Source organism: Ptychodera flava, chromosome 16 (assembly GCF_041260155.1).
Source record: "Ptychodera flava strain L36383 chromosome 16, AS_Pfla_20210202, whole genome shotgun sequence".
NCBI classification, from domain to species: Eukaryota; Metazoa; Hemichordata; class Enteropneusta; family Ptychoderidae; genus Ptychodera; species Ptychodera flava.
In genome coordinates this window covers 35,947,756-36,019,844 of record NC_091943.1, presented here as the reverse complement: position 1 = coordinate 36,019,844, position 72,089 = coordinate 35,947,756, and the positions used below count along the sequence as shown (strand labels likewise).

Here is a 72,089-nt window from a genome sequence, read left to right as displayed (position 1 = left end):
TCATTTTTAATTATGAATTATCATATTTAGGCCTAATCTCCCAGGAAAATGGCTTTTATGATATGAACACAAATTGCCCTGGAACACTGCTGACAATTCCCCTGAAAATACTAGAAATTCAAGTGACTGTAAGCTGTAAAAATTAAATTTTAGCTCATTTTCAGGATTTCCGGCCTTCGGCGGGAGGGGAACACCTCCTCCCGGACCCTCCCCCGACGACGACCGCTTTGTGGTCATGGCAGCTGTAGGCCGCCTACTTTTCCATTCTAGCCCCCTACTTCAAAACTTAATGAAACCCCTGTATAGGATATGCATTCCTTTTTATCCTATTAGAAATATGACTGTTGAACTTGAAAAGCAAGGTTGGTTCTAACCCTTTCACCACCATGGTTTGGCCCAATCCCATTGTTATCAATGGTGATTGTGGACCTGTTTACAGGAACTGGGGGTGAACAGGTTAAGGCCAGTTGGACATGTTCAGGGAATTATACCAGTGTGTTTTGCAGTGTACCGGTAGATGTCACAATACCGGTTCTATCTGCTCATTTCATTTGTTTTTCATGGAATATTTCGTACTTCATTTTTTCATGAACATGGTTCGCCTCTAGGTGAATGCAGTGTTTGCTGCAGATGCAGTTGCCAGGTTGTCAGGTACTGTTGGTGTCGCTGTGGTAACAGCAGGACCTGGCTTGACTAACACGGTAACCGCCGTGAAGAATGCACAGATGGCAGAATCTCCTCTGCTACTGATGGGGGGAGCTACTGCAACTCTACTTAAGGTAATCTCAAGTTTCCTTGAAAGTTGTCTAGTTCCTTGCTTGGAACATTTACTTTGCCCTCAGCCAGTCCATTATCAGTTATATAGAGTGAGATATACATGAATCTGTGTGGTCTGGGGATTTATATGTACAAATTTCCACACAGATGATGCAAGTACGTTAATTTTGAGGAATTCAAAATGATTGTAATTTGGCCACAGTACAATCCTAAGTAAATGTATGTAGTCCATGGTAGAAACAACATTTGAGCAGATCTTGAGATTTCAACAAATCTTGTGATTAATAATACAGACTATATTTTCCTGCCAACTAAAGTTTTTGAAACAACCACTAACATTTTCCAGCATTTTTTTACATTTTACATACATTTTTTTATAATTAGATATGTCAAATCATTTATTCAGGGTACAGCATCCTTTAAGATGAGTGACAGGCTCTTTATCCAAATATGCAGAAAAATGACAAACATTTTATGTTTAGTGGGTGGAATATTACCGCTTATAATTATATGAATTTTTGCGAAAAAATGTCATTTTCGGTCATGTGTCCATATCTGTCAATATTTGTCATATTTTATCCATTATTTCAGATGCTTTTTTTTGTCTTCTAAAGATCCAAAGTATCTTTTTGTGTATATCTTAAGGTGGTTGGAAAGGCTAGAGCGTCAGTTATAAATTTCAACAAAACTATTAAAATATAAAAGTAGTCAACATTCTCTGTGGAATAAAAAAAACTAGACATTTGGGCACAAAGGCATTGCAGAGTTATAGCCTGTTAAAACTTCTGAAAAACTGACCAAATAAGAAGAAGTTGGGGAGTCCTTAGTGTATTAACTATGGTAGAGGTCCCCTAACTTTTAATAAAATGTCTAAAAAGGGAAAGTCATTATTTGCTATTTTTCAGGAAAGTTTGACAAGGCGGTGCTGGCATTCAGAGTGAGTGACTGCTATTGTAAATGCATTTTTAGATTCTTTGAGTGTCAAAGAGGTGTCAAAAGTGAGATTAACCAAAAAACTGCTCTATGACTTCAAACGAGGGGTGCAAATATGGCTTGTTTTCAACATTTTTGACAGAATAACAGTTTTCCTACATAATTGTATACCAATTTAATCCAACTTTGAAATGAGATATGGACATGGAATTTTTACAGCCTATTAACAAGGTTACAGATAAGATTTGTACGGCACAATTTTCCTGTATTTGAAGTACTTTTTGAAAAATCACATTTTGAAATTTGAAAGAATTTTTAATAATTTTTTGATATATAAACCTATGTAAAATCATAAAAACAAATTTTATTTACAAATCCTGCCATACAAATCTTACAATAAATAGTGTCAACATATTTATAACTAATTTGGTAATATTAATACTATCCAATTATTATTAAATTAAAATATGTAAAAAAAATATGAAAAACTAAATTTTAATATTTACTGGTGTCATATTTCAAAATCATGGCTGCAAATATACAATTTTTATATACTTCGGAGAAAGTAATAACAAAGAGACTTATCCTGAAAATTGAACTAAATATCTTGATTCTAACACTTGAAACTTAACATTAACTCTGAGAAAAGAATTGGTGCAAAAATAGCCTTTCCAACCACCTTAAGGTACATTACTAGTTTAGGCCCTTTACTTATATGTTTGTGTTCTATGATGAATGGCTGTTTTACTGCCAACTATTTGTTCCTATTTGTGAGTACACCTGTAACACTGGTTGTTTACATGACTTGCAATTAATAGATTTGGTTATCGTCTTGTTTCTTTGTTTGAAAAATATGAAATGTAAATTTCTGTCATAGCATTGTTTTTGTTTCAGTAATTTTTTGTTTTTAAGGTGCAAATTGTTCACATTGTAATGTACATGTATACATATCAGTACAACATGGAAGACTTGTCTGCATAATTTCTGAACCATTTTCCCCTTTCAAAGTCATTCATTATGTATGTACCTCTCTCTTGACAGGGACGTGGAGCACTGCAAGATATTGATCAACTAGTTCTCTTCAAACCATTGTGTAAATTCACAGCTACTGTCAAGTATATCCGGGATATCATTCCCACAATACGGAAAGCACTGGCAATTGCACAATCAGGAACACCAGGTTTGTTAAAAGACTTTGCTTCAGATAAGCCATGATCTGTGATCTTGTGTAGTTGGGCCACAGTTGCAGGTAGAGACCATGGCTTGGATAATGATAAACGGTTTTATAATTCAAAAGTAACCCCACCTAGTTTACCTAACCACACAGTATTTTCATTATCATGAAAAACAATATTAACACAACACAGGATTGGAGCCATTTTGTAGATTGTACCTCTGTTCGTTTTATTACATGATTGAAGTCACTGTGAAGATTGCTAGTCTTCAGATTATTCATCAGTAAAATGCAAAGTCTCAGATTTTACAATTCAATTCTAAATGATAAACCCTTGTCAATATATTGTGAACAGGTCCAGTGTTTGTTGAGTTGCCGTTAGATGTTCTCTATCCATATCACTTAGTGCAAAAGGAATTAGGATCCAAGGGACAGCCTCCCAAGACACTGAACCAAAAGATTGTCCAGTGGTGAGTTCTGTCAGTTACTTTAGATGTAGTATGTATATCATGACCTACTGATCTGAACTCTATTGAAACTTATGTCAGTGAAGAGATTGCTGCTAATACATTTATGCCAAAATGGTTACTGTCCTACTTTGAATGTACCTGTGACTAATATATATATGTTACTCTATACGGTACATGTATGTTACAATGACTAGACTGATTCAGTTGAAAGTAGTTCAACTTTTAATGAACTTGCAAATCACTCTATGTCCCACACATTCCATTCGATTTGATAAATCATCCTTTCAGTACTCATCAACAGTTTCAATAAAGATGTGTATTTTTTCAAACATCAACAAGTACATTTACTCGTAGTAATTTATCTGAACTTTTATTTCTCACATTTTAAGAGATGTTACATTGTCAGCAAAATTTAACTTAGACATAGAAAAAAAGGGATGAAGGTTATCAAGTTTAAATGGAAGTGTAGATTATGTCCTATGCACTTCCATCACAGATTGATGCATTTTTGAAAATTTAGCAAACAATATTGTTTCATGCTTGCTCACTCTTCCGAATATAAATATTCTGAGTTTATCAAATATTTTCAAATCAAAATGTTTTTTTTCTGATGTGTTCATCTTCATATCACCAGGTACCTGAATAATTACCTCAACAATTTATTTGCTGGTGCTTGGGAGAAGAGAAATCCAAGCCCTCTACCAGTTGACAGACCAATGCCAACTTCAAGTCAAGGTCAAGTCTCTGCTGTTGACTTGTAGAATAGAAACCATTATGAATCCTAGCCTGTGTCATCAAGTATTGTCAGCGAAATATTGTATTGTGTATAAATTCTTCAAGCTGAAATCAAATATGTTTCCCTACATAATATTCAGTGTTGTTTGTTGGCATTGTATTTTCAATGGTGGAATAATCGTAAAAATATACTATTCCTTCATAAAATCCATGTGAACACAATTTGAACAGGTCACCCGTATTAGTTCTTGCCATGACATCATAACATGATGTATGTGAATTGACTGGCCACGGCAGTATCATTTGCATATAGCCATACCATAAATAACCAAAGTACTTTCCTCAGTGACATGCTGTCATGGCAACCACTGAGCATGTTTACATGTTGTCACAGTGACTACATTGCACTGAGGCATTTTGTCATAACAAAACAAATTGTACTAATGGTGGTGTAAATGAATGGAATAGTGAATGGGTGGCTGTACCAAATAGAATGTCTTCCAATTCTAAAATCAGAATTAAGAAAGGGATATTAATTAATATTAATTATGGGAGATTAGTCAACTAAGGAAGGGAGATTAATTAAGGGAGATTAATTAATTAAGGAAGGGAGATTGTTATACCCAAGTTCAGCCTTATAATCATACCATATCTAACATGGCTTTGTCACAATAACCTGTAAGAGATTCACACTCAAGATTACAGTTTCTGTGCAGGATGAAAATGTCTGATGTTCAATATTGTTTGTACCTACAGTCCAGGCAGCTGCAGAATTGTTGAGCCGTGCAAAGAAACCAGTGATATTAATTGGAAGTCAGTCAACTCTACCACCTACACCAGTGGAAGATCTCAAAGACTCGTTGGAGGTATGTGTTGTAGATGGCTACAGGATTTCTATATGAAATTGTTATGTCAGATTTTTCAGTCTTTTGTGCATCCTCCATTACAATATAATCTATTCATCCATGAGATGCACATGTGTGTAATGCAAAAGCAGAATTTTTGATGATAATAAAAATCAACAATGATGATAATAATAGTAATTTATTATAATGCATTGATATCCACAAAGATGTGATCAGAGATGCTGGTGAAAACATACATAGCCACAAGATATAGATAAAAAAAGACAAAAGACAATAGACAAGGCATTCATAATAAAATGAAACTAATTTCTAAAAATTGAAACAAACTCCCCTCTTAATGAAAATTTAAAAATACAGTACTGATATTTGAATAACCATAGGTGTACGATATTACAGTTGGTCCAGTTACATGATAGCAGTTTTCCTATTTGCATTACAGCAGTCTGTCCATAACCCATCATATAAAAGTACCAGAATTTGAAACCATGTGAATTGTTTATAACACATGGGATGAAATCAGATTTCTGATGTACTAAAAACTATTTCAACTTTTATGGCTGATGTTGAGTACCGGTAGTCCATAGTGTTTGTGTTAAGGGCGGTACCCCGGTAAATGTTACAGGGGTTCCCCAGTCATTTTACCTTCAAAGTTGGTTCCCGTTGGTATACCGTATCAATGCAATCAGATTAGGGGACAGCAGAAAGTTACTGGGGTTCCCAAATCATTTACCAATGTTCCCCAACCATAGCAAAAACACTGGTCCATGAATTGACTTGTATTCATAGGCTGCATTTTAGACAGTGTAAACATTACAGTCTAAATGTATGTTTCCTATGTTCAGAAGACATGAAATGCAAATATAGAAATTGATCACCATCTGCCAATACTGAACAGAAGTTCAAAGTTGCTCATCACTTCACTATTAAATCTACCATAGTCGTCTATTTATCCCTTTAAAGATTTATGCTATTTGTGATCAGTGACAACAAAAGTGTAACATGTAATACCACAAGTGTGTGTGGGAAAAAGGAACTTTGCATCTCAGCATCACTTTTGGCAGTGTCAAGGACCAGATGTGAATGTTGCTTTTTTTCCCTAATTGTATCTTTTCTAAGTGCAGCAGTGAAACAGTACAAGATGGATGTTATGTATCTCAATTGTCTTCTATGATTCTTACACAAAGATACAAGTACCAATACACTTCATAATATGTCTACAGAAATTTCTGAATGTAAGAAATTTGTAAATGTCATGATTTTTTGCAGAAACTTGGTGTACCATGTTTTCTAGGTGGCATGGCCAGAGGCATGCTGGGTAAGAACAGTCCAATCCACATCAGACAGCAGCGTAGAGATGCACTCAAGGAAGCTGATGTTGTTATCTTGTTAGGTATGTTACTCTTCAATTCTATCTTATTGAATTAAGAGGAACAGATGGTTTGAACTGTTGTATGGTAGAATGTTCCAAAAGAAGTTTTTCCGACTCCCACATTTTTACAAAAGTGTTCTGGTCAACGGCTTAAGTGGACTGTTTTTAAAGCCAACAGAATAAATGAAGTTTTCACTGCTGTGTTTTTGTAAAAATCAAAAATTTAATTCTTCCATATTGAGTTATTATGAAATAACCAGTTTGAATTTCAAATATCAATAAATATAATTACATTGTTCTTCTAATCCCAAACTTTGCACAGTGAACCCTGATTATTATTCTTGACTATGAAATGGAATACCGGTACTTTAAATTGTCCTTTCGGTTTTTTAGCTCATATTTGGTTTTGTATATAAATACCAAATATAGCTTATATGATGAGTCGGTGGCGTCTGTATATCTATATATTTGTGGGTATGTATGTGCGGATGTATGTCCGTCACACACAAAGGCTCCCATACCGCCAGAGCTACCATCTCAGTATTTGGCGTACAGGTAGATGCAGGGGTTGAGATGTGAATTTGTTCAAATGAACACATCAGTGTCAAAAATGTGCAAATGAGGTAAGAAAAAGTGAAATCCTGCAAATGTGCAGGCCAGTAAGAAACAGGCCAACTCCACTGATCTTGAATCATTTCCTGTCATTGTTTATGAACTGTTACATATTAACAGACCTGATGAAACCATAGACAGTATAGGGGGGGGGGGGGGGGGGGGGGTGACCGTCATACTCAAACTAAGAGGGGCTTGTTTCTGCTATGCATGTTGCTAAAGTTGACCTCCAGTACCTAAAGTTTCAGACCTTAATTACTTTGTCATTCTTGTTTTTCTGGTTTACCCCTTTCACCCCCAGTTCCCTGTATACAGGTCCAGCTTTACCATAGAAAACAATGGATTTGGACAAACCATTACGGTGAAAGGGTTAAATATTTCTTGTTGTTTTTCTGGTTGTACTGTGCAGAAATCATTGTCGTAACATCAAAATAGAATTTTCCTCCACTGAACAGATAGAAACAACATTTATTGTTGATCATTGGTAACCCATACTGGTATATACCAATTCTGATCAAATTTGAGCAACACCGTATAATTGTTGTATTTTTTTAAGGCTGGTATTGCCTTCAAATTACTCTTATGAATTCGCTATGATATTATTTGCCATACTTATGACTTGAAACAGAATCTATACACATCAGAGAAAAATTATCGGAGATATCATTTTATCAACAGACAGCAGTGACAGATGGGCATTGAAATATTTAGTTTCAACAGTCTTCAACCAATATAATGTTGAGAACAAGTTTGATATTTTTTTGAGAATGCACATTTTCAAGTTGTTAATGGTACATATAATTTGATACGACATCCGTTGATTCACGTATCTACTAATCTACCAGTACTTTACAACCTGACATTTTTGTCATCCATTGTATTCTAAATTCTTTAAACCAGTTTGTCAGTTTTGAGGAGGCATCTCGTAAAGAATATGTCTGTCTAATTGCAAACATCTCTTTGCCACTACACACAACTTTTGACATGTGACTGGGCAGATCACATAAAAACTCAAGAATAATTACATGTAATTATATTCATCTCTTGTGATTGGTTCTTTGTAGGTATGGTGTGTGACTTTAAATTGTCTTATTATTGGTTCTTTGTAGGTATGGTGTGTGACTTTAGATTGTCTTATTGTTGGTTCTTTGTAGGTATGGTGTGTGACTTTAGATTGTCTTATGGCAGAGTTTTAAACAGAAAGTCCAAAATCATCTCAGTGAACAGAAACAAAGATCAGCTTTACAAGGTAAGAATTTCAATCTCTTCTCTAATTTTCTCTTACCAAAGACTCTGGTAGTCAATAGAATGAACTTTTTCAATACCTCCCCAGATGTCCATCAAGAAAAGTGGCCCTGTACTAATCTCAACCTCAGAATCTGGAGGTATAACAGATTTACAGATTTGACATTATGATCTTCGCATTTGTTAATTTGAATCATCATCATTGTATGTCGTTTTACTGTCTGAAGACGTATCATATTCTTACCGGTTTAAAGCTGTAATGTGTCCAGCTGTTTACATGAGCCGTGTGAAGAGTAAGTCTCCTACTAGGTACGGCTTGCAACTTCATTTCTTTTCCCTTTGAACAATATAATGTTTCTACCCTTGTTCACTCCACAGCTACAGCCACCAAGCTTGCTTTTATTAACGGACAATTTACAATTTAAACTCCCTAACAGGCATAGCAACTGTAAATGTCTTGATTTATCCTATGAAGTTGTTTGCAATAGTCTTTGGATTTAAGTCTTCACATGTTTTACTTTGCTGTTTACCAAGGGTAGCTATTTTGCACCAAGCACATAAATTATTTGATGACTTTGCCAGTTCTCTCCCTCTCTCTTCTATCATGAAATTGCATATTTTATCGTCTTGTAGAATTCTGGAATGTTCTGGAATCCAACACTGGCGGCCCAAGTCGACCCAGCCAGTTTTCTGGTGTCACTACAGAAGAAACTATCGGGTTACAAATGTGATTCAGAATGGATTGCAACTTTGAAACAAAGAGATGCAGCTAAAGAGGAAAGTAACCTGTAAGTTTCATCTGATTTGTATTTAGTTATTAGTCCCCACGGACACCGTCCGGGGGACTTATAGGTTTGGTCATGTCCGTGCGTGTGTGGCGTGCGTGCGTCCGTGCGTGTGTGCGTCCGTCCGTTCACGCAGATATCTCAGAGATGCCTGGAGCGATTTCATTCAAACTTGGTACAAGGATTACTTCATATGTCATACAGATGCTTGTTGATTTGTTTTGCGATACGATCCAATATGGCTGCCAGGCGGCCATTTTATTACGATTTTTTCATCGACAGAGCCATAACTCAGGCATGTTTCAACTGATTTTATTCGAAGTTGGTACAAGGACATTGATCAATGTCATAGATATGCACGTCAATTTTTTTGTGATACGATCCAATATGGCCGCCGTGCGGCCATTTTGTTACAATTTTTTCATGTACAGAGCCATTACTCAGGCATGTTTCGACAGATTTTATTCAAAGTTGGTACAAGGACATTGACCAATGTCATAGCTGTACACATCAATTTGTTTGTGATACGATCCAATATGGCTGCTGTGCGGCCATTTTGTCATGATTTTTTCATGTACAAGCCATAACTCAGGCATATCTCAACCAATTTTAATCAAATTTGCTACATGGACTTTGACCTATGTCATACATATGCACATTTATTAGTTTTGTGATACGATCCAATATGGCCACCATGTGGCCATTGTATTACGATTTTTTCATGTCCTGAACTACAACTCAGGCATGTATCAAGCGAATTTATTCATAAGTATTTTTATCACAGACCTAATGAAGAGGACTCTATCCTCTCTGAGGACCTGTAATCAAAGTACCCATTAACAAGTGGGGACTGTGTCATCAACGATGACTTGTTTGACCATATAATTGTATTTTCTTTCTAGAACTGCTGACATTGTTCAATACAGCAATGGTTTGAATGATTTTGAAAATAACAGTTTATTTCAGGCGGTGATTGTTTTAAACAGTGTTCCCTCTAAGGTTTTGAGTGGGTGAACAATATTTAGGTTTTGGTGCCCGATGGGCATGGTAGCTGCCTTGGTGACTTTTGGGGGGAAGGTCCAGAAAGGGGGGGTGTGCCCTTTCGCAAAAGATCAGAAGCAAAAACTACATTGAGTTAAGTAAGTCTGGTCATGTAGTCATAACGTAACCTGAACTTGTACGCATAATTTTTTATGGTAGCAACCACATTGCCAACGGACGCTAAAACTAAAATCACGGAAGTAAAATCAGCACTTAGATCGCACCTTTCGCGCCAAGTTTTCGATGTTCACCATTACCAAACCTGAAACTAAAGTTGCGCAAAAAACATGAAATTCCACTGCAAGAGCAGTCAGACACACTGCACAACTAGTGTGCAAATAAGCCATAGGGGAACACTGATAGTAAATGCACATTGCAAGTTTATTATCGCTGAAATGCAAACAGCAAACTTGAGTGTAAATCAAGTCAGACCTTGTCAAGTATGCTGCCACTGAGGTACCCGGCGGACTGTACCATTATTTTTTAGGGGTGGCCGTCGGTTGTGAGGGGCTAAATATCATTCAAATGGAAGGGTAGGGACTAAGCTGAAGTACAGTGTGCTTGTGGCAGTAGTTGTTTTAATGGTATTTGTGTTTTTTAGAGGATTGAAAAAAGTCATAGGACAGTTTGTTTCTTTCCAATTACTGCAAGAATGGCACTAGCATAAAGGCCAAGAGACAAGTGACCATCTATTGAAAATTTGCCATTTCTGAAGCTGTGAAAGTCATATTCACTCCTTGCAAATATTATTGTCCTGTAATGTCTTTTGCCGTTTGGCACTCCACTTCACACATTCTACAACAACTTTTGTGGTCGAGCAGAATTCCTTTTTGCCTTAGATTATACCAATTCATTTCTGCATCTGTTTTCACACATTCTATTACAGCAGCACTTTTTTGTGTAGTTGAACCACAGTACGTAGTTCAACCTAGGCAAACGCATCTGTACAATTAATGTGAACGGACACAAAAAGTTCTAACGACTTTAAATAACCTGTTCCCATGTAGGATTTCTTGAATTAGTATGTTGTTAAACTTAGTAAGAGCGTTGAGAAGAGAGAATATATGACTTATTAACCATTTGAGTGCTGTAATTTTTCCTACCAAAATATTAGTGCAACATTTTAACAATTTTTATGAATTTTTCTGTAATTCTTTTGATTATTATAGACCAAACGAACATCACATTTTATTTGCTACAGGTTTTCATCAAAATTTTGGCAAAAATCTGTAAAAATTTGACTAGGGTACATTTTATAAAGGCCACGCAGGGCTCGAAATAATACCTGTCTGCCTGTCCCGGACAAGTGAAATTTGGCCTGGGACAAGTAGTTTTGAAAAGTACTTGTCCAAGTTGACAGGTAGATTTTTTCAGCCTGCAACCAGTATTTCAACCTATTGACTACAGCAAATATTCATAAGTTTAAATTTATGTACCTTTTAAAATTTTGAAAATCATTGTTTGGATATTTACCTGTCAGAAAAAAGTAAAAGAAAGTTCGATAATATCTAATCACTGTTTACAGGAGTCAGCCATGTTGATTTATCTAAGGTCACGTCTCAAATCTCTTAGATTGGGAGATTCTCAGAGCCATCTCGACACGGATGGCGTTGTTACGCCATTTTGCATACAACACAGACGTGAGTTTGTTGAACTTTCCCAGATTCACTCGTTGGTTCTGTCAAAAACTTCCTATCAAACTAATTAAAAATGACATTCAATTTCTCTGGACATTGTCTCAGGTGAGTTGAAATTAGTATAGTTCTTAGAATAAATTATGCCATTTTGGATAGGCACTTTTTTCACTGGGACAGGCACTTTTATTTTGACTTGTCCAGTGGACAGGTGGTTGAAAAAAAGTATTTCGAGCCCTGCGACGAAAGTTGACCTTGGCGCTCAAAGGGTTAAACTAGCAATAGTTGTAGTTGGCAAACGTGTTGTCTAACGGCTATGTTCAGCCCCTCACACTTCCTGGGCACCCCTAAAAAAAAATGATACAGTCTGCTAGGTACTTCCTTGGCAGCATACTTACTTGACAAGGTCCATTAAGTCCCCATTGAGCAATCTTTTCACTGTTTATCATAATGCATTTGTTAGTACAAACATATACACTCATTTAAATATGAGTGTATGTGTGTTAAGGACTTGTATATAATGTAGAGTAACACTTTAACTCAGATTTCCCATATATAAACATTGATGCATTTTGAATATATTGTAGGGTCCATAATTTCATTTATTAATGTGATGGTAGAATTCAAACATTTATACATCAAGCATTATATGTTGTAATCTCATGAAGGGAACGTTTCGTACAAATTGCAGGAAAATGGCAGAGAAGCCTACAGATGTACATTTGAATCCGTTGAAAATACTCCACTGCCTGGATGACTTGTTACCAGAAGATAGCATACTGGTTGCTGATGGTGGTGACTTTGTTGGAAGTGCTGCATACATCGTCAGGTGAGAACAAAATAAAAGAAAAATGTTTGAATGTTATTGTACTAATCTGGAATCCCAATAGTGTGAAAAACCCAACCTGAAAACACAATCTTAATTCATATGGTTTCCATGCTGTCTGCTTATTGAGTATATCTAGCATACGAGTACATGTATACTGAATAGCTTTAAACTAATACCTATGATAACAAATCGTAATTTTACATTCTGTGTTGATATTATCATATGTTGAGGTCTGCACTTCCTTGTACTCTAGTTAAAGGCCCTTTTGGCGATCCCTGGGATCGCCTTTGTTCTGTAAGAGGATTATGGAGGTGTGATAACCTTTTGTTTTCCATTGAAATTATAATCTTGTATGTAAATTTTCTGATGAGACAATCTGACGCCAACACAGACCTTCAACAGCATCTGCTGCCATGGCTCATCAATGACTTATAGACTAATGATTAGAATATTGTGCATTTTCTGCTCATCTCTCTGACAGTATTTTTGCCAGTTGTTTGTGTTTTCGTTTTTATGTATCACTTTTTACCAATATTCTCTATTTACATTCGTACTTTAATCTCACAGACCTACTGGTCCACTACGTTGGTTAGATCCAGGAGCGTTTGGTACACTGGGTGTTGGTGGTGGATTTGCCCTCGGTGCTAAGCTGTGCCGTCCGGAATCGGAAGTATGGATCATCTATGGAGATGGTTCTCTGGGATACAGTGTAGCAGAGTTTGATACCTTCACTCGTCATAAGGTAAATAGCTAGCCTTGACCTTGTTTTCAAATTTCGATCGGATTTGCTGATCGTACGGATGTCTTCAGGTAAGATACACCATGTCAATTGTATTGTAACACGCACATGTACTTTTTTCCACACTTGACACTTACTATTAGGTCTTTTACACTACTCCATCTTTGTAAATGTGAACATATGGCCATATAAAGGTCTGTCTTCTGATAAAAATACTGTTTTGATAACTAGAGAAACACTACTAATAAATGATGTTGATGCGATATAATCCAAAACAGACTGTTTATGCATGACCAAATATGATCGTTACATCGGTGTGAGGAAAGCTAAAAACTTGTCTTTGCTTGTCACAAGGAAACTGTATCCAAGTGGACTATTGACAATTTATTGGTTCGGTGACTTGAAAATCTTTGAAAGCACGGTGATGGTGTTGTCATCTTCAGTTGTTTTGCAAGATGAATGGCACCTTGGTCAGCTTTCAAGGCCTCTGTTGGAGAGCTTTCCTCATTAAATTAAAAGAATGCCACTTAACTTGCTCTCATATTTTGATCAGCTGGAAGCTTCAACATGACTCTGAAGAACAGAGCAATAAATTTTAGCCCAAGTTACTTGACTGTTAGAGAGACAGTAATATAAGATGGCCAAAATACATGACATGTGTACAAGATGGATGAGACACTGCCTTTGTTTGGCAAGTCTTGTTATTGAAACCCTTAGTACCCTGACAAGATCAAAACACCAAACTGCCAATTCCATTAGGAATTTTATATGTTGTGGTGCAGCTTTGCCTGGAAAGTACAGTATCGCTTGTGAGTTGAGCTGTAGTAAAGTGTGAACATGCGTCCAATGTTATACAGGTGTCCCTCTACTGAAAGCTCATACTCTTTATTGTTCAATCAAGTTACGTATTAAAGGTTAAATAGCTTGTCATCAGATTATCGTAGGGCATTATTCAGGGACTGTACTATACATGTTGATCCATCATGGGGCATGTTTTCTGGGAATGAACTGTTTTGATTCACTGATCTATTAACTGCAAATCAAGAAGTTGTTTGACGATCCATTGCATTTCTCTTGAAAACTTGTCAGTCAATAATAGTTGCCAATCAAAAAGGCAGGGCAGCATAGTCACCACATCAAAACACGCACTCTTTGGCACTCGTTGGGTTAATGTGTGAGTTATTGGACTCAAAATATAGTTTTCTAACCTAGACCATCTGTACTTTGATCAGAAATGTTATCTTTATATTTCTGTAAATGATTAATCTTAACGTTTTGCACTTTTTTCCTGTCAGATTCCAGTTTTGGCGTTAGTTGGTACAGATGCCGCCTGGATGCAAATATGCCGTGATCAGGTCCCAATGTTAGGCAGTGCTGTAGGGTGTTTATTGGCTGTAAGTAGAATTGTTTTTCATATACCATGATGTATAGCAGGAAGGGGCCGTATAGATCAGGCATTGGGATAATGCACTTCCTATTTTGTCAGTTCAATATGACAATCATCATCCATGTTTTACCTTTTATTTTTATCTGAGCAAGATTTTGGAAAGTGACAGAACATATTTCATTTGAATGTGAGTGGAGCTCTCCAAAATGGCTGCTCAGTGGTTGTCAGTTCCAGAACACTTGCAAAGGCGTTCTCTGGAAATGTTGATTTTTTTTTTGAGCTGCATAGTTCATGAAGCTATCCCTTCGACAGGTCAGGATCAAGTTTATCTGCCAATGAAGAAGGGGAGTGCAAGCACTGACAGTGTACCAAATCAAAGATATAAACTTTACTTTGTCTTGTGGTGAGATCAAACGTGGCTGCCTGTGGACCAGCAGTTGATATTTGCATATATGTATGGTGTCAGGACAGACCTCTTCAAAATTCATGTCTCATTTATAAATCAGAGATGACTGTGTCTTGCTTGAGTGCGCTCATGCCGTTTCTCAATAAAAAAAGTTTTGAAATAAGAGAGAAATTTATTGAAGGATGGCTCGTGACATGAGTGAAATTGATGGGCTAAAAACGGTCACTCTTTAATGGACCATTGTGTTTTGATCACAAAATAGAATCTTCTTGATTTTTAGTCTGAGTTTCATATCCATCTAAAATACTCATATCAGTATTCTGTTTATAATTCAGTACACAGACTACCACATTGTTGCTGAAGGTTACGGAGGAAAGGGATTCTTGTTGAACAGAGATAATGAAGATAAGATTAAGGAGGTAATACAAGAAGCCCAGGCTGAATGCAAAGCTGGGAAAGCCGTACTCATCAATGCACTGATTGGACGCACAAGTTTCAGAGAAGGGTCCATTTCTGTCTAGGTAAATTTGATGTGTTTGATGTCTTAGTTCTTCTAGTGAGGGACAATTGACACAAAATTCATTACAATGCAAGGAAATTTTACATATTGCATGTACTGGTATAGAGCTAATGCAAAGACATTTTCAGAAATAGCTAACTTGACTCAAAGAAATGAGTTAGAGGGCATAATATGATTTTGAGTTGTGTGTTTTATAAGTAAAGCGCTTTAAATAAAATTCTTTGTTTGCTGTCCGCGTTCTGGTAGGTTATAAGAGAAAATTAAGAAAACAAACCCCATGTTAACACTATTACAAATAAAAATTATTTTTCAAAAAGAAAAAGAATAAAAAATGAGCTTACGTTAATACACTTGTGTTTCTTTGTTTGTGTTTTTTTCCCAGGCTGGCAGGTAGATTTTTCAAAAATCCAAGGACGGCAAACAAAAAATTTTCTTTAAACGGCCTAATTTAGTGGAAATGAATTTTCTTATAGTGTGATATTCAAATCTGTCGTTATCAACAAGAGGATGATGCTGCAGTCAGTACTTACTTTTTTCATTGAATTTATCGATCAGATTTACCCAAATGTAGTAATTTTCACAACAATGTGCAGTCATTAGATTATTCAGGTCATGTATGAAGATTAGTGGGTCCAGGATTCTTTATCTTCGTGTATCTTGAATTGATACTTTTCACAATGAATTAGAAATACACCTTAAAGAAAAATGTTCCATCGAAATATACAGTAATTACAGACCAGTGACTTTGAATGGTGGTGCAGGTAGGAATTGATTTTTTATAATGTCTGTGACGCACAATGCAAAGTAAGAGAGAAAGCTGTTGTGTTTTAGTGCACTTTTGATTAGAGCAAAAGACACACGACTCACACAGTGTAGCCATTAACTAGAATTCTACTTTATTAACATAATCTCATAAGTAAACTACACGTCACTGGTTACTATTGGATACTAGAGATAGTGTCTCATCCTGGTGGCTTCCATCACTTAACACTTGTTAATGTATATAGGGTGAATATACTACATTCCTCCCCGCTAAGTTTATATGTCCGGTCAGAGTTCAGAGTTCATGACGTAGAGTTCATATGAGTTCAGTTAATTCCTAACTAAAATAAAATGTAATCTACTATGCCGAAATATGAGGCTTTGAGGTAGACTACTCGCTGCCTCTGTGATTGTTAGGGATTATTCTGCCCTTGTCACAGTACAATCACTTTTGTTTTGGAAACTACAAATCTAATCTATCTGGTGCTTTTCTATTCCGTACGGGATATCTTCTTTCCATTGGTTTAGGTGGTGGTGACACAATGGTTGCTGGATCCTTATTCACGGTAGCACTTCCTGATGTTATGTTGGCTGGTGCTGTATTCACTACTGGCGCCGAAGTTGTAGGTGTTTCAGATGCATCTGTCATTTCCCCCGATGTAACTGGGTTGGCGGCTGCAGCAGAGGTAATGACCTCATCCTGGACATCCTTGTCCTGGTATGTTGCCATGGGAACTTGTGATCGATGGAGTTGATCGATGTGGCAACGTCTGACGTCATCTGGAGATGTTTGAACTTTGTAGGATACTGGTCATTTTCTCAGTGACTATTCCAGGTATCCATTCTCATTTCCGCGATAATTTCTGACGGAAACTCTTTCTCCGATGTCAAGTTGACGATCATGTGCAGTCTGTCTGGTGGCTGCTTGATCTAGTTGTTTTTCTTGCACATCGCGGCGTAGATCTGGTTTCAGGAGATCTAGTCGTGTGCGCATTCTTCTACCAAAGAATAACATCGCTGGTGTTTCTCCAGTAGCGAATGTGGTGTGTTTCTGTACGACATCAGGTATTTTGATAATTTCTTCTGCACTGTTCCTTTCTCTCCCTTCATGGCGCGTAATGCTTTCTTGAAGGATTGTACAGATCGTTCTGCAAATCCATTTGTGGAAGGGTGGTATGGCGCAGAGGTGATGTGTTTGATGCCGTTATTCTTCATGAATGTTTCAACTCGTCTGAAACAAATTGTGGGCCGTTGTCGCTTACCAATACTTCTGGGATACCATATCTTGCAAAAATGGTGCGCAGTATTTCTATCGTCTTTTCAGCAGTAGTGGACGATGTAGGAATTACTTCTGGCCATTTTGAGTGTGCATCGGTGATAACTAGGTATGACTGTCCTTGGAATGGACCCGCGTAGTCTATGTGGATGCGTTGCCATGGCAATGTTGGCCATTCCAATGGGTGAAGTGGTGCGACCTTTGGCATGCTCTGGTTTTGTTGACATCCAGAACATTGTTCGGTAACTTGCTCGATAGCTTTATCGATGCCTGGCCACCATACATAGCTTCTTGCCAAGGCTTTCATTTTCACTACACCTTGATGACCGCTGTGTAGTTCATCTAGAACTTCTTTCTGCAGTTTGCTGGGTATGATGACTCTCATTCCCCACATTAGACAACCTTAAATACAGTTAACTCACTTCTACGGTTATAGAACGGAGTTAGATTCTGATCCTTGTGAGACCATCCATTCATAGTAGCTTCGTATACGCTGGCTAGAACAGGATCTCGGCGCGTCTCTTTTCGAACACGAGCGCTTGTAACAGGGAGACTGTCGAATTGCGAGATGTGTAGCACTTCGATCGCGTCTTCCTTCTCTTCAAAATTGGTGTCTAAGGGTAATCTCGATAAACCGTCTGCGTTGCAGTGTTTCTTGGTATTCTTGTATTGAATATCATAATCAAAACCGGCAAGATATATTGCGTACCGTTGCAATCTTGCTGCAGTTGTTGCTGGAATTCCTTTTTCTGGGTGGAATATCGATACCAGCGGTTGATGGTCTGTCAGTAGTGTGAATTTTCGACCATACAGGTAGGTGTGAAATTTCTTCACTCCCCATACTATTGCGAGCGCTTCTTTTTCTATTTGTGAATAATTCTTCTCTGCCTTTGTTAGCGATCTTGATGCATAGGATATTGGTCTTTCTTGCCCATCTTCCATCGTGTGGGAGACCACTGCTCCTAATCCATATGGTGAAGCATCGCACGCAATTTTGATCGGCAGGTTAGGATCATAATGCGCTAGCACTTTCTCTGATGTGATGAGCTTCTTGGCTTTCTTGAAAGCTTTATCACATTCATCAGTCCACTTGAACTTTCGATTTTTCTCCAACAGTCGGTTCAGTGGATGCAATACCGTTGCTAGGTTTGGTAGAAATCGATGATAATAATTTATCAATCCAAGGAAGGAGCGAACTTGACTGACGTCCTTCGGTTCGGGTGCATCGGTCACGGCTTGGACTTTTTCTTTCGTCATGTGGAGCCCATGTTTGTCGATGACATGTGAGCAGAACGTGGTTTCATCTTTGAAGAATTCACATTTCTCCAAATTGACTTGTAGGTTATGCTCTTGAAGACGTTTCAATACTTCTTCAATATTGGCTAAATGTTCGTCGTCATTTTCGCCTGTTATGATCATGTCATCAATGATGCACTTAGTGCGAGTAGCTCCTTGCAGTACTTGATCCATGGATCGTTGCCATATTGCAGGTGCTGAGGCGATACCAAACACTAATCTGTTGTATCGGTATAGCCCTTTGTGTGTGTTGATGGTGAGATACTTCTTTGAGTCTTCATCCATCTCCATCTGATGATAGGCTTGACGCAAATCGATGCGTGTGAATTTCTTTCCACCTGCTAGGTCTGCAAAGATATCTTCAATACGTGGTAGTGGGTACTGATCTACCTTCAATACTGGGTTGACTGTTGTCTTAAAATCTCCACATATACGTACTGCACCTGATTTCTTGGGGACTGGTACAATCGGCGTTGCCCAATCACTGTGTCTTACTTTTGACAAAATACCTTCACTTTCAAGTCGGTCCAACTCTTTTCCACTTTCGGACGTAGAGAGTATGGCACTTGGCGGGCTTTCTGGAATTTGGGCGCGGCATTTTTCTCTATCAGTAGCTTTGCCTTGATTCCTTTCATAGCTCCGATGCCGTCTTTGAAAACTTGTGGGTATTTGTCTAGTATTGTTTTCAGCTTTTCATCAGTTGTTGTCTTCGTCTTCTTTTCAACTTTCACTGCTTTCACTGCTTGGCGGTTGATTTCTTTAATTTTCTTCCAATTTATCTGTATTTTGCATAACCAGCTTCTTCCCATCAGTGGCTTGCTTTTTGTTTTGCAGATATACAGCTCTAATTTAGACTTCTGGTCTTCATATTCAACCGTGACATCCAAGATACCCATAATGCCTAGCTTGTGCCCTGTAATGGCTCTCATGTTTACCTCGGCATCTTTCAGCTTTGCTCCCTTGAAATACTTGTCATAGTCATCTTTTGACAAGAGAGAGATTGGGGATCCGGTGTCTATTTCCATGTTAATGAGTTTTCCATTTACTCGTGGCGTTACTCTTGCAGGTTGACTGCCTTGTTTGTTTAAAGTCTTAACACTTGTGAGGCTTGAAACAAAGTCGCTGTCACTACTGTCTTCTTCTAAAGCATGCACCTTCTTGCTTTTGCTTTTCTGGAACTTCTTTTTGCTTTCTCCCTTCCCTTGTTTAGAACGGCAAGCACTTTGAATGTGTCCAGTTTTCTTACAGTTGTGACACTCAGCATCTTTGAATCTACAGTCAGCTGGCTTATGGCCTTTCTTACCGCACCGATAGCAAGGCTTTGTCTTCCCTTGGGGATTACTGACCTTATTGACTTTGAGGTCTTGCAAGCGGTTCTTCAAGTCGGGCTGCTTCTTATCAGCTGACTCCATGGAGATGGCAATTTGCATAGCCTTCTCGAAAGATATGTCATCTTCCTGCAGTAATCTCTTCTGAATAGAGAATGTACGGAGACCGCAAACCAACTTATCACGGAGGGCTTGGTCCAAAAATGTACCAAACTTGCAGGTTTTTGATAGTCTCCGCAGTTCACATGCATATGCCTTAATGGATTCGCTTTCCTTTTGATTTCTATACCAAATGTGAATCTTTCATGCACCAACAATGGCTTCTGTTCATAGTGATTTTCAAGAATCTCAACAATTTCCTCGAATTGCTTGGATGTTGGTAATGCTGGATATATCAAATTCTCTAACGTACCATACACCGTTGGTCCCAATAACGATAATAGACATGAAACTTTCCTGTCTTGTGGTACTTGATTGGCATTGAAATAGTGGGTGAGCCTCCTTGCATAAGCTGACCATGTTTCTAAACTGTCATCAAATGCATCTATGCGTCCCCAGCGTTCTGAAGATGGTCTTTCCATTTGGGCTGGTGTGGGAGCAGGAGAAATACTTCGACCCGGTGTTGATGGCTGATTGGTGACTACAGAGTTTTGTTCTGTATCACCCATGTAGACTACCAAGTAACGTTACTGACCTTTGTTCAACAGGGTGTGGCTCAAGTTCGACTCAAGGCAACTTTTACCGTCTTCCAGTTGAAACTTCACAGGACTTGGTTACTCAGAGGTCAACTTCACTCAGGCTGTGCAGGGTGTCTTCTTTCACACACTTGTGGATCAAAAGAGCATCCTCGTCGCCATTATGTTGTGTTTTAGTGCACTTTTGATTAGAGCAAAGACACACGACTCACACAGTGTAGCCATTAACTACAATTCTACTTTATTAACATAATCTCATAAGTAAACTACACGTCATTGGTTACTATTGGATACTAGAGATTGTGTCTCATCCTGGTGGCTTCCATCACTTAACAACTTTGTTAATGTATATAGGGTTATATACTACAAATAGCAATCCATGACAGTGATGTGCTGTGTGCAAAATATCAATGACAAATGAGATGAACACTTTTCACTTCAAATGTAAACATAGTACAAAAAACCATATTATCTTTTCAATACATCTCAGTGCAATTACGGTGAATTGCTGTAAATACAAGGAAAAGTCGATTAACAATGTGTAGTTAAGTATACACCACTTAACTAAGTGTGGTTTGAGAAAAAATGAAATACTTGGTAGATAAAACTATGTTATCATAAAACAACCTTGAAATGCGTGATAGAATCATTTCCAAGATCATGTATCTTTCTTGAATACATGCACATACATAGCATTACATACATACATTTATATGTATGCATACACTCATCCTCATACATACTGGTATCTTGTGAACTCAATTTATCAATATACTATTTTATTTGCCCAGGTGATTGATCCATTTTCTACGCTTCGTAAAATCAACAATCATTATAACTAGTCACAATGCAATAGTGTGTAAATGATCATTCACAAAAAGCTTTTACAACAGTTTATGCTACAAGGGTATTGTGTGTATTTTTAAGTACTTTTCTTCAATATCAATCACATGATCTAGACAGTTGTTCCATGACAATATTGTTACCAAGAGACGGGCAAAGCAACATCGTTGTCTGCACAATGCAGTACAAGGGGTATGTACAAGTTGCCCGTCAGTTGGAATTTTGAATTCGCACTTGACCAGATACGACATCATCTGATAGCAAAGAATTTGCCGCATCTGATAATGTGTTAAACAGTTTGCTAATACTCAGCCATGTGGCATTTCTTATAATGAGGGAATGTGATATGTTGTCTTTTGGCGTTTTCTTTGTCACTTCCTTGCATATCCATACACTTACTCATGTACATATTTAGTAGTGTAGAGGCATGAGCTGGCTGGAGAGTTGTTGTTAATGTTAATACGTATAGCAATCACCCAAAAGTCAAATTCAAAACACACATGTACATTATTAATGAGAACAATTCTGAGACAATTTTCAAGCAGTGATGTATTACGTAAGATGTGTATAAGAGGCATGCCAAATCCTTTGAACTGAAAATGCTATCTGTGAATGATTGTGAACTGGTAATTCAGTAATGACAGTGCAGGCTAAACAAAGGTGGCGTCCTAATTTGAAGACTGCCCTCTAGAGGGTGTATATGATTATTCATTGTTTTTACAATGGCCAGGATCACCAACCCAAGCATATATTTCAACAAAAGTGTCTTGAATAATTTACTATTTCATCAACAACAGTGCAAGAATTTTGTCTTCAATCATGTGTTTTTAAATGAGATATGTATCTGGAAGGAATATTACGCACAATAAAGACAATTTTTATCTGCACACAACAATTTTTGAGTTTACAATTTACAGTCTAGTGAGTCCAATATTTATAAATATTCTGTAATGTCCATGAAGGTTCATAATCTTTTTAAATGTTTTAAATGTTTGTTCTCTTACTAAAATGCACTTTCAAGATTGGAGTGTGTAATATTGAAGTATTTTACTTTGTTTCAGCAATCTTTCATTATGTCATGAAATGTTCCAATGCAGTTCTTTCACAGTAATGTAAATATAGTTCTGTGTCAATTCAAGATCTTCCATTTTTCTGAGTGATAGTTTTGGAACAAACAGATTTACTTCTCAAAGAATTAATGGAAGTTGTGTAAATTTTAATGTTACCATATGAATTATACTAGGACAAACATTTGGAGACACAGACCATAGATTCATGATGTTGACAAAATTCAATGGTTACCGTTCAAGGAGTCAAACCAAAGTTCTTTGAGACAAAGAAAATAGAAACATTCTTTATCTTTATATAACGTTTAAAAGTTCTGATGAAACATATCTGTTATCTCAAATCCCATCAAAGCATGGAAAGCAACAAAGTTCTATACTCATTAGAAAGTGACCAAAAAATACAGTACCATCTGTATTGATCAATTTTGATCAAACTTTGAATTTTGGTCTTTATATCGTTGCTAGAAATCCCAGTGAGCAGCTTGTTGTGTAATTCTACTCATGCAGGGCTGTGCTTGACATTACCATCATGAAATCTTGGCACTTGTGTACACCATACCTTTTCCTAGTGTAGCAACATGAAACTTGTTAAGTGCATGTCTGATATATTATTGTCTCAGTGGGGTTTTTCATGTCTTGATATTGTTACTTGTATTGATGTAAATTCTAGTAATTAGCATTTATTAGTTATTATTTTTAGTAATACATCACATCAGTGTGCTGAGAAGCAAAATTGAAGCAAATTAGCTGATATAAGATTGTTTATTTTTTGTAACCATGGTGATAGGGTTGCAGTGCATGTTGGTTTTAAGATGGTAATTTTGGAGCAACAATCTAAAGTGTTTATTTTACCATGACAATTTTTAATTATTTTTCATGTAAAACTCATTCAAACTTTTTTTGACAATGCAAATAAATTTGTAATTTTTACTGAGATAGAATTGATCCATCTCCTCCATTTATTATTTGTGGTAGATTTCAAGCAAATATGATATCAAAAGACATGAGGTAGAAGTAGTCGTGACTGGCAATGTACATCTGAAGGTTAAGTTCACAGTGAGAAATCAAATGATAAACAGCATATTTGCACTGAATGTTGCATTTTATAGGTGGGTCTACCAATACCACACAGCCCACTCCACCATTGCCTTATTACGGCCTTAACTATCCAATATGATTACAGCAACTGAAGACTTCAAAATATTGATTCACAAAGTACAGAAGCTCCAAAACTTGAACAAAATTTTGGTGGCAAAGTAATGCAATCATTGGGGTGTCCACCTGTACAAAAACAGACTCCTGTATACTTGCTATATTTCTCTCGTCCATTTATTTTTTTCATGGAACCAGTTTTGCCCAGCCTTCACAGGTTGCAGGAATGGCAAGACCAACGTCATACAGCTACTATATGCTTCAAATATAGCATTTAGCCAGATTTACCACAAGACCAGTTCATTTGGCTGCATTTACCTTTTCAAATCTTAGTCTGTCATTTTTTTAGATCTGGGTAATACAGGGACAACAGAGGTATGATAGTACGTAACCCAAAAAATTAAAGACAAACTTTTACTCAAACTATTCTCAAGGAAACCTTAAACTATTCTCTTTCAAAGCCAAGAATAAAAATTAGGGTTCAGCATGAAATAAACTATAGTTGTATGGGGGAAAAATGAGTTTCAGATTTTGCAAAAATAAGCTGGTGAAAGCTTCATTTTGTACTCCTTACAAAATGACCCAACATAATAATTTGACCCATAAAGAGTTGAAATTTGAGAGTCCACATATCTGTCCCCGAGGCATGAGATATAGTTTGCTGAAAAGATTACAGTATTTAGCAAACAGAGTTCAGAGAAATCACTGCGTGGACTTCACTCAAATTAAATTTCAAATTCCAAGATTTTGAGTGACAAGTCAGCAATATTTGGCATAGCATATCTCTTCAAATTAATACAAAATGCTTTTTTAACTTCTGCTTCACAAAAAGTTGAAAAATGCATGCTTTTCTGTGTAACAGCTATGTCTGGTTATGATCTGTAAAGCATGCATATTCAGAAATCATAAGTATCACTTCACATACTGCACATCATTTCTGCAAAATAATAATGCCAGGCACTAATAGCATATTTGCTGAACAGTCATTGCTTCAAATAGGTATACTGCTGTTACGGTAATTGAAGCTGAATTACATGACACTTTACCACGATGGCACAGTACTAGCAACAAACACCATCTTCTTTTAGATATTATTTAAAGTGGACCATCAACTTGTGGCATGGCAATTTGGGAATTGAGGCAGTTCAGAGTGGCAACTCTTGGCCACATAATTCTATGCAAAGGTTCAGACACTAAAATTATTAATAGAACAGTCACGATAATGATCAGTTGCCTGCCCTCAAGCTGGTGCTAATGATGGTAAATTGATGACACCTTCCCTTTGGCTTGGTCATCATCAATACAACTGTCATGAGCACCATCCCTTGGGCAGGCAATATATTGTGATATTGCCTATGCATATTATATGAAACGGTTTTGGAGATATAGCCCTGTTGTGTGCACTGATATAACCCACTACCCTATTTGGCACAATGTGCATGCTTTCTGTGCATTATAAATCGACGCTTTGCACCCTACTGTTAGAACTGGCTATATTGTTTCAAAGGTGATACACAATCAACACCAACCATGATACCTGGATAACTTGTGAGCTGTAATAATCCTCTTCACATCAATTTGCAAAATTCACAAAAATCAAGACAACAAACTGCAATGTATGCCTTCTGTACATTTATTCCAAAAGCAGATGAGTGCTGTGTCACAGAAAAACTTAAAATAAAGCAATCACCAATGAAATCATAGCACAGGATCCATCTGTCAGTTCATTCCTAAAATCTACAACAGCTTTTGGTACAAAATTACAGACAGATCCTACACTATAAAGAACACTGAATGAAGTACATGGCACTTTAAAAGTAATTAAACTGTTTTATTAATCAAAGAACCTTACCCCAGTAATGCGACTCCCACCCTTTAATGAAAAAGTTTGTTTCATTAGCATGTTTTGTGTAAATTTTGTTACATGATATAAAACTGCATGACATTTATCAACTTGATGTGTTATACTCATCATAATTAACTACATTCCTAATATACCATACACAGTCACTTGACATACATCAGCGTCTAACTTTTCCAGCCTGGCTCAACAACAAGCGATTGTCAATGAAACATTCCCAACTAGATCAATTGGTGATGAATTTCTGTAAAGACATTGCACCAGAAGATGAACAAATGAAAACACTGTGAAGTTGACAATAAAAATTAAACAAACACAACCAAAAGCAAAAATCATGCATGTTGTATGAGAATATTGTTCTGTAGTACTTGTGAGAGGAATCGCAGAAGACATGAAAATGATGTATTTGCATGTGGTTGATGCAATGAAATTACCATCACCTCTTAAGATAGCTCTAGACATGGCTATGTGCAACTGTTACACTGATATCCATGTACATGTACCAGAAAGACATGGAGAGTGGAACTGAAAGAGAATTCAAACACCTACTACTGTGTGTTATCTAATGGCAGAAAAAGTAATTTGATTTGCATATTAAAGTCAGACCATGTTTGATTAAAACTGTCATCATACAGAAAGAAATGTAAAGAAATTACGGAGTGTACTGTATGAAAGATTACAGGTCAGAGGTGCTTCAGCGAATCCGTGAAGTTTTTGGTGGTACGTCTGACGATCAGAGATCAAATTTGACAGTCATGCAGGCAAGTATGAATGTCTTGTACAGTTCTATCGTACCATCTCTATTAGCATTAACTAGTTCAGTGGACAACAGGAATGGTGAATTAATTATGGCACAGGTCTCAAAAAATTTGGTCTTAGGATTTGAATCACTGGTACATTGCTCACCCCTCGCAGGTATTTTGGAACAGTAGAACAGAGGTGATTAAACGATAACCATAAAATGACTTAAAATGTTTAAATTCACTTCATGTCCTGGATTAGAAGAGTATTTCTACCATACAACTGAGTATGCCGTTGAGATTTGGATTGGTGAAGGGTGGATGGGGTTCTGAAAGCTTCAATGTATCCGTGATATACATGTATGGTCTCTGCATCACGTAGAATATACACCCATCACTTGATCATTGACACAGTTGAGATCTTTGTTTGACCATTATTACATAACATGTGTGGATAAAATACAGTTAACCTTGCATGGCAAAATACCAATGGAACTGAACAATAGCTGTATACTGCTACTTCAATGTCACTTGACCATACAATATCCCTGTACAGAAAGACAGACAGAGCATGTCTCATCCCTTTTCACCACCGATTTCTAACCGTAAATTTTAAACTCTGTACAAAGGAATAAAGAGGAGCGAGGGGGTCTTAACTTTCACAACACTTTAAATAGTTTCTGGGTAACTACTTGTAAATATTTTGGTACCAAACTGTTTTACCACGTGTACCAGCCTATTTGAGAATTCCAGTCACACAAATGTTTGCACCAATAGAGTGGAGAGTGGCTCAACCCCATCACTTGCCAAGATACTGTCAACTTGGGATGAAGCATTAATCTTGAAAAGGGATTCACAAACATGAAATTTAGCCCAGGCTCCATTGGTTAAAAAAGTATACCAAAACTCGCATTTATCGGTTATTTGGGTAAAGTAAATCTGTCAAAGTCACTCACATGACAAACAGAAATGTAGTTTATATGTACTTGATGAGCTACGTGGAGAAACAATAGATGTGGAAAAGTTGATAGGCTGACTGGTGAGTGTATATATCATATAAAGGAAATTGATAAACCATGTAAAAACTACAATAAGTGTCAACCGTGTACAAATACCATGAGTAATATGCATTTAGGGATGTCAGATGTTTGAAGATCATTATCTCACTTCTCAGTAGATACAGTCTGGATGATGACAAGTTTGAATCATTTTGCTGTAAAACCTGATATACGGTACAAGACGTGGGTTTTGAGTAAACACATACTGAAGCAAAATCCCAAAAACATATCTGAGTAATTAGTTTGGATTAATAAAGATATTTAAAGACTGTCCTGCAGCCAAGTTTGATTGTTATTGTTGATATCAACAATGACTGAAGTATACATATTAGATATCATAAATTGTTGTTATGAACAAACAACAGATTCTATCCACATGGATCCTGAGTGTGGTTGTATATGAAAATATGTTGACAAAGGTAAAAGAAAGGTCTTATTCCAAAAAATACAGCTTTCATATGCCATGAGGGACTGCCTAGCACCAGCTCTGAAGTAAATCCAACAAGGTATCCACCAGTCAGCCACATTGGATGGTATCTCAAAACAAACTGAGTTGCATGGGTTACAGAGCATTATCCTTGCACCAACCAAAACAGAATTTGTTGCATTACACAGCTCCAGACAAACACAGAGAATATGGAAAGACAGACAGACAGGTTACAGGCATGTTTGGATGGAAGATAATCTAGTATAGACAACTTCTAAGAATATATCCCATTATTATCATTTTAAATCGCACTGACCCAATACATGTAATTTGCTTCATGGACACTTCATTAATGAGAAAGACTCTTACGTTTTACATGGAAAGGTCCAACCTCTCGAGGAACACAAAGGTTGAAATATTTTCTCGTAAACTCCACAGAGGAACATTGCTGGAAAAATCATCACAGAGACATTTTATTCAAACCAAAGAAAACGGAGATTTTTTCCTTAAAATTGTTCTTTGATGCCTATTTACGAAAAATCTTGCGGTAAGAAAACACTTTACTTTCTTGATCAAAACGACAGTTGATAAGAGGACAGTAGCTGTAACTAATGATGATGTTTGTGGTATTTTTGTGACATGTACATTTAGCAAGCTGATGTTTTATTTCACACTTTCCAGGACAAGATGAAAAGGCTGAGACCCTACACTGTTGTACAACTTTTTACAGCCCAACATTTTTACTAATTTCAAAAGGAAAGGGTGTAAAAAAATGATCAATGATAATTCACACGTCAAAAAAAGGTTTTCAACTTTTGTTCATCTTTTGCAACACAAACATTAACGTTAACAATGGAAAAAAAATTGATTCACTGAACATTAGTTGCCTTGAACTATTGTAGTTGGCTTGAAAAATGTGGGCTCTTCCTTGTGCTCATCTCACTGAGAAAAAAAATCATGCATTTTTCATGAAAATTGCATGATAAAAATCTGTTTCCTCTAGAAATTTCAAAATGAGTCCGTAGAAGGGAAAATCATGAAAATATTCCTTTTTCAGGCAATCTGCCCTTGACACACATTTAACCAAATTGTCATCTGGCATTTTATGATGCAGATTATGGCACATACACAAGGGATGAGTGATAAAGCTAATAGCTGGGACCCTAGTATGCTCACACTAGTGGGCAGTGGAATGCAAACAAAACACAGTAAAAAAACATCATCAATATTACAGCTACTGTACTTGTGAGTATGCCATTAACAACTATACAACCTTATGAACACTGTAAAATGGTTAAAAAAAAATCATTCCATGTCAGCAATCTATGAGAAAAATTCTTTTTCATTTTAAAATGCTTCATACAAACTAAACATTCCAAAACTGAAAGAAATAGGTTTCATTACATCCACATATTCCTTTATACCTCAATTTAAACGTTTTACGCATTGCTTGTCATGATCCAAGAAATTGCTAATTACTATGTACTGAACGAGCTTCAAATAAAAATCTTAAACTGTCTGCATGAACTGTCAATTGTTTGTTCATGAGAAACTGATAACAGACTAAATACTCATATTCATTTATCTATACAATGATTAAAATGATTATCAAATGTGACCTTGGGTCAAAGGTTATGTCACGAAAATGGAATACAAAACATAAGGTTAGGTGCCTTTTTGTTAACATTTAGAAAAAAAAAATTGGTGGTTATCGTTGAAACATTGAATGTAAGGAAGGACATTATGCAAGGACCGTTTCTTGTTTGACATTTATACAATAAACAGATCTTGCATTACAAAATTCTACAGCGAAATCTCCTTCCAGAGGGTTTCTTCTGAAGATTGCCACGTCTTTCTTTCTGCAAAGTAATAATAAAAAGAAACTTTTGTAGAAGATGAGGGGGCTCGATGATGTGTTAAAAACTGGGTGAGTAAACTACCGCAAATCTGCTAAAACTTTCTGAATGGGAGTTTCTTCCATGACAAATGCAATCAATAAACAAATAATTACCAGATTTTGTCCATCACTTTCAGATGTCTTCATGAAATCACCTTCAGCATTGTATTGAACTGTCACTTTTTTAAATGGTTGTACAGGCAGTCTGACCACTGTTTTACATTACATGGATTTAAATGCTATACATTGACAACTATATGAAAATTTTATTATTGTTATCATCATCATTATTATTATTACCTAACATCACAGAAAATATGATCATCTGGCATGCTCTAAAGAATAACATAGATCTTTCTACAAGATTACTACAAAAGGTTGTTCCAACAGAAGCAAGTAATCTGGAGTAACATGTACTTTGAGCATTTCTTTTGCATCTTATATGCCAGCCAGCAATATTTTATCAATATTACAGAACACAAAGTACATTTGACAGCCAGAATCACCCAATCGCTGGAGGCCTACTTGTTACAAGGTATCATTTGAATCCCCTTGGGACGCGTGGTTTTAAAGCACTGTCTGACCTCATCTGAACATGATGACTCACTTGTCAAACAGGCATGAAAAATTCAGTCAAATCCACACAGACATGTTTGCTCAATAAGTTGAAATTTGCTGCTCTATTAAAACTCAGCTGAACATTTGATCAAATCTGCATTTCAGAGTTTTTTGGAACCAGTGGAATTTACAATCTTCGATTACTTCTAATTCAATTAAAAATTCTGCATTTTAGGTGAAATTTTTACAAACTTTGCCTGAAACTTTTACTCATTATGAAAATATGGTGAACTAGCTTTCTGCAGGAAAAGCTTTTCAGTACCAGTTAATTTTTGTTTTAAGTTTTACAAGGCTACATTCTGATCTAAGGAAACTATGAATTCACAAGTTGATTGCATGGATTACACAGAACACAGATATTCAATTTGAAATAAACATGGGTCAGGAGTTTAGATAGTGAGAATGTAAAAATTCTGCACGGCAATCTTTTTTTCAAGAAAAGCTGACATTTAGACCCATAAAAAATGCAACACCTTCAGACTATGTGATGCTAACAAATGAACCATTCATATTGAAGTAACGAGATTGATGACAACTCTGAATTTTATTGAGTAGTTGAAAGCAACATTTATTTCATTAGCATTACTCATTTTAGAGATTTTGATTGTGTTTTCTACATTTTCACTGGGCTGCACACTATGGTTTGCACAGCTGACACAGGCATATAAACCAATGAGCATAATCTACTCAGGAAGTTTGTTGGAAACAATCTGATTTGAAGGAAATTGATATGCAACACCGAGTGGACTATTTGTGTCCTGGTATGCATACACGGAAGTCCGCTGAACTTTTGTAACATTCATGATTTTTCTGGAGCCCCTAAGGTATCAAACATTTCTGCTGTATGTAAAAATTGCCGTCTCTACTAAATCACAGACAGTGCAGCAGGGGACCCTCCATCGTCTATGGCCAAAAGTTTGAAATGAGCTGGGACGTAGATCACTTGGCTGGAGCATCAGGTCAATAGTAAATGTAAGAGGATTAGGATTAGGTGAAATACCCTACTTTCTGAGCAATACACTGAAAGCCTTCAAGTCAAAAATATAAAATAATACGATATACTTACATATCTTCTGATTTCTCTAACCAATGTGTAAAATGCATCATCCTGCAAACAGAACATGATACATGTACATATGATACTCGGACAGGCATCAAAATATCAGATGATAAAGACCATACCATAGAGACAGTATTAATAATGCCTGGTACATATTGCATATAAATACAGATAGATTGGTAGTGCCAAAAATAATTGAAATGCCACACACATCTTGTATTCAATGATATTATGTATTTACTGCAGCCATTTTTATTAAATATCATTTACACCGGCAAAAAGACAATGGAGTCTCTGTAGACATGACTTTTCACTCAGGATGCTAGATGGTAAGTGACCTATTTTATCAGGAGGGCATATTTTGAGTCAAGGATGCTCACAGCCATTTAGTGGTCTTCGTTTCTTTCCAAAGAGTTGATGAAAAAGCTATCATGATATGAACAGAATTTAACAGAAAATGGCTCATTTTCCCCTTACTTTCTTACAAGGTTCAGTTCACAGACATGCTTTTTCAGTGGATGATTAAAAACTTCGGTAAAGTTGGATTCAATTTTTTACATGCAATTTTTTCACCAAAAGCCTAAATCAGCTAGATCTCTTTTCATGACACCCAATAAATGCAGATATCCCTTTCAATATATTGCTACATTGTTAAAAATGAGGTGAAAACTTCCAGTTGGCATTTGCTTATTTACAGTTTTTCAGTGACAATATTCCTATTGATGCTTTAGGAAGGACACACACAGCCTGTGTGCCGTCTTAGTTAAACTGATGTATCATTGACCAAAGAAAATTTTCTATGACACAACAAAAATATTTTACATCAGACATGTACTTGTATAGGGCAGACACAAAAAAAATTCCAGAAATTCTTAAATGGATTCAAGAAATTCAGCATCGGGGTCAACTGGGAGGCACACTGTTCTGTTATTTATATTTCTATATTATTTACTTGAGCAGGTCTTTTGCCAGGGTGATATATCAATGTGCATATGATACTGACAGTCATAATTTATTAAACTTTAATGGCGGCTAACAGAATCCTTATCATTTTACGCATCATTAACCTTCCATGCAACCTACTAAATGAGATGAAGAGGTCACGCCAGCTGTCTACTCATTTCTAGTGTAGCCCTAAATGATGGCTTTTCAAATTCAAATTTTCTGAAGGAGATCTGTAGAAAACAATTCCAATGTCTGTGTGGCATATTCCTTGATTTCTATCTTCCCTTGCGAATAAACATTGTACTGTTTTACATTGACATAACCCTTTTTTGCACTTTGTTCCTTTTTTATCAATTCAGCATACTTGGGTTCACACGTTGTCTGTTCAAATTTTACCTGTCTCTTCATGTTACATAGTGTCAAGATTTGTATGCTGTGTACATGATTGCCTACAGAAAATACTACAGGGCATGTTGTTGGCAAGATTCCAACATATTATACAGGGATAGACGAACTTTTGATAATATATTCAGAAGACAAGTTTGCTTTTACTTTTCTTCTCCCTAAAGTATATTGAAATAGGAAGTATTAACCAAGCCAACTCAATGCATGTGTTACAATCTTCCATGTTATTGTTCAGATAAAAATTCACTTCTCTGCAAAGACACTGGACATTCCACACAGCAATGCAAAGATATGTTGACGAATTCAATACTAGTCATTTTGACATGATTGGGATGGTGGTATGGGGTGGGGGTAGGGGTAGAAAAAGAGACTGCATTTTACAAACGGAACAAAAATAATGGAAAATACTCCAAAACTTAAAGATCATGAAACTTCACCCCTTTTACTTCTATGGTTTGGTCAAAACTCAGTGTCTATGGACCTGTTTACAAGGAATCTGGGGGTGAACAGGTTAAAACAGCACACTCAAAAAGCTATTCTGAATAACAACATATGTTAAAGAAACACGTTATTGAACCCAAAAGGTTGTAAAATTTGAGCGTAAGTTTAAATTGAAATAGTAGCTGACAAGCTAAGGCTTTTCTAATATCACATCTGAAAAACATCTCTTTTTGTTCTAAGAATCTCACATTCAATCATGAAATGAGTTCCGAGTTGGAATTAGGCTTGGTTTTAAGGTATGTTCTCATCAAAATATAATAAATCCTGCCATAAACAAGAGTTACTGGGTAGTAGTGTAGTAAGAGGCCTGTTACTAGGAAGTCTTGCACACACAATTTACAAAGATGGTCTGAATGCAAGTCAGTTGTACTAAGCTTTTTGACGTGTCATGAGAAATACAATAGACTACCGTTAGCATGAATATAAAGACAGACATAGGAATATAATAGAGCCATTCTGAACAATTTTTGTTGCCTATTGATGTCAAACTTGTCTATATTTTGACGAATGTTTTATATAGAAAGGAAAAATTTGACTGGGACAGCAGTATCACACAAACGGGAACACTTCATTTTTTGACATTGCTTTGTCTATGGAGTCTGTACTTACCACTCCTTGCCTAGTTTTAGCTGATGTTTCTATAAAAGGAATTCCATAACTCTTTGCTAGTGCATGGGCTTCTTTGAGATCAACAGCTCTTGTTGGCAAGTCACATTTATTGCCCACCACTGTAATCATTGACAGACAGAAAAATTACCAGTCAGGGATGACAGATGCTGTGAACTGATATAGTCTTCAGTTTACACAAGAGAATTATCTTGACAAAATAATTTTTTCATGGTTCCAAGTTTTGTATGATAGCTAACTTTTGGGCAATATCATATCCTTTGCTCAGCTGCGTGTGTACATGTATTTTGCTACTTAAAAAAAAATCTGCCATGAGAAATCATCAAAGTCAACTTAACATAGAGCTTGTTTTCGACCTCTTCAAGCAGCACAATGGGTTCAATGTGAAGGTTGGTTTAAAGTTGGATAAGCTAGGAGTAAATTTTTGGGCTGCTTCATCACTATTTTTGCTTCCCCTTTAACAGTCCATGGAAAAGTTAATTGTTATGTAAAGATGTAATAAACATTCGGTCAAATATGGATGTGACAAACTGTAAAATAGGGTCAAAAACATATTATTTGAGATGTGAAATTTTACATTGTCTTCTTGGAGGCATTGCCATAACAATCTCTTGAAGCTTGATTTACCTTTTGATGGAAATTTCCCTACAAAGGCTTTCAAAACAGGAAATGTGATCCCAACCTTTAAGGCTATTCTGTTACTCCCTTTTACCACAGATTATACACATATGGTTATGTGAACTGAATTTAGGATAAAAACTGATGAGTTTTTATTTGTAGCAGTATAACTATAATTCACTGTCGCATTTGTAAAAGTTCTCAAGAAAACAAAGGACTGTTACTTTCTTATGTATTTTGACATGTCAATAGACAATTCATCACCTATGACATATCAGGTATTCATACAATAGTCATGGTATGGTGGTATCTTTCTATTATGAGCAAGGAATGATGGGAAGTATACTTACAAACCATAGGTACATCATCAGCATCTTTAACTCTTTTAATTTGTTCTCTGTATGACCCGATATCTTCAAACGACTTTGCATTATTGACAGCGAATACACACAGAAAACCTTCCCCTGTCCTCATGTACTGATCTCTCATGGCGCTGTGGTTGAAAACGAACAAAGAAAGGTACAAACGCTTTGGCATATGTTTGAATACGATGCAAATAGTACTGTTTAAGTGTAGCTGCTTTTGTTGTGTACTATTACTAAGTATAGGGCTTTCTGCTGTTCAGACATGAACTTCACTTCCACATTAACACATAATTATTTAATTATTTTTCTTCCTTGTTGTAAACAAAAGGGGCAGGAAAACAGAGAAAGTTTTTTCACAGTGAATTGAAAACTTAATCCACGTACTTGTATGCCATGCTTTGAATTTTCAACTTTACTTCTGCCTATATTTCATTTGTAAACAGTAATACTAGTGTTCACTGCACAGTATAATCCACCAAAGGCAGATATTACAATACGTACAATGTGCAACGTACAATATGTAAAATACATTTCTTCTTCATGTTGTTTGGGCTATAACTTATGTAATATTACAATTGTACACTTATGCACGAGAGGGATCAGTTTAAATAAAACAAGTGAATTTATTTTGATTTCTGAGACTGTACCAAGATCATCCCTGGATAATTTTATTGTTCCCTTCTCAAGAATACTAACCTGTATTCTTCTTGACCAGCAGTATCAAGGATATCAAGAAGACAGGTTTCACCATCAATCACAACTTGTTTTCTGTATGAATCCTCTGTAAAACACAATGTCATGAGATAAAGAAAAAAATATCACTGCTCACACTGTTTTACTTAGAACAGCATAGAAAAGAACTAGTCTGGTTGGTCACGTTCATATTATAGGAATGATCACGTATGTTGTACAGATCACATTGATTAAATTCTAAACAACGGCATGGGTTGTGTTGGTATGCAGAGTGACTTTCACTGAAAACGCTCCATTTATTTTCCTGTACACGTATTTGCATTCATAAGGGTATCACACAAATGCCGGTATATGCTATCTCCACTGTTATAAAAAATTTCACATCAACAATGTCATTGCTGCTGTGGAGGGGGGATATCATTATTTGAATATAACTGTCAAATCCTTTGCACAGATTTTGTAGTGGTAGTTTTACATATATGTACGGCTTAATTTAGTAATACTGCTGTAAACATGATACATATCATCCCTTATTTATGGTATTTGCTAGTGATTAAACATTATGTTATTAGCCCTAGGTCAGTTTGATTGAAGAAAATAGAGTTATTGCATTTGGATCAACCCAATCACACATTCCCCAATGTCCTTGTACCCATGTATGCATGTCAGTCGACCCATCCTTATTGTAAACAATGGGCGATGTACATACATGTAGCTTAAGTAGTGAAAGGGCTAAACTATTTACAAAACACACATTGAAATAAAAGATTGGTTTATGCCACACAACTACACCCTTTCTGTGAGGGTAAACGAAATTATTTTCAAAATTGCTGAATTCATGACTGGGTGCTAGGATCAAAAGAGTGGTGGAATTTAGTAAAGCCTTTCATCATATGCAGTTTAAGGAAAATATAACTAACAATCTAGTAAGTACTGTATGCAGAGTAAGCTGTGACATCAGAGACATAAAAACCAAACTAAAAAATCCAAATGTAAGTTTATGATATTCTACGGGCCATATATTGAAAAGAATAATTTACAAAGTAATGGGCTACATTGAACCATTGCCATCATGAAAAGCAGCAAACAATATCCAGACTGGTCTGAAGAATCAAATCAAACTTTAATTAGGTGAAGTTACTCAACTATTGTTTGGAGTGAATGTAGACAAGAAACATACAGGCCTACGGATTGTGTCTGCAAAGGAGCCTATATTTCATAAAATTTAGAATACAAAATATTGCTTACCGATTGTTGGGTCATATTCATCAACAAAACTGAAAGAAAAGGAAAACAATTATGTTAGTAATGTCAGGGAGCAAAGTATCACATCCAAGTATACAGAATATATCCATATGATTAGCAACAGTGATACCATACATGTATCTTATCTGCATCAGAGTGTGTGTATTTCAGGGCCTAGATTATCCTGAAGGCATTTTGCAGTCTATCTGATTGTAAAAACACGCATGAAGGACATAGTGGATCATGTGGGATGGACCAGTATTGATCCAAGGTAAATGTACTCCCACAGCGGGAGATTTCATTACATAATGGGTATAAAGTAGCTATACAATTATCATGTTCACATGATGCCTCAGTCTCCAAAACAGTTGAAGGCCTGTACGGTCTTGACTTTGCTACTTTACTGTTCACTACAGGCAACAAATTTTTGAAAAAGGAATAAACCATTAAGAAGATTGTGGTGTGCTCAGAATAAAGACATCAGTATTTGTTTTAATTTTCCAGATTTGATTTATTTTGGGCTGAAATAGACAGCAGAGCATGCATACCCTGTCCTGAAATTCAACTCCTTTTCTGTTTCTAGTCATGTCAATGTTTCTCTTTAATTTTCTTTTCGACAATTTTTCTCTCTGTGTTTTTTTGTTTCGAAGTAGATCATTCAAAAGATGTATCAGTCAATGCCTTATTTGTTTGTACCTGTTATTTGCTATAAGAGACAACTAGTCTCCTGTTGTTATGGTTACAGAGTCATAAAAAAGTTGCATGAATAAAAGATGAAAGTTCCAATGTTGACAAAGGGAGTACTAGCAGTCAGATGGACACAGCTAATAGTATAGCATGGTTTGAAAAATAAATAACAAAGACCTAATATGAATATACAACTGAATTTGAGGACTAAACAAGTGAAAAAAAATTTTAATGATTGCTTGATAATTTGTCTACTATCCCTAGAGGGTCATAGAAATACACTTATCTGTTAAAGATTACAAAGGGAAGTCTATGTATGCAGCAATCCAGTAAAGATTTTATTACTTTGTACCCGGTATGTACGAGGTATGATGATTAACGCAGGTATCATTTCAATAATGCTGATTCTGTCTGCACAATACATCATCTTGTCATCAGTGTTTATAGTATTTAATAAGTTGAGGTTCAAAATGGACCTATTGAATCTCTTAGGTTAAGTTTTTGAAACACAGGACCTGAATACAGTTGGCTTCATTCACCTTCAAATTTCCGAATCACCTCGGTCAAGTTGCAATAAATTCCTTGTGATTAACCTTCCATGATCAAATAACTTACAATGAATGACCAAACACTATTCTTATTTGTACGACATATTTGCCATTCATTTCATCACATCAGTGGAGACACTGGACCTCTCAAGTTTTCTAAATTCAATTCAAAACACAATTATGAGGATGTCTGAGTAGGCAAAGCAAAATAAAATAACAATGATCAAGAAAACAATAATCAAGGTTTGCCAAAATACACCTAAAAACTGAACAGTCAGACACATTTACATGTGTAGCATTGATATTCACTGAAGCAGTACACAACTACCTCTCCTGAAACTATCACCAACTGCTATAAAATAAATCATGGACTTTAAACTTGCTTACTAGTCAGATGGCATACTGTTCCTTGCAAGATTGCTATTACAAAATTTTTAACCTGTTAATGATCTTCTTTCTCACAAGGAAATTCAACATAAGATGTGTTCACAATCTTGCAATGACAGCTCCTCCAGGAAACTACTTGCAGGAATTGATAATGATATCTACCAGGGTACTTCTACTTTCAAATGACAAATAATGCACAGCTTCTCACAAAAAGATCTGGTTATATTACACATTGTTTGAGACAAGGTTTCTGAAGGTTTTGCAGTCGATGGCTATACAGACAAACATACAACAATATTTGGTAATTGATACGTCAATCTATCTGTCCATCCATTCATCCAGAATTAACACAGTAGTTTTAAGATACTACTGATCCCTATGGCATGTAACTATATACTGGCTTGAGATTACTCATTGTACAAGGCATAGTGGCTTCACAATAAAAACCAACTGCACACTGCTCTTTCTCATTGTTCCATATTACATGTATATCATACATGACTCTTCATTCTTGTCAAGAATTTTGTAGGGTAGGGTTGTAGTATTATATGTTTTTGTTTTGTTTCCGAGAAGGAAATGCATATCTACAAAGAGCACACAAATATACATCATATAAAGAATGGGCAGCAGACAAAGAAAATGTGTGACAAATGTGTGAACTGGGACTGTGGAAGATGGAAATGATCCTCCTAAAATTGGATGTTATTTTCAAATTTCAAGGATCAGGCATTTGCAGCATAATAACTTATACATGTACACCTGACAACTGGCTATTTTTCACAACACTTTGACATTTAAAACAAACCCGCAGACCAGATTTGTCACAGTAGACTGGAGTACAATGTGAAACAGGTTAAAAGCAGGATTATTTTGTGTACATGTATTTTGAGCTGCAGTGGGCCAGGAAAAGTGCTACAGTATGACAGACACTGTTGGTTCAGCTGGCAAGTGGCTCTTGCATAAACCATGAACATGTTGTACAGTATTGCCATTGCTGGTACAGACTTTATTTAATAAAATGGAAAATGAAACCTCAGCAATAAATGAAATACTTGGCACTACAAGGGTTATGTAAAGTGTATTTGTAACTGTATTTCAGCATTTTGCAAATTGTTTGATTATAATGCTGCAATATACTGTGACAGCATTTTGAGCGTAGAAATGACGAGATGTACCCTCTCTTCTTCATTTCAACAGTGCCTCTAAAATCTGTTAAAGCAAACACTATGTTAGAAAATGTCAGAACGCAAAAGTCCTATTGATTACAATGATTCAATTGCAAAATATGAATACCTTGCTGTACATGTGAGGTCCCTGATGCCATAGCCATGCCATCTCGATGACATCAATGCTGACATATTTGACCTTTTAACAGTTCACCTTAGTACTTATCAAAATCATGAGTCTAAATTTAATTGATTCTGTCAGATACACTGTCTTTGCTGTCACTGTGTAAATAATAAATCATAGTTATCATGCGCAGTATCACACTGGTCCTGATACCATGCCAGATTATTTTGAGAGTCCTACACAAATATGGATATTAAATTATGGAAATATATTGAACTGGGTCTCCTAGGGATACGACTATGTGTGTGTTCTACAGATGATGTATGTATCAATAAATATTTAATAATTCCCGTTTACCATCACTTGGAATCACTTTATTGTTCTTCCAGGGCAAATTTATTTCTTACTTGTTGATGAAAGCCATTCCAATCATATATACAGTTAATAAATGAACTTCTACACGTCTCAGCTTTGCATGCAAATTGATATTATGATTCTACTTTATAGGTCAAATAAAATATCTGTTTCTTTCTGGTGACCCGACCTAGCTTATTTAAACCCTCACACCCTTGTTTTTTTCTCATTTTCAAAAATCAGGCATGATTTTACCCAATTTTGCTGCTTTTTAATGGGTTACACTGAAATAAAAGTTCCTGACTGACCTACCTTTTTATCCGAGGGCTTGTTAACGGAAACACAGTTTTTCTTATGCCTTACCTAATTCTTACTTAATTTTATGTGTTACTATTGTGTCACAGGTTTGTTAGAAAATTGTACTGTTAAAAAAAAATAGTATAATATTCTCCATTTTGAATTTTTCTCATCATTTCATGGGTTCCCCGATCTTCAGGAGAAAATTACAGGTTCAATTAAATTAGCCAGATAAATTTCACTTGTTATATGTTAACAAATTGCATGATATTAAACAAACACCTTTCATTTTTATATGAACAAGCAAGACTGTTTTAATTATTATACTCTCTACATTTGCTGTACTTGTAAACTCCATAATACAAACATAAATTGTAAATTGAAGTTGCCAGTATTGTAATTGAGATCATTGGTTAGGGAGACAGTACATACCTTAGAAAAACGTGACCAGTACTGGAATAAAGTCAACTATGTACTCTACATTTCTCAGACAGACAAAGATATTAGCATTCAATTGCCAAAGGTCAAAACATGCTATTAAAGCACTGGTTACTTGGTAAAATATTTTTTGATAATCTTGCTGATGTTTTTTGTGTTGAACATGAGAATACCGAAGCATGACCGTCTATCTTTTGTGATGTGCAATGCAGTAATGTAATTCAGATCCATTCACATTTTCTAAGAAAGGTTGGCATTCATGTACATGTGCAGGAAGTATATTTGAAAGCTGCAATCTCTGAGGACGCACCAAACAAACATTTCAACTTTGAACTTTACGCAACACCCCGTAATAATTGTTTTATTGCCATGGATATGACCCTTGAGTAAAACTAGGTCATGATGACCAGACTCTCCAACTTTACTTGCCCCCAGTGTCAACATACATTGAAAGTTAAACAAAATTAAAGCATTGTTTTTAGTGTTCTGTTGCATGGAATGCTACCATTTAAGCTACATTTTACATTATAACCAAACAGACACAATAAGACATGTAGACACTCACTCTGTCATTGCATTGTATCCCGTCTGAATTTTAAATAGTTACACAGTCAAAACACATATGTGGGTGTGGGACTGTGAATATATCAGAGCAACATCAACAATAGATTTCCTTACCTGAGTTTTCAACGCATTATATTGAACAACCATCCATCAGTATGACCTTGTCAATTGTCCAGAAATAATGGCTTATTATATGAGCACTTTTCATTCCTGCCGAAGGACAGCAACTGCCCTCCACACAGCAGGCAGATTTAATGTTTTTACAGTGTATGGATGTGGATGCATGTCTCTACAAAGTTTGCCCACCATTTCATACACAACTTTTTTTAGACCAACTGTTTCAAAAACACCTTTGCAGTTACTTTCAAACTTTATATTCATAACACTGTTTTAAATAAGAACAGTACAATGACCTTAGTGTAGTCTTGAATAGACAGTTTTTATAAAATTCCTTTCCCGCCATTGCTATCATCAGCCATGCTGCCAAGTCAGTAAAGCAGTGAAGAACAAAAACCTACTTTCATCGAATGGGATGTCTCATGTACGAGAATCAGACACACTTGTGCTCAGCTGGGTAGTTTGAACACCCTTGCAAACCCCCTAAACTTGGTGTACATGATTAGACATGATGTAAAAATTACTGAATGACTTCACTGACTTGGCAGGATAATGGCACATGACTGAAAGCTTTCAGGCACCCTAAAATCCTACTACTTTGCAGAATGAGGAGTATGTATGAATATTCTATTATCCACTCATTTAGCAGCTCATTCAAAGGTCCACCTACAGCAAAACTGCAAAGCTGCTCATATGCCAATACATACATATACACAATGTACATTGACACATTCGGATATTGTGTTTGACTAGGGACTAAACATTACAATGACACTATTGAAAAGAAAACAGGTGGTTGTATGACATACAAACACCAACATGTGCAACTGAAAAGCTGATATTACACAATCACTTGCATGCACATGACCAAAAATTAATTTCAATTGATTGATTCAATTCGCAACTTGTACTTGTAAACTAATAAGTGATTCACACAATTGACTCATTCTCTTTAGCCTTAGGCCACCAGGACCATGAAACTTTGAAAAAAAGCAAATAAAGTTAATCTCATAGTTGCAATTGTATCTTTTGTTGAGTCAAGTTTCAAAGGATACATAGAATAAAACATTTGCTACATGTATACTGGAATGTAGGTATGACCTTCTAGATTAAGGTATGCATTCCTCAGAAATCCATTTGCTATAAAATAACTACAAACAAAGAAACATTTTACCACTTACTGGTTCTGTATAAGTTGTATTGTGAGAGCACTTTTGCCGACACCACCAGCTGCAATATACAGGAAAAAATACTTTCAATAAATATCAAAAAATATGTTTCAATGGTTTTTGAATGGCATCCAGGGTTGAAAACGACATGTAACAATGCCTTTTATGTTTGATAACAGGGTGTGTTTCCATTACTTCACTAGTGCACATCATTGGAGCCTTGTACTGACAGTTGTCCATTGAACATGTCACATCATATTCACATTTCCTCCTGTGAGGTTACATTGTATATGATGTAAATACTTTAAGCATTTGCATAAGAAATTCATAATTAAAATTTAAAATGTTATATTACAAAATCCACATTTCGTATCATTAAACTTTTCATTCAAACAGTTGAAAAATCAAACTTGAGTTCTGAGACATTTTATTCACACTGAAATATAGTATTTGGCTGTAAGATGAGTTAATGCCTTGTCTAATCATTAAGCTAGGTCATATATGCTTTGTTTAGAAAAGCGCTGAACTTGTTTTAGATATTGCCTGCTTGCAGTTGACTCACAAAAATAACTAACAATCCCCGCAAAGAGCATACTAGTATTACAGAATATTACACAATTACAGCAGCTAATAAAACTGGGTTAACAATAGTAAATTTGAAAATAAGACCAAAAAAGTTACAAAAAATAGTTTTAGTTGATTATGAATGCTTTGATGTTGTAAGAGTAATCGTTCGGTAAAGATAAGGCAAATACCATGGAAACGCTACCACTGCTTCAATCAAATGTGACTGAAACTAAGACTTTTCATGCTGTTTGGTCCCTACAATTCTATTTGACAATGCCAAAGTGAACTGTGGAGATGTCAGAATCCCTGACGTCTGTAGGTTTACCACTCTACCAACACTATTAGACTAGAGAGTAGATATTCACTCTGAGTCTACCAGACATGTACATGTAATATGATGTAGCATGGTGGTAGACTAGCTTCCACCTCCATGGATGTAGCAACAACAAAATCTCTCTCACAACCCTCTTCTATACTATATACCAACACTTCGGTTGAAAGAGTCGCGCCTTCATGTGTACAAGACATGTGTTTCAGGGAGCGTGGGACTTTTTCAGTCCGACTATGATGGTACTGCTAGTTTGGTACCTTCATGGTCTGACTATGGCTAATCATTCATTGGTCAAAAAGAACTAAATAAAACAAAACCTAACAATATAAAATGGTCAAACTCTACGATGTCACTGTAGACTGGAGCTCTACACTGAAAACTTTTTAAAGGATGATATTTCTGGTGATATGTTGTTGAGACTTATCATCAACACATCTGGTGTGAAAGGCCAGTGGTGCGACCCGGTAATGTCTGAAAGGGAACGTTGGAATCAGTGTGGTACGTAACGTACCTTGCTACGTCCGTTGCATTAGATCAGATCTGGAAAGCTACGGGAATGCAAACACCCCAGGCAACACCCAGCGTCTCTTTCAATGACAAATGACATAACCACGCCTTGTAATTAATTCAATTCACGATAAATCTGCCTCGCAAGTTGTAGCACGTGCATCTGTTACTTTAAAAACGGCTGTACCTCTGAAAACCTGACCTAGTGTCAAACCGATTTGACGTACATTATTTATACAAATCCTGCTCTTTGCTAGCGATCCATACATGTGCGTGAGAACCCACCAAGTAGAGAATTACGGATTTACAACTCGTGCCAACAAGAACGTAAACATTTACCTCCGACAACAACAAGTTTATATTCGGTCATTTTTCGAGACGACTGCAGGTGTGGTTTTATAAGCCCACTTCTTCACTTCTACAGTAAAGTCTATGGATTCTTCTAATGTGGATTCCGGTCAAACAAATCAAAATTGGGTGTATTCGGAGAAAGTGGATCTACAGCTCACTAATCCGCGTGAAGCACAAATCAGAATGGAAGACACAGCTGAAAGAGAAACAGCGCATGAAATGGTGACGTTGACCGCATAATAAGGATTTGGGAACTAACACCTAAATCGCAGAACGTGCGCTGATCATCCAGCGTTACAAAGCAACTATGAAACATGATTTGCTCAGATTTTTAGTTCAAAATATTTCTATAGCATCTTTATACAGTATTATACATTGTTGGACTTAATATATTACATACCTCATCTTTATTATCCACAGCTACAACAAGTGACATGGATGGTGTACGTATCACAAAAATCGTTGTTTTGTTTCCTTTGTCAGAGTGTGTGCGCGTCGCAAAGTTTCCCATCAAATCTCCCATATTTCCTACTTTGTTCAAAGGAAAATATTCCTCAAGTTTTTTCTCTATTAGGTCTTTCTCATCCACTCAAAATCTTACAGGGATGACCCAATATATTTAGTTAATCTATACCTTAAATTACGTCATGTCTCGGAGTGCAGGTCAAAGTGCAAACGTCAACGCACTGTAGGTCGCTGGTTGCAGTGACTGGTGACCAAAGTACAATATCGGAGTTTTGCTACCTGAGTGCAAGCTTCAGAGTCTAGTCACGTTTACTCCATAGTTTGAGAACCGTTACTTGTGCAGAAGTTCTTACATGTAAACAAGCGTAAAGCTGCTACTTGTGTTGATAGAAAATGGCGAATGCTCACACGGTATGTAGACATGAAAACTTTGTTCTTCGTGCCTCACACTCGTTACAACTTATACCGCATACGCCCTGTGCAATATTCATACACTTTTGACAAAGCACCTCCATAAAAATCTGAAGCCAATGGTTGAGTCGAGAATATGTGATATACTGGTATAGGCCATCATTCTTTTCTGACCCACCAACGAGCACCCTCCTATATAAGTCGATTGTGCATGGCCTGCCTGGGAAAACCAGGCCATGACACATACATGTATTCATATGCACATCAACCTAAAACATGACCAAGCTTGGTTTCTCTACTAAATTTTGCTCTAACCATAGACAGTGGAGCTGGAGATCCTTTCCACTGTCTATGCTCTAACAAACCAGAGCTATTCATTATGCAATCATTTCGGACAGGATTTTTTCTGTAATTTGGCCAAAATGGTCTACACTGCATGGAAGGACCCTGTCTACACCAAATGAAAGCAAAACATGGAAACATGGGCGTGTTTGTGTTCTTGTCATTTCAGTGGTTCCAATAGGAAACACAATCGGTGGACTGAGTATGCTTCTATTTCCTAACATAATGTGATGGCATTTTTCTCAGATACAGGCGCTAGAACACTTTCTGTCTTTTGGGGGAAAATCATTGAAACTCAAAGCCAGCCCGGAGACAAATGTTCAATGATTCCGTGACCCGTGGAGGTACCAGAAGAATTAACAGTGATTCAATTAACTAACTTCTCAAACCTATCACCTGCATATTGCAACCAGTGTCCTTTCTGGCTGACTAGGCAATCTTTTTCAGGTGCAACTGATAATTATTTAATAATTAATTAGTATTGATAAACAATCCAAGACAACCAGTTCCAAATTGTCTCTCAGCTACCACACCATCTATGATGAAGCTTTGCTTTTATCTGACCATGGAGGTAAAAAAAGATCTGAAAAGTAATAAATACTGTATAAATACCACTACATTGTCTCCCATTTGTTCTGTTTCTGCAGTTTCTTTTTTATCCAATACTGACCCAGTTATTTCTAAAATATGGATATCTGCAAAATTGCATGTCATGTACATGTATATGATTCTCCTCAGCTGAGAACCATAATGGTTGTTCCCCTTTTGATATAGTCAGTATAAACACAATCAAACTTTGATGATAAATCATATTGCTGCTTGAACAATCCTGTTAATTATATTGCTAGTCAAACCTGGTAAACCTATGTGCTATCACCTAATGTTTCAATCTGTCATATTACAGGCTAGGCATCTTAGCCAGTCTGCAGGTATAGCTGCAGAGGGCGTTTACAAGTAAAACTTGCCACTTCAGTACCTTGTAATATTACAGAGCAGAAAAGCAAATAAGGTGTGCAAAAGGGTTCACCTAGCATAGACAGTAATATGAAACAACATGCCTATGTTCAAAACCAAAGTTTTCAAACCAGAACAACAGGTAAAAGTTGTTTACTATGCATCATAGAACTTTTATTTGGAAAATAAACGAGACAGGGTCATTCATGTATTAGTAACACCACCCTGGGTATTGTTTCACAAATAATAGTTTATATTGCATATGTCACACTGATGATAGTCCACACAATCTCTCTTTACTTTCAGGTTGTTGAAACTGCCCGGAAGGCTTTTAATAGTGGGAAGACAAAACCTGCAAAGTTTCGTCTTGAACAGCTGGGTAATCTTTTGAAGTTGATAGATGAAAATGAAGATGCTATAGCTGATGCACTCTACAAAGATTTACACAAGGTAAAAACGATTTTAGTGTGATATTAATGTAGTTCTGTTGAACAAGTAATTTATATCTAAGCATACATGTATATAATCCCGACAAATACGACGGTGTGGGGAATTGCAAGCTTAGTGCCAAAGACCTGAGCTGGGCATTCTGAAAGCAGCTGTGAGTGCCGAAGGCACGGGGACTGTCCTCTTGTGCTGCACCCTCAATGACAACAACAGGGAAACCCTGTTATAACCTAATACAGAGAAAATGATTGACAGGTGAAGCAGGTTGTACATTGGCCGGTCACGGCTTGGCCAGCTTGAAACAGTACCAGCGCGACGCAAAATGGCAACAACCAAGGAGCTTTACTATGACAATGCCTTGCATGAACTTGGATATTCGCTCTGCAAAGACTTTCAGAGACAAGTTATTTATATGTATGCTGCAGGAATTACTGTATGTATGTAATTACTAAATTGTGTGCAGACATTAGTTGATACAGTGGGCATCTTTATTACAGCAGCTGTTCTCAGACTCATCTCACTTGCACTCATGAACTTTATGCAAATTTCTTCCTTTGCCTCTGCCATGTTCTCGACGCCAAATCTCATGAATAATTGATAGCCACCCAAATCCTGAAACAGAGGACAGTCCCTTGTGTCAATGTATGCTTTTGTTTGCAATTGCTGCACCGTCGTATGTGCAAGAGACTACACCAATAAGAGACAGAAAAGGCACAAGGGACTGTCAACAATCTACATGATTTCCAATCTGCCAGGAATGTGTAGCAGTAGCAGTGACCACCAAGGCGTACCAACACTTTACAATCCAAGAGAATTAATTATTACTTTCTAGTTTGGCTTTGAAGTTGTTGCTACTCACATTACTCCTTGCATGAACTGGTCAATTATTTGGAATTGTTTGTTCACAGGCAAAAGCAGAAGCCCTTGGTATGGAGATTGGTATGGCCAGAAATGAGTGTGTCCATGCAATGAATAACCTGGAAGACTGGATGAAGCCAGAAAAGGTAAGGCCAAAGTAATTAAATACTTTGTTTTTGCCTTGTCTTGCACATAGGTATTTGGAGGTTTCATAAAAAGAAGCCACTGTTTTTAAATAGGACATTATCTTGTACCTCTTCTGCCAACAAATCTTTGTTATCAAATTTTATGTATTGTACTGAAAGCACCTGCATGTTTACAGATTGCAGTGTAAGGAGGAGGTGAAAATAAAGTTTTTGCTCTGATTCTTGAATGGGCATATACCGGTACTACTTGGAAACAATTAAGGAAATATTAAACTTGCATGTGTTAAATTTTTGGTGTGTGTCTTTGAATTACTTAGCCGCTTACATGTACCTTTAAAAATTTAATTACTCTTCCCATAATGCATTGTCTTTGGTGCATACATTTAAGAATGGGCATATCCATTAATTATGCTAATGCAACCATATCATAACATATTATAAAAACTTTGTATTAGTATGTCTGACCCCATTTCAAATATTGCAGTGAAATATTTAATTCTTTCCTCTTTCAATGTGACAGTCAGTGTTCCCTCTAAGATTTTGAGTGGGTAAGCAACTTAGGCTTTGATGGCTGCAGGGGAAAGGTCTGGAAGAGGGTGTCTACCCTTTCAATCACAAAGGCCAGGAGCAAACGCTGCAGCACGTTTAATTAAATCTGATCATGTGGTCACAATATATACCGTGAATGTGTATCATGTGTTGCTAGAAACTATGTCGCCAACGAACACTAAATTTAAACACTAAAACTGAAACACAAAACCAGATATCAACACCATTTGCTGAACAGGGGTGATTCTCATACTGTTCATGTTCATTCAATCAGTGGGTATGCTTACCAAAGATCTTCTGTCCAACTTATGAGATATTCAATCTACTTACACCATTTAGGAAACCATTAACTTTTGTTCCCTTCCTGATATGAAAAGTCACAGTTGTGTCAGTAGTTACAGTGTTGAAGGCTCAATGCATTGGGTACAGGCAATGGGCAAATGGTTTGGAATGCTGGTAACATTTCTGTCATCCCTTGGTTTGGTAAACTTTAGGGGGGGATGACCCCAGCAACAAGAACAGGTGACCATGGGAAACTTTAAATGGGTATGTCATAATTATGTGTCAGGCTAAATCAATAGATTGTGACAAGTCTTAAGTACGAGGTAATGACATACATGTACATGTAAATGGAAGAAGTTAAAGTTAGACAGCTTTATCATTTATTTGTTACAGGTTAAGAAGAATATGTTGATAGCAATGGATGATGCATACATAAAAAGAGAACCATTTGGTGTGTGTTTGGTCCTTGGAGCATGGAACTACCCCATTCAACTGACACTCCTACCATTGATAGGTGCAATGGCAGCCGGTATGTTACATGCTATAAGACAGGAGCTCTAACAGCCCCTAAATTGACCACACAGTCAATTCCAACCCCAGTGACAGTATTAAGACCTAACTTTAGGAATGTTTGCTGCCACAGTGCTGGAACAAAACATGAAAATCTCGCAAAACTAGGTTTTAAGCCTTACTTGTGCTTTTAGATGTTTTCTAAGTTTTGCTCAACTATGTCCAAATAGTTCTAAAGCATATATCAAAGATTTTGGAAATGTTGCAATGTTTAAGAAACTATTTTCTAATTCTTGTCAGATGTTTTCTTGTTACACTGTTACATTGTGATCTAGTCACATCCTAAGCTTCTGTCTTGTGAATTCAAAATATTTTTCTTGGACCTAACCTACTCCTAGGCCAAAATAATCCTGATTTTGGGATACCGTAAAACAAGTCTTTTTATCTATCATCTTTTTTTCAGCTAGTTTTTCTATAAGTGTTTAAATTGGCTAGTTTAAGATGCTACAAATTTCAACTTTCCCGGGCCATATTTAATATGGTCAAGGTGTATTTTCAGCTAAATTAAAAACCAGCTGATTGCAATGAAAATCCAAAATCGCTGAAATAGCATGCAGCTAATTCAAAGTGTTTTACAGTAGGTTTGGTTTGTTTAATTTCAGTGCCTGACATAGGACTGAGACAGTTACCATGGTAACATTCCTACGACCTCTTGCAACCGAGATTTGAATAACTATAATTACAGTTAAGTCACGACAAGCTGGATTAAGAGCCAGCAAAATGCATACACAATTTTACGCTTTTCCAAATTTTATATCGTACCTAACCTTTGTCCTCCACACTTGCCTGGTTTAGTCAAACATAATTTAGCTTGTCCATATTGATCATTTTGACCAGGCTACTCCTGTTCTAGTCCTGGACAAATTGTCCAATATGAGACCAATTTTAAGTACATGTATGTAATATTTGTTGTTTCTGCTGTTTTTATCCATTGATCCATTGCAGGGAATTGTGTGGTCACCAAGCCATCAGAACTTTCCTCTCATACAGCAGATTTGTTGGCCAGACTTTATCCGAAGTACCTTGACAATGTATGTGTGATTTTGGTTTCTGACTTTGTACTAGGCCATGCCTATATTAATCACTAGTGAAATGACTATGAACTGTACAATTTTTGAAAGTTTTTGATAACATAGTTCACGCATGGAAATATCATTACACTATGGTTTTATCACATGTTCAAAATTGTCAACGTGTAAACAGAGAACTCAACCAACATGTACTGTATGAACAATTTTCATTCAAGCAAGGTATCATAACTGATATTTCCAAACATAGCAGCACATGGGTAAAGGCAAATACGGATTGCACACACTTTTCACTTTTGGTATTTGATCAACTTTTGCTGACTAGCAACCCTTCACTCATGAACTGCCATGGACTAGTCTGAAACTCCTACAGTCATTAAATTGGACATCAAAGTCAGCTATGCAAACACAGTAACTTCCAGCGTACAGTTTTTCTAATTGCAGAACTGGGGACCATATTCTGTAGGTTTTTTTCATAACATTTAGTGTTGTTTCTTTGACCTCATATGATATTCTTGCATTGCTGGGCATTCCTAACCTCATACTATCAGGGAAATTAACTTTCTCGTGAAAAAGAGAATAGCCCTCACTTGTTGCCTAAAATCTGAGAAACAATATTACTGTGTCTTGCCATAGGGATGTATCAAGAAACGTTGTGAGGGAGAGGGGAAGATACTATCCTTTTATTCATACTTGTAACATAAAGTGTCAAAAGAAGCCAATGTTACATGTATTTTTTTCAGCAGAAGTGACAGTGATGTTAAAATGATTGTACAATCTGGATGAAGCAGTGTTAGATCACTTACACATATTTTATGATCAATGTCAATTTGTAGGATTGTTATCCTGTGTATTGTGGAGCTGTCAAGGAGACACAAACCTTGCTGGAAGAAAGATTTGATTATATATTTTACACAGGAGGTGGAAGTGTTGCCAAGCATATAATGGCTGCTGCAGCTAAATATCTGACACCAGTTACCTTGGAGCTTGGTGGTAAAAGGTAAACAGCACATGATTATACTGCCCTTGTAATGTAGTTGGGGTACACTATCTGAGCAGGTCCACTCAATACTAGAATGCATAAAATGTGAATGCCCTGAGTATTAGTGTTTGTATCGGTATACCATGAAATGGTGAACTATGTATGGCGTTAACAATAGATACAGCGATACACATTGATTGATTTAGCTGTCTGCCAAGTTAATGCAGATCAGCTAGTGCCTCACGTAGTCTGTCTGGAGAGGTAGGGCAACATGCCCAAGCTAATTTTCATCATATTCATGTATTTTTGTCTTACAATATTACAAAGTGTATGGCCACTTCAGTTCTGTACACTGGCTGAATAAGTCTCAGTGGCTTTTGATTTCACATTTATCTCTTATGCACAACTCAAGGTATTCATTCAGTGGTTCATTGCCAGTTCTTTCAACCACAGCTCACGTTTCATGTTGTTTTTAGGCTGTTGTTATGATTAGTTGTGATCATTTGTCTATTGACCTTGTTCATATCATAATTAGTAACCATAACAATAATGCTATTTTTTGATGGTACTTGCCCTCATTTTTAATCAATCAGTCATGGACATTATTGTTTGTTTCTTTCAATAGAATGGCCTTAATTTCTCTCAATTGCTTTCATGGACAGTGGAATCTATTCACAACATGAATAAATAATACATGTCTTTACAATGAATGCAAAACGATATCTACAACATGGTAGCAAAATTGTTCTTACTGAACAAATGCTACAACAATGACATTTACTGGTGTGTTTTTTTCTGACAATTTTACTTTCAGTCCCTGTTATGTTGATACTAATACTGACCTAACTGTGGCTGCAAACCGCATAGCATGGGGCAAGTTTCTGAATGCAGGCCAGACTTGCATTGCACCAGACTACATCATATGTCAGAAGGAAATACAGGATGAACTAGTCAAGAAGATTGGAAATGCTTTGAACAATTTCTTTGGAGAGGTAAATGTTATTACCAGTGTTAACATGTTGCTAGTACCAATTTGCACATTTCCATAAAAAAAATTTATGCCAATTTTTTGACAGAAATCACTAATCCATTTGTATTTAAATAAGCTGTTAGCACATTCCATTAGCATCTCAATTTTAACCTGTTCAACCCCAGTTCCAAATAAACAGGTCCACAATCACCATTGATAACAATAGGTTTTGGTCAAACCACGGTCCTTCTATCCATGGTGGTGAAAGGGTTAAGTTTCCAAGTTTTGTATATTATAAGAGTAACATTATGTCATATGATGGCTGAAATTTGCAGTGATGGAGGACGATGAATGGACTCTCTAACATAAGAACTTTGCCAGCTACTTAATTAATTCTTTTAACCCTAATTCCTAGTGACATCTGAACATGGTTCAAAAGTTAAAAAGAAAGAAAGAAATGTTTGTTTCAAAGGTGAAACAGGCAAAAGTGTCAAAACCACCGAAAATGGCACTGACTATCACACAAAAATCAAGTTTATCTTTACAATACACATACATCATAACTTTTCTGTTTGACATACTCTGCAAATAAACCCTTGATTTTGATGTAAAACTGTTCTGGCTCAATATCCAATACAGTGATGCAGTTCCCAGAATGTCCTTTTAGACCCTAGCTGTCATCTCACTGTGTGTGCCAGATAACAAGTGTTCTTTTTAATTAAATGGGAATAAATCATGGAAAGATAAGCATGAGTGTTTAGCAAATTTTCCTTCATAAATAACAAATTGCTTCGTAAAGACACAACTTTTGCATTTTTGAGAAGTTGAAACACATACATGTATGAATGAGTCGGAAGGCAACAATAGTAATCAAAGCAATGTCTGCATGGGACCCCTCCATTTCTTACAGTAGTGTCACAGTGCTTCCACAATGTTTTTAGTGGAGGAACTGTAATACAAACTTGTTTCTGGTTACTGCACTGGTCTTCTATACAACAGCGCCCCCAGTGACAGGAACTTTCTTGAGTCAGTAATGTATCATTTTAACATTGAGGGCAGACTGTGTCTCAGTAATCTTTGGGATATGTGCCTTGTTAATTCTTTTTTTCTTCTTCTTTAATTCAGAACCCTCAGAAATCAGACTCATATGGTAGAATTATCAATGATAGGCACTTCCAGTAAGTAAATGGCTTAATTTATAATTTGAATAGAGTAATACATATACTTCAAATTCCAAATGCTTCAAGTGAACCTGAATACACTGCATTAATGACAGTCACTTGTTTTTTGCGGAATTGGTGCTTTCAAAGTTTGCAAAAAGAATATTACGAAAATTGTCCCCTATCTGCTGATCACTGACTCTGTTGTAACATCTTGTGAAGTTCAGCTTTTCCAGGTGTGGATTTTCTGATTAAGAACATTTTCATAAAGGTATAACATTTACAGATTGTTGGATAATTTAAATATGAATTTAAGAAATTTGAAGATCATAAAGTCTCCATTAGAAGGTATAAAAATAATATTTAATAAAACCTGATTTGCCTGAAATAGAAATGCCTTTCTATGGCACTGAATAGTGAGTGGACCAGTGAAGATACTGTTTTGATAAATTCCAGATATGATGAATTGTTGCAGAAGTTTATTTTGTCAAAACAAATGTCAGTTATCAACTTTCTCCAGGCAGCCAAAGGAACTGTCAAATCACTTTCAAACTTGCTTAAAAACAAGAAACCAGTTGTACATGTAGCATTCAGATTATCTATGGAGAGGCAACACAATGGGAAAGAGTTCTGTAGGGCCCATGACTTTCAGGTATGAAGGGCCTAAAGGAAGTCTTGTCACACAATGTATGAAAATGTCACAAACAAGTGATAAATACAATATTATAAGAAATTATCTCATTGATACAAGCTTAAAGGGACAAAGTTGGCCATTTTTGATGAATTTTGTTTGATACAAGATACTACTTATATTCTTTGACAAGTTGAAAGATACTCAATGAATAGGTGACCATGCATATATTTGACCCCGGTTTTAGACACTATACATGAAACCATGGCGATAATGAATTAATGGTCATGACCATTAATTCATTTTCGCCATGGTCTCATTCAATTTGTCTAAATCGGGTTTGAATATATGCATGGTCACCCACTTATTCAGTATCTTTCAACATATCAAACAATATAAGTAGTATCTCACATCAAACAAAATTCATGGAAAAATGGCCAACTTTGTCCCTTTAATGAAGCTAAACCTACTCAAAGACGATGCCATCAATGATCTCCCTGAATATTTGCAGGCGTGTATCAGATTTGATGAAGCATGGTAAGATAGTCATTGGAGGTCAGAGTGACCCCACAGAAAGGTACATCTCTCCAACAGTTGTTACTGATGTCCAAACTACAGATCCTGTCATGGAACAAGAGGTAAGCAGCAAATGACATATTTATTGGTGGTAATATCTTATCATCATTGTCAGGAACAAACCATCAATTTCGACTTTTATATTGCTTCTTTTCTAACCATTTCACCATAATGTGCCCACAGACTGGAAGAATATGGCATTAAGAAACTTTAGAACATGCTGTACATAAAACGTACGCAAGCCCAACCCTGTTTAGGAGTGCTAAAAAAAATCAGTGTATTTATTTCCAACATTGCCAATTTTCATAACATTTGTATGCTCCTCTAAGCATATATTTCAGCACGAAATTCTGTAAATGCTAATGAATTATCTTGGTATATAAATACACAATAAAAACCTACAGTTACTGTTTTGAATTTTCAAAATGGTATTTCCTTTTATCAGGTCTTTGGTCCAGTCCTGCCAATTATGAATGTTAGTGGTGTACAAGAAGCTATTCAATTTATCAATAGAAGGTCAGTGACCATTCCTGTTACAATATTGTTCAGTTGTCAGGTCACAATAAAGCAATATCCTCAGAAGTTCTATCTAGGACAAAGAACATAGATACATGTATATGAGTACAAAATTTTACTTTTCTCAATAGTATTTTATACCGCCTTAACCCATGATACATTGTACTGTACTGTACTGTTCATTGACAAGATTTTTTCCCTAGCAATTTTCACTACACTTAGAAGTAAGATTGCATGTCAGATAAATGTACACGTAACTGTTCCTTTGTCAACACGCCCTAAGTAGATAATTCTGTATATCCAACCACAATCTTATGATGGCATCCCTAAGACTTATGATTAAGCTCAAAGATTCTGTTTGGTGTTTACTAGTGAGAGTCATTCTTCTGAACTTTGTGACATGTTGAAAATCTACTTGGACAGTTTATAGCAATGTACAATTGCATGTGTGCTATATGTAAGACCATTTTCTGGCTTAGTGTGTCTGCATAGTCTGTCGTTTGCAGGTTTTCCAGCTTTGCTTGTTTGGCAATTGTTTCATTTCCACTTTTACATGAAGTTTTCATACTCTCCCATCTTTGCACTTGGGTCTTGGTATTTAGGCTAGTAAGAGGGATTTTCAGTTGAGTTCTACAATTAGAATGCTCACGTCGTTGGTATGACAAAGCCAGGCTGGGGAAGTGTTTGGCCATAGTATTCAGACTTCACCATATTTCATCACAAACCTCCATATAAAGGAAATTATCAAAGCATACTGCAGCATCTAACCTTATTTAATGCAATACGTACCTAAAACCTGAAACTTTTAAACTTTAGTCACCCTTCCCCCTAGGAAACTGTTTATGTAATAACCATTCTCATTTTTTATCAAGAATAAAAATCATAATTTTTTGATTAGAGAAATTACTGTATATGCACTAATTGTTGAAAGTCAAAATGGTTTCTTTACTCTTTGTTAACTCTACGGGGAAAGAGGAAATTTTCAGTTTTACGACAGTTAGACAGTGAAAACTTCAATTTGCTCCAGAAGCTCCGATGTCTGTCCACACAAGTTACATACCAGAAAAGAACATGTACATGTATTGTCAAATACCTTAGTGTCCACAAATCTTTCCATGGGCCCATACATACATATATCTGTGCAGTGTTTGGTTTTCATTCATTCATTGATAAGTTTCTGTGTTGCTATACGGTATCAGTGTACGATACGTGTGTACATGTAGCAGCCACCATGGTAGACCGTAGCTTTCCTCACATCATGAAGTCACCATGTGTTTTGTATTGGATGTCGTAGAATTTTATACAATTGTGATCTTTCATCACATTGCAGAGAAAAACCATTGGCCATGTACGTGTTCTCACATGACAAGAAGGTGATCAGAGAAGTCATCGACAACACATCCAGTGGTGGTTTCTGTGGCAATGACACATTACTACACGCCGGAAGTAGGTACTCAAACTTAACATTTGAAGTATTGTCTAACCAATCAATTTTGAGTACCATTGCTCTATTGTATGACAGTGTGAAATGACATTATCAATATTGTTTTAAAATAAGGAAATCTCACAGTAAGCTGGAAATGAAAGAGAATCAATGATATGGAATGTACATAGATACTGTGGTTTAGCAATACTTTGCATGCTGGTCCAATACCTGCCATACAGTAGGTAGGAATCATAGGTCATGTGCAACATTTATAAAGTTACAAGATTGAAACAGAAATCAGAGTCAAGCTAGTATCACATGCGACTGTTTCAGCATTGATATTACAGTAAATAACACTTTAGTTGTTTGTGTCATGTCCTAGATATGCTTTATAAACATGTACAAACATACTTCCATAGGTATGCACATGACAGTGCATACAAGTACACACACATATTTATCCACAAACTGATCAAATTCTCTTAATAAAACATACCTTTATAACATTCAGTTATTTATAATATAACTCAATACAAATGAATAATTAAGGTTTATCAAATTCAGCACTGTGTGGACTACGGAAGAAGTCAACTTTTACAAATATTAAAACTTTGATGTGCATGACTGGTCAGTTTGTATACTTATTCTCTGATTTTTAATTTCAGTTGATACGTTGCCATTTGGTGGTGTTGGTGAGAGTGGTATGGGTGGTTACCATGGAAAATTTTCATTTGATACATTTTCACATAAACGAAGTGTTTTGATCAAGAATCAAGGCATGGAAAAAGTTAACAAGTAAGCTGAAATGCATTTCTTACTTTTGGAAGAAAAATTGCAATGCATGGAGTGTGTGATGAAAAAGTCAGACTTGCTGAAAGCTTCAAGTACTATAAAAATTATTCCATCACTCTGTCCAAAGTCAAGTTCAGATGAGTTTGACTTTATTTCAACCTCCACAAAATATAAATGGATTACCCGTTACTGGTATTACTGCATGTACATGTGTACATAGGACTATGTGTGCATGCTTTCCAATATGACCATATTGCTGAGTAGATTTCATTCAGATTTAAAGGAAGATTCTTAGTGAATGTTTCATGTGAATTCATTGATGTTTACTTGTTCACGAAATATGATCCAATGTCAGACACCTAGAACATTCAGAGCGCCCTCACATGATGCTTCAGTGAAAATCAGCACAAACTTGCTAGTAGAATCAAACGCACCATATTTATTCACAGAGCTGAAGTACTTAAAAAGTATAAAACCATGGATCCTTGAAAAACGTGTTCAGTCTTCTGTAGTATTTTCAAACTGTCCACAGTGAAGATCTATGATGTTTCTCTTCCACTCTATTTTAGAAAAAAAAATTTTTGTAAATGATATGATTGTCTCCGCAGTCAAAGCAGAGCAAAGACACGCACATGCATGTACCTGTATACTTACTGAGATGACTTTGTCCAATGTTTTCTGCTGACCTAGGATATTCACTAGTCTAGGCAAAGATGTAATATCAGATTAACTAATACCTATACAATCCAATCCAATATCTATTTCCAAATATTTACAAAGATAGATGAATCAGGATTTAATTAAGCTGAGTACACAGGAAGCATACAAGCGATAGTAATTGAGCCGTCTGATTCATACTATTCATTGCTCATTTTGTTCTGAGAAAATAAAGATAGCACAAATCCCTTCTTCATTGGTTTTTGAAAAGCGAATTCTTTTAGAATTAATGTCAAGGTTGCATGTGAAGAAACCTCATGGCAATCACAGTGGATCTGATATCATAGTTCACTGACCAAGTGAAACAAGTACTCATACATTTTGTCAATGTTTCTCAGTTATAAGGCCAACACGCTGACATAGGATTGTAAATTTAAAATTTTAATGGCCAACTCTGTTACCATAGCAACATGCTTGCTTTCATAGTGATCGGTTGGTACCAGGACTTCTCATTATTAAACACAGACCCTTTTAAAATGAGACAAGAATTTTCTATCGTACATTCTTCATCAAAATGACTTGCGCTCAGTGATTGCTAATGCAATCCCAGCTTCAGATTTCAAATTTCTTTTTGCTGTCTATTATTCTTACAGTATCAGATATCCTCCTTACTCGGAGAAAAAATCCAGCTGGATGATGTGGTTGATGAAGAAATCACCAAAGAAGAGTGGCCTAAGTCAGTACATGCCAATCATCATACTCAGTATAATCGTCGCATTCATATTCAAAGTAAGTATCAAATTCACACTGTGATAAGTCATACATTTCATTATTGGAATTATGCATGCTCAATTTTTCAAAAACATGGCATATTCAGCCCAACTTTCCAGCTCATATCATCTGCTATCATGTATTTGATCAAATGTCACCGTAGGAAGTTGTCATAGCAACCTCATTATCATATAAAACGGTGCTCAGATGCATGAAAAAAAAGTAAGGCATGGCCATAATTCCTCTATTATGTTTGTAGTCTAGGTTACGGGGTATTCATTGATCACATGACCCTACAAGATAATTTTTGGCCAAAGTTAATTTAAATGTAAGTATTCTTATGAATAATTATTTACATTTATTAGCAACTGAATGATTTGGTGCAAGCTGTTACAAGTAATTCATCATAGTATACACATGTAGTTTTGATATTTTGCAGCCAGCTTTCTTTCTCCCTAACTTTCTCTCACTGTGCTAAATCTACAAATTTTCATCGTAAAAATTCTCTCACCATAACAACTTGTGTAAAATTCTAACACAGTTAGCAAGCTGTGTGGGATATAAGTTTAGTTACTTCTGCATGTGTGTATCTTAGATATGTAGCCACTATGTAATGTCATGACTTTTAAATAAAAGTGACTCAAAAGATGTCATCATGAAAAATTCTGATCTGATTTTTGTTCAATTGAATACAGATGTTTTGGATATCTCAGGCATACTGCCTTTATTCAGATTTTGATCATTGAATTAGATGCTATGTTTACTGAAAGTGATCATTCAGCAAAATATCACGTCTGCATTATATCAAATAAATTATCATTATTGAATTGACACTATTATACATCAACACAAAGAGACAAAAGTTGTAGGAAAAGGGATACTTTTTGGTACCAAACTAAAGCTGTTAGTCTGGTTTGAGTGAACTCAGTTTATAATGCAAATATTTGTCAGTTATTACATAGGTGGGCAAAATATTTCATGGCCTGTGTCATTATTTTCCACTTGCAGGAGAAATGAAAACATGTGTCCATGTAAAAACTAAGAATCACCAAACTCAACATTTCTCAATAATCATGATTGTCTTGAACAGAAAATGACTCTCAACTGATACAGTCAACATGTTTAGCACTTTCACAAACATAAAGAACATTAAAAACTTGTAGCTGATATTATCATGGCTAATGACTTTATTTTAGAATTGTTGTTAAATCAATGTTGGACAAAGAGTGGTGTTGATCTGCCCTAAAAATTAAAATATTTTTACTCTGACGTCAAGTTTTGACCTGTATAAAAGTCATGTGATCAGTAAATAGCCCATTTTTATTCAGTACACCTTGAAGAAACGAGAAAAAAATTACTTGCAGGAAAAGTGTAAGGTACACTGATAGGTTTTGTTTTTGTTTTGCTGTGTGAATTACTAGTATGTTTATTTGGTGTGTGAATACCTGAGCACATCTATAGAAAATGCAACCACTGCCACAATGATTAACATATCCCATGGTTTCATGCTATGAATGGTAGACAAGATTGCTTGCCATCAATTTCTGACAGCTGTATTGAGAACTCAGGGCAAAAGACAATGTGCAATTTCGCTATCAACATTACGCCAAACATCGTCAGCTTTGACTGAACATCAAGTTGCTGTCAATGTAGACAAGTGTGTTCTTTCATCAAATTTAACCAAACAGTCGAAGCAGCAATGGCTCTGTGACAGGCTTTTGCAGAACTCTGAGATGCATTCAAGTTATTTAACTTAGGGCCACAACTTTTGCCAAGAAATGATATACCAAGCTAAACATATATTATTTTGTGTTATTTCATGATATGGTATAAAACAGCACAGTATCGCAAGTTGTGGCAATTGATTTCACATTGTTAGAGTACTGCCTTAGAGTGCTTAAAGTGTTCTTGAAAGTGTCCTTTGATTAATGTCCGTCAACTTTGACCTAACATTATACATCATCGACTTTGACTGAACCCTGCCAAAAGATGTTACCACAGACTTTGACCTAACATGGTCAACATTGACCTATCATTGGCATGTTATACCCAACACTGTGTCACCATCAACTTTGACAAAAACACTGTCAACATCAATGTTTACTTTGACCAACCGCCAGGGTATGGAGCACCAACTCCTCTATTGTAATGCTACAGCATGTAGGAAAAATGCGTGCATGACCTTGTTATGAAGGATTCATTGTGAACTAATTTTTAATTTTTCTTTTATCCTTTGATGTAGTTACTTGGATAGAGTGAGTACCTCCCTGCTAGTATCAACATCTAGAAGACAAGCCAACCAACAGTACGTCTTGAAATTACTAAATAGTATGCAGATGAAACAAGTGTGTATGGTGCTCTCTGAATCTCAAGAGTGTTTGATATGGGAGACGTCCATTATATACAAATCAATCATGTAAAAAGGTCAGGTGATCATGACAGTATTCCTGTAATTTAATCACTAGACACCAATTCTTTCACTGATTGATGTACACAATGATTCAAACAAAACAAGTCTTTCAGTGCCGTCGATGATTAGATATTTAGGAAAAAAATTTTTCTAGAACTTGTGATAGGAACAACACATGGAACCCAACATTACTACAAAGATTAACATACATGTAAGATATACATGTAATAAATTTCATGACCAGATTTGCTGCACATAATATTTCTCTAATTTGATACAAAATGTATAGTAAACATGCTTATATCATTTGATGAAATTACTATTATGGAATATCATAGTTTATTCTGACATCTTATCAACATAAGAAATATGAACAAATGTTGTTTTTCCTGTGAATCCTGATAGCTACATTGTACTTCTGTGTCTTTTACTAGATTTTGTTTCTGAGCAGCTTCTGATGTCACAGTTTAGTAATTTACATGATTTAGATCCTTATCTTGGGCCATGAATAAGGTGAGCGACTGATACACAGAGGTCAGAAAGGTGTGAAAGATGCCCGGTGTGCAGTGTTGAGATAAGACTTCAGCCAATTTAGGATAGGAGGAAAACATAAACTGGTAATTCTGATGACACGCCCACATGCTAGCTGTTACTGGAACCAGACTTTGATGATATACGTATAATGTCAGTCTGTGTAACATAAAGACTCATTTGGAATTTAAATATGCAGAATACACAGGAAATTTATCATGGTAAAGGCAATAGATAATGTTCATGGCTGTATTAATAATGGCAGAAATACATGGTTGTTAAACAATCTCAGATTATTTCAACGATTATTTCCAATTTTTGAATTTTGTATAGGTTCATCAAAGCAATATACTCATCAATATTTTGCTATAAGCAAGGTCTAACTTGAAATGCATTTGTGTAGAATTTGGTACATTGGTAATGGTGAAAGAACAATATGGACATTATGATATTACCAGTAACACACCGTTATGATTTATTTAGTTGATCTTTTGATGTGACATCTCTTCATACACAGCATATTGTGTGTTTGAAATTTTGATGTCTAATACTTCCATGTACTCATGTGAAACTGTCAAACATATGTTATACCCATTCAGTGCTGCAGGCTAGCATAGTTAATAGACAAATGAAAGCAAAGGCACAAGTTTATGATATTGTTTACTTGCTATACTGTTTACTTTACAAGTTATTTCATAACTGTTCAGATAGTAACTGGACTGTATCGACTCCATTCTTTCAACTCCAAGATGACTGGCTATCATTGGATCCCAAGTATCTCTTGATTACACATTCAGGCAACTTGTCGCAGAAATTACAGATGAGACTGTTTAAGCAGTTACTACAAGTAAATTTGTACAATTGTGCAGTAGATAATGATGGAAACGTGCGATAGATGTTTAGCATCAGCAAAATACCAAGTATCCTGCTTGGTCCAGCTAATGCTTGAAACATATGAGTGTCCAATGTTATAATCAACCAACGTAAGGAAATACTTGTAAAATTTACCCGTAATATATGTACAAAATGTACAAATAGCATAGGTTGCATATTTAGTACTTATTATATCAGTGCCATGCTCAGCTGTATGAATCAGAATTCTGTTATTCAATACATTAGCACATCAGACAGGTGACATAGCATCCACTGAAACTGAAACTCAGGTCAGTGGAATTGCATTCTTGTTGAAATTTTTCAATTATGTTATTTTGATTCTTATCATTGTACTAGAGAATGAGTTCAAAACTGTCCAGACAGTAAACTTTTTACATAAAGTAGAAAATTTAGGGAAGATATAATTTAGTCTCGTGTTTTTAGTCTTCCAAAGCACAATTATATTTCATTTAAATTTCTTTAAAAGATTCTATATATTCCATATATGATAAAAATATAAATTCTTGCATTAAAAATGAACAATATGTTGGCATATTGACTCTTCCATTTTAATATTTTACATCACGAGAAAGGATTTTAGGTACTGATAGTAGGTGAGTTTAACTGACAGCAATGATGATAAACAGGACATCTTGTGATTATAAAAGTCAATTTGCTGAGAGATATTTCTTGAAGGCCAAGCAAATTTTTGTAAAGAAAATGTAGAAGTAATTGTGAGCAGTACAATAAAATTGTTTTTGCAAAGGTGCAACTGGATTCCTGTAATTCTTTCAATAAGAAGTCTGCAAGATGTATACATGTATGTACACTTAACCCACCACAAGATGTTCGAGACACTGCATGCTCACAATGCTAGCAAAACTGACAAGAATGTTGTGGTGTATTGGGCAACAGTTCACTTAAGAAAACAACTAAAATAACTCTTATCCTCCTTTCTGACTGACTCGAAATGCAATTTTCTGCCATATATTTACAACGATAGGCCTATTACTGACAAGGCATGAGACAATGGATAAAACGACAGTTGAGTGCGGCGAAGATAATCTACCTGAACAAAATCTACATGGTTTTTGATGAACAAATATTGTTGTCCTTTGTCATCAAGAAAATCATTTTAGAAACACAGTGGGATTTGCCTTTGAACTTGCATGTTGCAGAAAGCTTATTATGTATGTACATTAAAGGAACAAGTGGACTGAGTGTTCATTGGATAGGCACACTGCATGTATGCATGAATGCGTACGCATGTACATGTACACGTGGAGTCGGATGGCTTGCAGGCAGGGATGGGTATACCAAAGGCCTGAACAGAATTAACAGCGAAGGGGGGGGGGGGGGGGGGGGGGGGGGGGGGGGTGTGCTGGTGCAATTTGGGCAGGGTTGGCACTTTCCATGTATGGACATTTTACATAAAGCATTAAGCATCTACCTTGACGTTCTGTTGGTATCACCAGACTGGTAACTATGGAAACCGGTCGTAGGCTGTTCGCCCGCTAACTCCCTGGATGTTCCTATTCAAATCAATGCACTGATTTGCACTCACATTGGGACATGTAATAAAGATACTTGAATGCTTGATATGAAATCTCCATGCACGCACTGCTATTTTGATTTCCTTAAAAATCTGTTTGATGCTGGTCGATAATGGAAAAAATTGTTTGAAAATACCCTGCAAGAAACTAAATGTAATATCGTGTTAACTGTAAAGAGGCATGTAATAAAAATATTATTGCCTGAATACATGCATTTATGTGCCCTCGCAGCAGGAGACAATTTGCCTTCCTGGCGTCAGGCAAATTGTCACCAGCTCTCGGGCACATAAACCCATGTATTCAGGCAATGATATATACTTTAACAGTTACTGTAATGTGTGAACAAAACACAAGAGAGTATTGAAGCAGTCTCTATCAATCGTAAGCATAATCTGCTGCAAGTCATCATTGTCACAACATACTATTCATCACCACAATCTTCCTCCTTTTCCTATTCAACAGTATCTTTCTTCTCTTCCCCCTACTCCTACTCCTCCTAATCATCACCACCACCACCACCACTGTCGCCGTCTTCATTGTCATCATCATCATCATCATCATTATTATCATCAGTGCTATAAAAATTAATATCTCAGTTTTAATGTGATAAGTTACTGCAATCATGTCAAATGCCCCGACTGTGATTTTCCCTCCCTTTTCAGTAATTTTGTGTACCTAACATTTCGTTAATACAAAGTGCTTAAGCCTTCCAGGTAGATATAGACATCTGAAATCACACTACTATATATGTCACATAATGGGGCTGGAATATTAACCACTCTTCTGTTACCAACACTCTATCTGTTTTCTCTTTTTTCTAGCAAGTAAATTATTTAGCATAGGGGAAGGCCATTTGCTTTTTAGCACGGAAAGAGGGAGAAAGAATCAGCATTTATTGTGCAAACAATCAGGGGAAGGCCAATGCTTTTCATGCATGCAATAACTCTTATTACAGAAATAGAAAATAATGTAGTGTAAGGCCCGATGCATAAACAAATATCATTTAATGGTGTTTAGAGTTCATGCCCCGGTCTTTTTAGTACGGCAAAATGTACAGATCAAGAAACGATAGAGGTGTAGATGTCTTTACATATGAGAGAGAGAGAGAGAGAGAGAGAGAGAGAGAGAGAGAGAGAGAGAGAGAAGAGAGAGAGAGAGAGAGAGAGAGAGAGAGAGAGAGAGAGAGATTGCCGCGGCCGTAGGATATGACTTGGAAGTGAAGACGGATTTTCTGAAAAGAGTGAGTCGTTGTGCTCCGGGTAAGTCATCAGCCATTCATTGACTTGTCATCGGCAATAGGCGATCCACTGCAGAGAATCACAATCTGTACACAATCCTCGTTTTAATAGGAAATCTGAAATCATCTTAAATTCGGGAAGGAACGTAACACATTTTTGGGTGTTTGCCTAACTCGGGATATCTGAAAACAAGTTACAGACAAAGCGTTTTCGGGACTAAACTAGGTTTAATGATTTCCAACAGTGATTGTCGTGACGTTGTCATGGCAAACTAGCTATAACATGGATACGTAATGGGGCTGGTGAAATTACGTGTAGGTTGAAATGAGGAAAATCGTCGTCTTGCAATTGACATTACTCGTTTGTTGTTCTGCCTAAAAACTGTGTGATCATATAAGGAGTCATTTATATGATAAATATACGGCTTCTAAGTGAAGGGAACAATTCCTTCTCTCTAGGTGGGAATCTCATGGACCGATTGTAAGCTAATTTATAATGGATATTTGGGTAGTTTATGCTGTACATAAATGAACTTGACATTGAAAGATTTGATGACCTAGTATCATCCTTTTAGTGGTTAGTCTTGTCTGACGACATCGCCCTCGCATGAGAATATACTCGTGTATTTTGAGACAAAAAATGTACTCTACGCCAAACATACGTTTGACATTTTCTGTGAGTCTCATATTTCAAAAGAATAAACAGGATTAAGACTGTACTTTTTATAGCTAGCATTTGGTGTTTATATATATATATATATATATATATATATATATATATATATATATATATATATATATATATATATATATATATATATATATATATATATATGCATGCATATATATATATCCCAAAGAGAGCTTATATGGTGAATCGGTGGCGCCTGTATATCTGTATGCATCATTGCATGTATGTATGTACGTACGTACGTACGTACGTACGTACGTACGTATGTATGTATGTATGTATGTATGTATGTATGTATGTATGTATGTATGTATGTATGTATGTATGGACGTATGACTGTCCACATCAACACTCCTAAAATGTAGCACATAATATCTCAGTATTTGACGTGCAGGTGCACACAGGGATGGAAATATGAATTTGTTTAAATTAAGATATTAGTGTCTAAAATTTGCAAATGTGGTGAACAGGGGGCAAAATCCTGCAAATTGCTAAAGTTCTATGACCAAAGGACAGATTTGGTTGGAACTTGGTATGCAGGTTCCCTAAGGTGACTGTACTTAGATTTCTTCTGATTGTAGTGAAATATTTATATATGTATTTGGGTTAATTTTTTTTCCATTTTTGGTCAAAAAATCTTCTCTCTGAAACTGTTCATTGAATTGCTTTAAAATTCGGTATTCGTGATCTAATTGGGGACATCAGTCAGATTTGCTTTAAAAGTTTTCTTTTCAAATTGTGTCAAAACACGTACTACTGGATTTTTAGGACAACTTTTTCTGTTTTTGGCCCACACAAATGCCGAACATCTCATTCTTGAATTCCCTGGTCGGTTTTTTTTTGGTGTGTAGATGCAAACTTACTGTAAATGGGAATTTATTTGAGTGAAGTTATCATTTACCAAAAGTATGAGCTTATGAGAAGCAAAAGTATACATTTGGTGAAAATCTCAATAAATGGAGGTCAGAATTTTATAATATAGTGATGATTTGCACAGAAACACAACCAGAGACATGAAAGCCAATAATAATGTTTACTTACATATTGCCGCTTGATGAATTACTAAATATTGTTTACATTAATTCCATGCAATGAAATTTTACAAGAGGATGTTTACAATTCTGATGTACCAGGCTACGTTCTATATGTGTGTGTCCTTTGCAACAGTTGCCAAGCACAACATACTTCGCCTTGGTATTTGAGAGACAGTGCATCAAATTAATGTGTTCGGATGCCACTGACAAGTTGACATACTGAATATTACAAGCAATGGCCTATAGAAGCTATTAAATATTGTACGTACACTCACTAAGGCCTGCCACATCAAACCAAATGCGAGCAAAGTGCCATTGACGCTATTTTAACTCATTTAAATTATAGTAAATTCTCACAAAGTTGCTTATTTTTTATTTAATTATTTATTCATTATTTATTTGTTTTCACCAGGGCCCGTTTGCTCGACATCACTTCCACACTTTCAGAAAACTTAAAGCAGAACAGAAAATTTAGAGTCCTCACTTTGCGAGTCTTCTTTTAACGCCGAACATTTTTATTGGAAACTTTTCCCCGTTTATGTACAGTTGCTTTTAGATGACGTTGCGTCACCAAGTTTTCGACACCCCGAACATTAACCACCTTTAAGGATTTGTGTGCCGCTGGTGAAGTCCCACATACGATCACGTATAGGAAGTCACTTGCGCTTACGTTAGCTAACGACTGATTTCCACTTTAGGGCTGTGCAAAAAGGGATCGGCCAAAACTGAGCCGCACCGCCAAGCCACAGTAATGACATCTTCCATTGGGCGACACAATTATATTCTTCTACCATAATGATATACGAAAATTTGACATGTTTATTATTTGTAGTGGTAAAACCAGCCTAGAAATCCGTGAGCAGGTTGCAGAATTGAAAAGGGGGATGTTTCCTGTAATTTTAGAATGTGACTCACTATAGTTATTCAGCAGATTTATTCGAGGAGTGCATGTCATGTGCCATCGGTTATTGCATCACTGCCCTCAATGTGAGTAGAGGGAGAGTACTGTAAATGTAACGTACAGGTCCGCTGTGATGTAAGGTTTGCCTCAATCGTCTTTATAGTCAACCTTTACAAACAGCGTGGAAGTGGTCTCGAGCACTGCTTCTGTTTTGCTCACCGACTACTTTTACGCAAGCAGCAATGTGATACTTATTTTGGAGAACACAAGACAACAACGTAACGGTTTTTGCTTTTCTTGCAGCTAATACACAGAACAAATTACACGACACTATGTTTACACAGATACGGTAAGTGAAGATCTCAGCACCATGGCTTTGTATACATACCTACAAAGATATTGATAAGAATACCCAACACAGTCATTAATGCTCAAAATTTATTAGGGTCCGGCCTGAATATGCAAATAGTGGTAAAACCATTCTGAGATCGTTGTACGCTAGATAGACTAAGTGGAGAAAAGAAAGTTATATTCGTCTTCAGCGTCACCTTTGTTACATAGCTTACATATTCTGAGATATGTATCTATTCCCTCGCGCTGACATTCCTCGATCGCTAAGTCAGACGAAGAGCAACGAAAAGTGCAAAGGCCTGGATACATTTAAATTACAGATAAAGATAGGTAGTTCTCTGTAAGTACGCATCTTTGGCTTTTTTTCTAGTCCTTTTTCCCCGATCATGTTAGTTTACAAGCGTCCGAACACTTGATAATAACTTCAGAGCTGTATGATACATCTAACGCCATATAAACTACCTCACTTAACCTAACATACAGCTCTAATCCGAATTCCAAGCGATGTGTGGAAAAGTTCACGGTGTTCAATGTCTAGTGGTAACTGTCCCAATACCAATAAAAGAGGGCAAAATGGCATGAGCGACTTATCGTTTGCTGATATGGAAAGCCAGATGTCAGTTACACCTTATTATTTCCTATTTGGACGCTTTAAACGCTTTGACAACTTACACCTGATCAAATATAAAGATCTCTTTCAACAAAGACAGTCTCAGAACAATTGATATAAAGCAATGAAACACGCATCAGGCCATTTTCTCCGCAATAATATTGAAACTAATACTGTAACAGCCTTGGTTTTGACCATTTGATCTTGTGGATAGGATTGCATATTAGTTTGTGAGACGTGGAGCGATAAACAATTCTGCAAACTTGTTTAAAGGTCTTTAAGTAGAAAATACCTCACATGCCTCACGTGGGATGAAGGTAGCTCATTTTGCTAGGCCTGGTGCAAAGACAACACAAACTTTTCGAATAATGACCGAATACCCGATGAACAATGACTTTTAAAACCACCTTTGTCACGATTCTCTTTTGACTCTACCGCGACATTTCAAAGCTCATTACGACTCTATATTCGTCATGAGTGGACGCTAATTTCCTCATTGTATAAATTGGTCCATTTAAAATGTAATTAGGCCATTATGAGACAAAAGAGTTTTAAAATAAGCCCTGCATCTCCTGAGAATGTCGTTACTACAACTTTGAAATCCCTTGTATTTTTAATAATCTGTTCGTCGCGAGGGTTGTGCTCATTACTTACAAAACATGACCACAATTCAACAAAATGTCGTTACTTCAATGTTATTTTTTCATCAAGTCGGCCTCGAAGGCCTTTTAATTTCCTTATCACGACTTTTATATTTTTAGAATCTCTTCCCTACGATTTTGAAATCTAACGCAAGTTCATAAAATCATGTCATATAACTATTTATGAAACTTCGATAAATCTTTCTGGAAGATGTACTTGTTTTTTATGGATCAACCATTACTTTTTTCCAGAGGGTATTGAAAAAACGATTAAAAATCTGCAGCACGAAACCTTTGAAAGACGTGTTGCCGTCTCGCTTTTTTTTATAAAAAAGATATGGCTCTAAAATGAGACATTTGTGGAATTTTGGGGAACATGTCTGTGTAATCTGCACGCCTACACGTTTTGAGCTCTCATTCTGATCGCCCACTCCCAAGGTCCAATGTTTCATCCCTTATTAATTATCTGATAAATCTATAGAGGTCATTGAGGAATCTAATTGTGTATGCAGAACAGACAAACACACCGCTCACGCTATGTATGGTTCACTTTTAACACTACATTATCCAAGTCGTGTTTAACACCAAGATATGGAATTAGTTCAAAGGACTTGTTATCACTCCGAACACGGCAAGACGTTTGCTAAAGTTAATAGACCTTGTCTGTTCAATCTTGCTCAGACAAATGTTAAGAGAGAGGCGTTAGTACGCTAAAGGGCCAAACTTTGTGTGGCATACAAATAAATGCAATAAAATCACGTGTAGCTAATTTGTTCGTCTTCGTCTGAGATTGACAAGAATTCTTAGCTTGTCCATGTGGCCTTTTTAGGAAAAAAGAACTGACTTATACCTTTATACACTGTTACACTATTATTGCAAAACAAGGAAACATCGCCGATTTTAACCATATTTTCATGCGTGCGAGTGGTTAAAGTAGAGTGAGCCTCGGGGACAGAGATTTGGATTCCAAAACTTTTACAATACCGTTTGGATCTACCACTGGCAGGCCGGGGGGGGGGGGATGGCTAATTTTAAAGTCCGTAGAGTAAGTAGAGATTTCACAGACTCATTTCTTTGAAAATCGAAATTTTAATTTCTACCCATATCATAGAGCTAACAAAAAGATGGAGGCCATTTTTAATTTCAGTTGTCGTGATGGGTAATTTGTTACTGAATCTCTAGTACCAAAGTTTGCACAGTTACCCTTGAATTATATTCTTGATTTTAAAAGGGAATCTCTTAAAGTTTCCTTTCAAGGAAAATGGTTTAAAGTTTAGGTCTTTCAATTCTGGGTGTTAAGGTTGGGGACTATTCTAGGATTGTACAGTATCAGCCAATTTCTATTTACTTACATATAGAAATGCAACTTGAAGAAAACTTGCTTGAAATATTATTTTTTTGAAAAATTCACAAAAGACTTAGAATAAGAAATCATTTCAAAAATTATATTGAAAACATGGTGTCAAAGGTGCTATATTTCAAGATAAAAAGCCAACATTATTCTTTCCTGAACTAAAGAACCTGCAAAAAATGCTGATTCGGCAATTTTCTCAGTGCTTTTGATGAATAAATCATCATATAACTTCATCAACTGGTAAGCAACCCTCATTTTCCTCATGCAATCTAACAGTCATTTCTAAAGGATTTTTTCGAACTCTACACTGCAGAAAATAGCAATACTTTATTCTTAATCACCTCCCTATATGATTAAGGGCTGAAATTGAACTTATGGCAGTGGAAACTGCAAAAAATTAATAGCATGCCATATTTCTACTAGGTGTATCTCAAACAGCAAAATTGAACACTATTCTTTCTCATCATTTTTCTTGCCTCAGGCTACTCACTGTACTCTACACATGTGGTATTTACAAAAATCACAAAAATGACTATCCGCTTACAATTTTTAGCCCTGTATTTTACTGAAATTATTAAAAAATGACGAAAAAGTAAGCCTGTCTGCAATTGAAAAAGCACGGGGTACGTAGAGGTTCTTTAGGACCCCCTAACTCAAAAAGCAGGACGGTGACTCCCTTTTCTGTTCATTTTTGTTGTTGAAATAAATCAAAGCACAACACATGCAAAAATCAGAAAAACCACAATACTCCCTGACAAAAGT

At 36.2% G+C, this 72,089-nt stretch overlaps 3 protein-coding genes across 4 annotated transcripts in view; 2 read left to right on the top strand and 1 right to left on the bottom strand.

Moving 5' to 3' along the window:
• Positions 1–23,730, top strand: part of LOC139114707 (2-hydroxyacyl-CoA lyase 2-like) — a 27,198-nt gene extending 3,468 nt beyond the window's left edge. Inside the window, exons 3-15 of the mRNA XM_070676579.1 lie at positions 609–779; positions 2,752–2,890; positions 3,240–3,354; positions 3,989–4,089; positions 4,846–4,955; positions 6,222–6,345; positions 8,091–8,185; positions 8,815–8,969; positions 12,333–12,470; positions 13,038–13,212; positions 14,505–14,603; positions 15,338–16,338; positions 21,253–23,730. Of these exons, the coding sequence (XP_070532680.1) occupies positions 609–779; positions 2,752–2,890; positions 3,240–3,354; positions 3,989–4,089; positions 4,846–4,955; positions 6,222–6,345; positions 8,091–8,185; positions 8,815–8,969; positions 12,333–12,470; positions 13,038–13,212; positions 14,505–14,603; positions 15,338–15,523 (1,608 nt within the window). The 3' untranslated portion in view covers positions 15,524–16,338; positions 21,253–23,730. The remainder of the gene's footprint in view (positions 1–608; positions 780–2,751; positions 2,891–3,239; positions 3,355–3,988; positions 4,090–4,845; positions 4,956–6,221; positions 6,346–8,090; positions 8,186–8,814; positions 8,970–12,332; positions 12,471–13,037; positions 13,213–14,504; positions 14,604–15,337; positions 16,339–21,252) is intronic.
• Positions 23,731–25,560: 1,830 nt separating this feature from the next.
• Positions 25,561–44,829, bottom strand: LOC139114706 (GTPase NRas-like). Its single transcript, XM_070676578.1, has 8 exons — positions 44,597–44,829; positions 42,865–42,913; positions 37,005–37,033; positions 35,760–35,844; positions 35,049–35,191; positions 34,063–34,181; positions 31,609–31,650; positions 25,561–29,886 (listed from the first exon to the last, which is right to left on the bottom strand). Exons 1-8 carry the CDS (start codon positions 44,625–44,627, stop codon positions 29,821–29,823), a joined length of 564 nt encoding a protein of 187 aa, XP_070532679.1. The 5' UTR covers positions 44,628–44,829; the 3' UTR covers positions 25,561–29,820.
• Positions 44,830–45,269: 440 nt separating this feature from the next.
• LOC139114705 (aldehyde dehydrogenase family 3 member B1-like) lies at positions 45,270–63,727 on the top strand. 2 transcript variants are annotated; one of them, XM_070676576.1, is made up of 15 exons: positions 45,275–45,484; positions 47,087–47,230; positions 48,136–48,231; positions 49,456–49,591; positions 50,578–50,663; positions 51,497–51,660; positions 52,457–52,634; positions 53,738–53,790; positions 54,915–55,041; positions 55,425–55,495; positions 56,826–56,941; positions 57,587–57,716; positions 59,024–59,159; positions 59,401–59,469; positions 61,384–63,727. In XM_070676576.1, exons 1-14 carry the CDS (start codon positions 45,467–45,469, stop codon positions 59,422–59,424), a joined length of 1,479 nt encoding a protein of 492 aa, XP_070532677.1. In that variant the 5' UTR covers positions 45,275–45,466; the 3' UTR covers positions 59,425–59,469; positions 61,384–63,727. The 2 variants fall into 2 exon arrangements, with proteins under 2 accessions (XP_070532678.1, XP_070532677.1); XM_070676577.1 differs by lacking the exon at positions 59,401–59,469 and having other exon boundaries at positions 45,270–45,484.
• The last annotated feature ends 8,362 nt before the right edge of the window (positions 63,728–72,089 follow it).

What these genes read in the sequence shown, in the direction of transcription:
- LOC139114706 (XM_070676578.1), bottom strand. Translation starts at nt 44,627, where the DNA reads ATGACCGAATATAAACTTGTTGTTGTCGGAG. An exon ending in ATACAACTTATACAGAACCA is followed by an intron (nt 37,034 to 42,864) that starts GTAAGTGGTAAA and finishes CTTTTCTTTCAG; the next exon opens with TTTTGTTGATGAATATGACC. An exon ending in TGATGATGTACCTATGGTTT is followed by an intron (nt 34,182 to 35,048) that starts GTAAGTATACTT and finishes CAATGATTACAG; the next exon opens with TGGTGGGCAATAAATGTGAC.
- LOC139114705 (XM_070676576.1), top strand. An exon ending in ACTGGATGAAGCCAGAAAAG is followed by an intron (nt 48,232 to 49,455) that starts GTAAGGCCAAAG and finishes TATTTGTTACAG; the next exon opens with GTTAAGAAGAATATGTTGAT. An exon ending in ATCCTGTCATGGAACAAGAG is followed by an intron (nt 55,042 to 55,424) that starts GTAAGCAGCAAA and finishes TCCTTTTATCAG; the next exon opens with GTCTTTGGTCCAGTCCTGCC.